The sequence below is a fragment of the Schistocerca nitens genome, chromosome 9 (assembly GCF_023898315.1).
Source record: "Schistocerca nitens isolate TAMUIC-IGC-003100 chromosome 9, iqSchNite1.1, whole genome shotgun sequence".
Taxonomy (NCBI): Eukaryota; Metazoa; Arthropoda; class Insecta; order Orthoptera; family Acrididae; genus Schistocerca; species Schistocerca nitens.
Window position 1 is genome coordinate 167,598,159 of NC_064622.1, and position 72,089 is coordinate 167,670,247.

Here is a 72,089-nt window from a genome sequence, read left to right on the forward strand (position 1 = left end):
GCGATGAGAGTCGCTTCTGCCTTGGTGCCAATGATGGTCGTATGCGTGTTTGGCGCCGTGCAGGTGAGCGCCACAATCAGGACTGCATACGACCGAGGCACACAGGGCCAACACCCGGCATCATGGTGTGGGGAGCGATCTCCTACACTGGCCGTACACCACTGGTGATCGTCGAGGGGACACTGAATAGTGCACGGTACATCCAAACCGTCATCGAACCCATCGTTCTACCATTCCTAGACCGGCAAGGGAACTTGCTGTTCCAACAGGACAATGCACGTCCGCATGTATCCCGTGCCACCCAACGTGCTCTAGAAGGTGTAAGTCAACTACCCTGGCCAGCAAGATCTCCGGATCTGTCCCCCATTGAGCATGTTTGGGACTGGATGAAGCGTCGTCTCACGCGGTCTGCACGTCCAGCACGAACGCTGGTCCAACTGAGGCGCCAGGTGGAAATGGCATGGCAAGCCGTTCCACAGGACTACATCCAGCATCTCTACGATCGCCTCCATGGGAGAATAGCAGCCTGCATTGCTGCGAAAGGTGGATATACACTGTACTAGTGCCGACATTGTGCATGCTCTGTTGCCTGTGTCTATGTGCCTGTGGTTCTGTCAGTGTGCTCATGTGATGTATCTGACCCCAGGAATGTGTCAATAAAGTTTCCCCTTCCTGGGACAATGAATTCACGGTGTTCTTATTTCAATTTCCAGGAGTGTATATTTCAGACGGAAGTATAGCAGTAGTTTAAAACATGTTACATGCTTATAAGATGCAAATGGACGAATAGTAACTCCTATGTACAATAAGAACTACTGACCCTCTGACTGACCCATAGACATTTGCAGCGGTTAAGTACAGATGCAGAATTTGGCAGAGTATCCCGCAGGAGAACAACTCTGTCAGTCAATGCCAAGCCGAGCTTCTGCTTGCATAAGGGCCAGAGGTGGACCAACACGTTATTGACTTTCTCAATTTGTGAAGTTCTTTCTCTTAAATAAATCATTCGGTTCTTCTAAAATTGAAATCTTTCGTTTTTCTGTGCATGTACATCAGATCTAACGATTTCTGATCCATTCAGATAGTTCCTTCGTGGAGCGTCGTTTTTCTTCTTCTCCTTCGTCTTCTTTCCGTTTCTCCTTTTTTTCTTCTTACAGCGTATCTGGAAAGAAATGTAAATTACGTATCTTGTGACATAGTTGTAGATGATCGGTATAAGATGAATCCTATGATCCAAACGAGAGTCCATTAATTGCACCTCGTGTTATACAGGCGCCAGAGTGTCTTAAATTGACTGTCTGCTCGAGCTTCCAACATGACCTTGCGTCTAACTTCTAGGGTGACACAAGACATACAAGTACAATGAAACTATGGCGGCGAAGGACGTAGTCAGTTTAGCGGAGTAATAATACCGAAATAGGCAGTTTCACAGACTATAAACGAGTCACACAGATATAAGCATTCAGCGTGCGTCCTGCCGAGCTGCAAGAAATACGAGGTATGCGAGAGGAACAGGAAAACTGTTTTGCTCTGAGGCGGTCTGCTCCAGTGCACCTGCCAGGACGTTCTTGTCCGTTCTAGAAAGGCCAGTGCGGGGAAACAGGTTCCGCGGGAGTTTTAGATCGCAAGAAGTCTGCGCTGAACCTGATCCCTATTTTTAGAAATTATGTCACACATACTACTCGGCGTAGCGATGTTATCGGTGACGTAAGATTCGGTTGAGAGACGAGTTTTCCCAAACGGAGCAAAGTGGCTCGTCTTATCTAGATAACCCGTTCACTCCCATTCTTTATCTGACGTCAGGTGACTTTGCAAGTGTTACTCGTGGACTCGCAAAGTTGTGTTTCCAGCCTCGAACTATGGTCACTCCACTAACTAAAACACTATCTCGGTTCATAGTTTATGGCGCACTATTCCAGTTGCGGGATGCCCGTCTGACTACTTCCAGGAGCAACAAAAATTTGATTATATTTTATGTAATTATTGACCAAATTTAAAATTTTAAATGCTGTCAGAATCTACTCATTAAGATGTGTAGTCTTGTGTTAAAGGTTTAACACAGTTAGCCAAGTATTATAATCAGAAACTGTGTGTACGGGGTGTGGCTATAAAATAACGTACTGATGCTTCCACAGAGTAAGTACGCATCCGCCAAAGCTGAACGACCAATAGCGGTGAAGCGTGAAGCCTTTACAGGCGATACGGCATCTCAGGTGTCTGCAGACAAATCATCGTGGCCATGGTCTTCGTTTGTGTAACACCTGTTATTTTGTTTTGACTGAAAAATTTAGGGAGAGAGCAACAAGAAAGTTGGAAAAAACTGCTTCGGAAACCTATCTTTTACTACAATAAGTATAGAGCGAAGACTGTTTACCGCGCACGCGAGTTTTTGAGTTGCTTAAACATTTCCAAGATGGGCGAGAAGTCGTTGAAGGTGACTCACATCTGGAACGCCCTACAACATCCAAAACATACGTAAATTTCGAAAAAGTAGATAATAATCAGAATCCATCTCACCGTTGTTTGAGTGTTACATCGACTGCTGAGACTGCACATATATATACAGCACATATATATACAGCAAATTTGTAAAGTAATGAAGAGAAGTTTGAAGCTGTTTTCTACATGGGACTTCAATTCATTAAAGAATCGTGCGTTTACTGTTTACTACCGAATTTACACTGAAGCGCCAAAGAAACTGGTATACGTGTGCGTATTCAGAAACAGAGATTTGTAAACAGGCAGAATACGGCGCTGTGCTAGGCAACGCCTATATAAGACAACAAGTGTCTGGCCCAGTTGTTAGATCGGTTATTGCTGCTACAATGGCACGTTATCCAGATTTACGTGAGTTTGAACATGGTGTTACAGTCGGCGGAAGAGCATTGGGACACAGCATCTCTGAGGTAGCAATGAAGCGAGGATTTTCCCGCACTACCATTTCACGAATGTACCTTGAACATCAGGAATCCTGTGAAACACCAGATCTCCGACATAGCTGCGGCAGGAAAAAGATCATGCAAGAACGGGACCAACGACGACTGAAGAGAATCGTTCGACGTGACAGAAGTGCAACCCTTCCGCAAGATTGCAGATTTCAGTGCTGGGCCATCAACGAAACATCATCGATATGGGCTTTCGGAGCCGGAGGCCCACTTGCGTATCCTTGGTGACTGCACTACACGAAACTATACGCCTCACCTGGGAAAATCAAAACCGACATTGGACCTTTGATGACTGGGAAAAGGTTGCCTGGTCAGACGAGTCTCGATCCAATTGGAACGAGCGAATGGACTTGTACTCGTATGGAGGCAACATCATCAATCCATGGACTCTGCATGTCAGCAGGAGAGCGTTCAAGCTGGTGGAGGCTCTATAATGGTGTGGGGCGTCTGAAGTTGGAGTGATACGTCTAGATATGACTGTGACAGACGAAACATTCGTATGCATCCTGTCTGATCACCTGCATCCATTCATGTGCATTGTGCATACTGACGGACTTGGGAAATTTCAGCAGGACAATGCGAACCCCCACCCCCTTATCCAGCATTGCTACAGGGTGGCCCCAGGAGCACTCTTCTGTGTTTAAACACTTCCGCTAGCCGCTAAACTCCCCAGACATGAACGTTATTGAGCATATTTGGGATGCCTCACAATGTGCTGGTCGGAAGAAATCCCCACCCCCCTCTCGCACTCTTACGGCTTTATAGACAGCCCTGCAGGATTCGTGATGTCAATTCAGCACTTCTTCAGACATTAGTCGAGTCCATGCTATGTCATGTTACGGCACTTCTGCATGCTTGGGGCCCCTAAACGATATTAAGCAAGTGTAACAGTTTCTTTGGCTCTCCAGTGTATACCGCCTACGCTCATAATGTCGGCCGTGCGTCTACCAGCTGTGACATTTACGTATTGCTTCAATAGCAGTTATTACCTGAAGTGCTAGTTCCTTTCTAAATAAATGTCAAAGACTCCACTCTTATTACACGTAGGGATTGTCTACATATGGTTGACACGAGGGCAATGTGCTCTTAAGAGGAACAATTCAATGTCGCACTTCGTAGTAAATTACCACATGAAAATACATGATAGGCAGAAATCGCGATCGTGATGAATAAAAACTCTTCATAATCGTCCAGAAGGAAAAGATTCTTCCTAAAATACTGCATGACTATGGACACAAGTAAACGGCTGTAATTATTCTGTTTCACAATGAATGGTACAGGCAAGATACATAAACTGAGGAAGTTATAGGCATATTCACCGTAATTCACTAGAGGTTCACCAAAATTATCACTAACCACATAAAAGATGAAAACAGACAAGTGCAAGTAGACTCGCAAGCTGAGGTTTCTGCACAAACATAATTATGTATTTAGATAGTTCATTTACAAAATGAGGTGACAGAAGTCCCGAAGTACCTCCTAATATCATGTCGGACATCTTTTGATAGATGTGGAGCAGCACCTCGACTTGATATGGACCCAAGAGCTATATGGAAGTCCTCTGCAGAAATACTGAGTCTTACTGCCTCCACACCCATTCATAATTGCGGAAGTGTTACTGGCGCAGGAACATGTGCACGAACTAACCTCATAATATGTCCCTTAAATGTTCGATGTGCATCACGTTGGGCGATCTGGATGCCCAAATCATTTGCTCGAACCATTCAGAATGTTCTTCTTTAAACCAGTCGCCAACAATCGTGGCCCATTGACATCACACAGTGTCATCCATAAAGTCAATGAATGGTTTCAAATGGCCTCCAAGTAGCCAAACATAACCATTTCCAGTCAATGATCGATTCAGTTGGACCAGAGAGCCCAGTCCATTCTATGTAAACACAGCCCACGCCATTATGTAGCCACCAACAGCTTGCACAGTGCCTTGTTGTCAACTTCAGTCCATGGTCTGCAGGACACTCGGATCATAGTGTCCGCACAGTGAAATATTTTCGTCCAAGGCGTTGGGCGTAGTCATTCGTTTGTTCGGTATGGGAGACCGGCATTGTAGACTCGCTATCGGCCGGTCGGCGGCACGGTGCATTGACAAAATCGAGGTGCATGCCATACAGCCTTTCTCGAACGATTTTATACGAAGTGTTCGGTAAAAAAATTCATTTTTGTGTTGCTTATGGCTTTATATGTCAGCTTCATGATGAGGTGGCAATCATTTCGTTAATGGTCACATAATAGTGATGTTGTTGTTGTGGTCTTCAGTCCTGAACTGGTTTGCTGCAGCTCTCCATGCTACTCTATCCTGTGCAAGCTTCTTCATCTCCCAGTACCAACAGCACCCTACATCCTACTGAATCTGCTTAGTGTATTCATCTATTGGTCTCCCTCTACAATTTTTACCCTCCACGCTGCCCTCCAATACTAAATTGGTGATCTCTTGATGCCTCAGAACATGTCCTACCAACCGACCCCTTCTTCTAGTCAAGTTGTGCCACAAACTTCTCCCCAATCCTATTCAATACCTCCTCATTAGTTACATGATCTACCCATCTAATCTTCAGCATTCTTCTGTAGCACCACATTTCGAAAGCTTCTATTCTCTTCTAGTCCAAACTATTAATCGTCCATGTTTCACTTCCATACATGGCTACACTCCATACAAATACTTTCAGAAACGACTTCCTGACACTTACATCTATACTCGATGTTAACAAATTTCTCTTCTTCAGAAACGCTTTCCGTCCCATTGCCAGTCGACATTTTATATCCTCTCTACTTCGACCATCATCAGTTATTTTGCTCCCCAAATAGCAAAACTCCTTTACTACTTTAAGTGTCTCATTTCCTAATCTAATTCCCTCAGCATCACCCGACTTAATTCGACTACATTCCATTATCCTCGTTTTGCTTTTGTTGATGTTCACCTTATATCCTCCTTTCAAGACACTATCCATTCCGTTCAACCGCTCTTCTAAGTCCTTTGCTGTCTCTGACAGAATTACAATGTCATCGGTGAACCTCAAAGTTTTTATTTCATCTCCATGGATTCTAATACCTACTCCGAATTTTTCTTTTGTTTCCTTCACTGCTTGCTCAATATACAGATTAAATAACATCGGGGAGAGACTACGACCCTGTCTCAATCCCTTCCCAACCACTGCTTCCCTTTCATGTCCCTCGACTCTTATAACTGCCATCTGGTTTCTGTACAAATTGTAAATAGCCTTTCGGTCCCTGTATTTTACCTCTGCCTCCTTCAGAATTTGAAAGAGAGTATTCCAGTCAACATTGTCAAAAGCTTTCTCTAAGTCTACAAATGCTAGAAACATAGGTTTGCCTTTCCTTAATCTATTTTCTAAGATAAGTCGTAGGGTCAGTGTTGCCTCACGTGTTCCAACATTTCTACGGAATCCAAACTGATCTTCCCCGAGGTCGGCTTCTACCAGTTTTTCCATTCGTCTGTAAAGAATTTGCTCTAGTATTTGCACTTAAGTAAGACAAAGTTTGCAATGAAAAATAGGGGTCGCTGCGATTTTGTGTTTGGAGCATATTACATAAGATGTTGCTGCATATAAAATTTGGCTAATGTATTGAATTTTTCTTGAGACCGCGTGGTGGTCTCTGTCTGTCACCAAACTCGAGAAAACTGGTGTGATGCAACACACTCAGTTGCCGTCGCGCGTACCAGCGATAAAGCCAGAATGAAATATGCACAAATGTCTGATAGTTCAAAAAAGGTTTGAGATGCGTGGTGTTCTCTGTCACTAAACTCGAGAAAACTGGTGTGATGTAACACACTCATCTGCCTTCGCGTGCACCAGCGATAAAGCCAGAATGAAATATCCACAAAAGTCTCATAGTTCAAAAAAGGTTTGAGATATTGAAATAAGATTTTGGCAAATTTTAGCATGCTATATGGTTATTATACAAAATGCCTATTGGCTTCTGTCTCGGGTTCTTCGGCCGACGTTCATCTAATGATTTTTCTGAAGTTTCGCCAGCACGAGTGGCTGGCATTGTCAAAGCTTCACCCTCCATTGCCGGTGGTGAACTGGAGGCGAGCTCGCGGCCGCAGACTATATGTACCTGGCGCGCCAACGTCCGAGGGCTTCTCCGCGGTCATTTCCGGTGCAGTTCTCCTCTTGCTACCTGCGACGGTCGTTCGCTGCAGTACGGGCAGCCAGGATCCGTTTACCTTAAGGCTTTCCTCTTTCTTGTTGAAACTGTTCGCGTGTTTTTGGATTTCTACAGCTTCTCTGAACAAGCGCGTGTGATAGTGCTTCTCTACAGCCAGAATTTCCGTGTCGGCGAATTTTATTACGTGGACGGTCTCATTCAGTGCGTGCTCTGCCACGGCCGATTTCTCCACCTGCCCCAACCTGCAATGTCGCTTATGCTCTTTGATCCTGGTGTTGATTGATCGTCCAGTTATTCCGACATAAACTTTTCCGCATGTGCATGGTATACGGTATATTCCCGACATTGCAAGTGGGTCTCTTTTCTCCTTCGCCGATCTAAGACACTCTTTGATCTTCCTTGTCGGTTTGAAAATCGTCTTTACGCCGTGTTTGCGCAATATGCGGCCGATTCTGTCCGTCACTCTGGGAATGTATGGCAGAAAGGCCGTACCCGACATTTCTTTTTCTGGTTCCTTACTTCGCCGAGTGTTTGGCTCTGTTACACTTCTAATGTAATTTGTGGAGTACCCATTGCTCCGCAGAACAGTTTCCAGGTGTTTCATTTCTCGTTTGAGGTGTTGAGGCTCACATATTCGTCGTCGCAGGTAGCAAGAGGAGAACCGCACCGGAAATGACCGCGGAGAAGCCCTCGGACGTTGGCGCGCCAGGTACATATAGTCTGCGGCCGCGAGCTCGCCTCCAGTTCACCACCGGCAATGGAGGGTGAAGCTTTGACAATGCCAGCCACTCGTGCTGGCGAAACGTCAGAAAAATCATTAGATGAACGTCGGCCGAAGAACCCGAGACAGAAGCCAATAGGCAGTTTGTCAACAAGTGGCCACGAAAGCCTTAACAATTTTGTATTATACAAAACTTCATTATCTAGTGTGTTATTCCACTAAGTACACATATAAGGTAGCAGATTGAATGAATGCCAATTTCGCACCTTGAAAGATTTTATAAGTCATAATAAGTAGATGAGTATGTCACCTGACATATTTTGGCGATAATGAGCAGATTTGCCTACTAAAATGTACAGTATTTAATGCAAATGGATGACACTCGATTCGACAGTATTAACACACTGAACCCAAATCCTGCATGTCAATGAGCAAAAAGTGAAAAAAGCTGCTGGAGGAAATGTTTTAGTTGGGGGGCAGATGCGAGTTGCGCCGTCATGACCTGAGTACAATGGAACGTTTTTAAAAAGGGGTTGGTGACCCGTGGTGAAAGGGACAGTGAACACGCCGGGGGATACATCGAGGAGAACAGGTAGCAAGCCAGCGCTGCTTGCTACAGAGAAATTCTTTAGAAAACTGCATTGGGGAATTTCCAGATGGATACAAACAGACCAGTGATGCAGTTGATCTCGTGAAATGCCCGTGGTGCGCTTGTGATGTATGCGTGTAACTTTGAGGCATCAGGAGCGGGCACAAAATGTCCGAGAGACTGTAATAAACTCGGAAGGAGTAGAAAGGGGCGAAATTTCGACACAGTTTGAAGGTAGGCCCTTTGCGATTGGCAGAGGTAGTTTCCACTAGATGAAAGGAACGCTCCCATTGGTCTGAAAAAAATCTTGAAACACGAAAGCACACAGGTGGTGGACAGTTTTCTACGAAAGACACAAGACGGAAAACTTTCGGGACTCTCCCCTGAACCAGCGTCAAGTGTAGAACAGGGTGCATCACGCTCAGTACTACGCCAAAAGAGGAATTTTTTGTGAACACTGCATTCACTTCGGCTGACCTTCAGCTAGAAATTAGTTGAAGAGTCGTTGTCGAGAAACGAAACAGCCACGTAGTTAATCGTGAAACGTCCCCTTAGACAAATTATACATGACTGTGCTTAAACTGACACACAATATTTTTTTAGCGCAACGCAATCTGACTTTCAGAAATCCCTACAAAAGAATGGCCCTGACTAACATTAACCTATACCTTTCACAAATCACTTGCCTCACAAAAATCTTCGTTACTCAAGCTACTGCAATACAGCGAGCGCCACTACTGCCAGCTAAATAAAAGATTCAAACTACTGAAGGCACTAACTACTGATAGGCATAGTTAGCAAATTAAAGATTTTAACAGAGAACAAACAATGTATTTACCTTAATAGTCATAATATATATAGCAGTTCATGACATCCAGTCTTACAAATTTCATAACTCCGCCATCTCTCTCCCCACATCCACCACTGCTGGCGGCTCACCTCCAACTGCGCAACGCTACGCGCTGTTCACATCCATCTGCCCAACACTACAATGGCCAACAACAATGCAAACCAGCCACAGACTGCACACAGCACAGCCAGTGATTTTCATACGGAGCGCTACGTGTCGGCGGCGTTACCAATATAAAAACCTAAACAGCCTACTTACAATCGTTCCTGCGAGAACTGAGAGGGCATTGTAGTATACATGCTGCTCCATCTGTGCATTTATATATCGCCATATTTCCAGACTAGGGATGACTATATGTTTTCTCGCCTAACGAGAAACATAGGACAGTTTTTGCTGATACAATCAGTAAAGATTTTGATTAGCTTTTTTATAGGATTTTCAGAGGGCGAGAGCAGCCCTGCAGCCGACAGTTCATCACAGCTAAAGTAAATGCCGCTAGCAGTGGTGTAAACTTGTTGGTTCACTAGCTTGCGTTCACTGTGAACTCGAGGAACCTTGAGTAATGTTTTGCTCATCTTGTCACAAAAACTAACCATCGTCCGTAGACTTGACTGTCATCCTAAATGTACCGAACTTAGAGCCGAAATCGAATGATTTGTCGTAATATTGACCAACTTCAATTTGTAGAAAACCTTCTATTTAAATTTGATTTTGTTGTGTTCAGTGTAATTTCGGCTAAACAGGAAGTAAGACGTTATCTTGACAACTGTCCTAAGATTGTCATGTCACAACCTATGTAAATTCGGGTACTTCTTTAACAATAATGCTGAAATCAAACAAATTGTGTACAGCTAAACACCAATGTGCTCTGTCCTAGAATAAGGATCCACTCCTAACCCCAGTCACTGATTCTAGAGATGCTAATGCACTCACAGGGTGTTTCTGCTGATGTCTGACAAACGTGAAAAGGAGTGGAGTGTCAGACATATTTTTTCGATGAAAGAATGTAATTTTTGAAGGTCATCGATAGTATACCGATCGAGAAATCCTGTGGGTTTTGTAACAACGTAAGTGAAGACATTACACGTTTACTTATGTAGCAAGCATGTACTTTTTCATAAGCTATTGACCTTACTTTTCCTCCGTTCCTCATTTAATAAAATTAATAAACCAGTGTTTCAGAACACTGTCACAACTGCATCTGTAAAGCAAGTCAGTGAGGTGACATTGTGTATACGCCACTGTGTTTCCACAAAAGAAGCAAATTTTAATATGGCAACTAGAGAAATGTACGATTTACTCACAATTCCGCCATTCATGAAGCTTCTCTGTAAGTCACAAGTAGTTAACAAGCGAGGTAAAACAAATAGCCGGGCGGGGTGGCCGAGCGGTTCTAGGCGCTACAGTCTGGAACCGCGCGACCGCTACGGTCGCAGGTTCGAATCCTGCCTCGGGCATGGATTTGTGTGATGTCCTTAGGTCAGTTAGGTTTAAGTAGTTCTAAGTTCTAGGGGACTGATGACCTCAGAAGTTAAGTCCCATAGTGCTCAGAGCCATTTTTTGAAAATAAATCGCTGATTTTGTTGCATTGTCAGCGGATTTCTTTTTAGATACCAAGCAGAGGTGACAGTAGATCTTTTTGAATGGTCATTGCCTGTTCACTTAGAGCATCATTTATCTCTATTTTATCATCCTTTTACGTGTTTCGAGTGTAAACAAAGCAGTTCGGAGAGGAGAAGGCTGGATCAAACAAAACGCGTCTATACGATTTTACAAAATCCACGTATAAATGCTCAACGTCGAAAGATTGATTTCTCCTCGTAAACGCCTGGCAAATTACTTACTCTCAAAAGCATCCTGTCTAGTGCCTCGGGTGTAGCATACGAAACAGATTTTCCTTTATGATGCCCAACTATGACAATATGTCTAAGAGCAACCTGCTGTACACTGGGATCCTCCAAACGACTTAACTGGACATTAATTCCTAAATTACTATACATTTGGTCTGTGTGCAATTGAAAATCATTTGTAGTAGGGCTTGAAACGCTAGAAATATTTTTTGTTTTTGACAGAAGGACCCATTTTCACTGCACTTCACTGTTTCGTGGTTCTCGTACACATCAGCACTATCATGGTCACCACACGGAAATAGGGGAGGCTCTGCAGATGATATCGCTACTTCAGATGCAGTGTCGATGTTATCATGGCCATCACCATCTTATCAGACCATTTGGCAGGAGTTCCATGTAGATGCGGCGTAGGTTTGGACTGACGATAAGTCGGAAAGCCTCCCTTTGCAGGCACTGCTGCAGCAGGAACATCTCTTCTGTCAGCAGCCTCCGCAGCTTGGGCTGATGCAGGTTTTCCCACAAGGTCTCTCTTTGAACAAAGTTAGCGGACTTCATCTGGTATTATTTCGCAAGTGATGAGAAAGTGACTTATTGTCTAGAGTACAGGTCATGAGTTATACTGTCTGTGTTAAAGCTCCCTGAATGTTCAGCTTCACTTGCACAAAATTTCTGTAGCTAAAGTTCATTTATCATGCAACACGACTTTGTCTGCGTTATGACCATCTAAGAGATTGTCTTCTAAGTTCTTTTGCAACTGCTGTCTCTAATTTCTTCTGCAGTATCGTGTGATCTACGAAATTCAGGAAGTCAAGACGCTGCTGCTTTTCGCTAAACTCTGCAGTAATTGGTGCTGTAATGTGGTCAAAATGTGACACTTCTCCCCTGGCAGTATAATCCCAATTTACTCAGGCCAGCCTGTGGCACGACGCCAATTCCTAGCTACTGTCGATAGCGACTCGTGCTTCTATTTCCTGTGCAAAATATCTTCTGTTTCTTGATTTACGTACATTTGATATGGAGTTTTCCGCTCTACGTTTGCCTGTATTTTAGGTGGATCCATATTGTTCTTGCTATTTCACGTTTTATAAGTACTGCATAGGTTGCTCAGTCTTTCCCACGTGAGTCACATTTTCTATTCCTGTTGCTACAAAAGATGCATAGTGGTCTCTAATTGATTTTTGAACACGCACTTTTCTGGTGGCCCTCTGCTCCACAGAGTGAGTACACTCATTTCTTACACTTACAGATCTCAGTGTGACCTAAGTCGCAGTATTTATAACATTTTGGTACGTCCACATAATTATTTATTCCTAAAGCACGGAAATCGACATGTACCTTTTCTTTTCGCGGCAGAAGCTTACGAACACGAGGAGTGACTTCCATTACGTAATCGACACAGGTTTTCTCTCTTGGTCCGGTTCGGAATCTCAGTCGTACCTGATTTCTTCTTTTGCATGTGCTCAGACACGTTAAGCTCATAAATATTGCATGGGGGCTTAATTATATAGATATGAAATGCAAATACTTTTAATTTTTAGTAGTTGTCTGTCCGATTACGAAGTCTCGTAAACGGTTGGCCCTGACTAGTTTTAGTACGCAATCTGACTGCATAGAATAACAACAAAGAATGAAGGAAAATTTCCGTTAACACAATTAATTAATTAAGTCCCCAGCAACTATAAAACCTACGAAACCAAAACACAAGTGTAATTGTTCTGTGTGTGGAAGTGTAATTCAACGTACACATCTGGCACGGTTCTTCTTCAATAAGACAAGAAATTTTAAATACCATTTATACTGAAGTAATTAAAAAAAATTGAAATACTATAATTGCGCAAGAAAACCAGAATTACACTCTAATACAAGAACACAAGCCAGATGCTTTGTTGACTGAACCTGTAATGACGCATTATTTAAGACAGTGAAATAATAAAAAGAAAAGGGAATTTTTTTTACCTTCATATATATTGACAAAAAGCACTCTGATCATTACAATATCTCCATTAGAACAACATCTGCTGTCTCTCCCATCAAACAACTGCATAAAACATGGAACAAGCACTCCCTACTACAACATCTCCACACCGACTCGCTACTACTACTTCTCAACAAGCACTCTCCACTACGACTTCTCGATAAGAACTGCCAGTGGAGGCACTTCTCGATAAGAACTGCCAGTGGAGGCGGCAGAACAATACTCTCTGGCGCGATCTCTGGCGCTGTGGCTCAGTGTAGCCACCTTTCATATGCCCCTCCTCCACAGGCTAGAATTTGATGGTATTTTTGCCAGCATTGGTGGTGAAAATACCACCAAATTCGTCAAAAAAAATACAGACAAAAATAAAAGGTAATATTAATAAGTAAATATCACGTAATTAGATAAATTTTGGCTTTGCACTGACCTTTCAATAACCTAATATATAAAATACAGTAAGGAATACAAATTCTTCCATACATGTGACTTTACATAATAGTTTAAACAAGTGTTATGTGGTTAAACAATTCAATCAATAGCGTCGGCAATGACGAATATGTGCAGGTAAGAGTCTCATAACATTTCACAAACAGTAACACACAAAAAATCAGTTTATACAAATATTCACATAAAGTCTTGTCAATATATCAATAAACAAGTAGTTGACAGTTCCAGCAGTAGCACCCAGCAATGGTCAACAGGTGCAAATAGCAGTCTCATAATATTTCATCAGCAGTAATTAAACAGCTCCAACAGTGTCACCCAGCAATGTTGAACAGGTGCAGACACCAACAAGTGACATCATTTCAATAGAAGCAGTTCCATCAGTGGCACCCAGTAATGTTGAACAGGTGCAGACAGCAACAAGTGACCTCATTTCAGTAGAAGCAGTTCCATCAGTGGCACCCAGTAATGTTGAACAGGTGCAGACACCAAAAAGTGACATCATTTCAGTAGAAGCAGTTCCATTAGTGGCACCCAGCAATGTTGAACAGGTGCAGACAGCAACAAGTGACATCATTCAGCAGAAGCAGTTCCATTAGTGGCACCCAGGAATGTTGAACTGGTGCAGACACCAACAAGTGACATTATCTCAGTAGAAGCAGTTCCATCAGTGGCACCCAGCAATGTTGAGCAGGTGCAGACACCAACAAGTGACATCATTTCAGCAGAAGCAGTCCATCAGTGGCACCCAGTAATGTTGAACAGGTGCAGACACCAACAAGTGACATCATTTCAATAGAAGCAGTTTCATCGGTGGCACCCAGTAATGTTAAGCAGGTGCAGACAGCAGTCCATAATATTCACTATCACTAATCACACCGTTCATCAGAGTTTATCAGCAGAAATTAAACATGTCCAAGTGGCACCAATCATGTAGAAAAAGTGCAAGTAACAGTCCATAATATTCACTATCACTAATCACACAGTTCATCAGCAGAAATTAAACATTTCTAAGTGTCACACATCAATGTTGAACAGGTGCAGGTATGAACAACAGTTTGAATACCCACACAATTGCTTTTACAAAATTATTCTCAATGCTCTTACACTAAACATACAAATTATAATAAACACACAAATGATATCAGATAATTGTCATATTAAATATTACAAATACACAAATATCAGTAAACCTATAATATTTATGGGTGTCAGTGCAAGCCACAACAAACAAGTAAAATAATATTTAGGAGATAGGTCGGTACCAATTATCTGGGATTAGGAAGGGAAAACACACAAAACACACTCACTCATCTTTCGTCCACATTAGTGCTACTGTGTAATTGAATAGTGTTAACTGTGTAAATGCAATTCTGTCAAAATTTGATGTTCATCATGTGTATCAAGTAGTAGTGGCAGCAATGTATAACAGTCAATAATAGTTAGTCAACGTCATAGTCATCATGTCAAGACCAATGTTTGCCAAGCCAGATCAAAATGTACGGTTGCTGAACAACTGTCAGTGTGCCAAGATATGCAATTACTTCCTCTCTCCAAAATAAAAGTATGTACTGCTTATTGATTTAACAAAGTGTGTGTAGACAATCTTTCTTCCACTTTAGTGTTCTAGTCTGCCATCTTCATCCTCCTTGTTCCATATAAACCAACAAAAAAAAATATGCTCCTCACTTACTTTGCCTCTTATCCATCAAAACTCCAATAATCATCACCATCACATAATCTTAATACTTCAATAATACCTCTTACGTCGATACATATAAACCTTATCATCAATATAATTTACCTTACCTCTTGTCCACCAAAACTCCAATAATCATCAACTTCACACAATCTCAATACCTCAATAATACCTCTTCAATACGTCGATACATATAAACCTTATTATCAATATCATTTCACTTCCATAACAACTCTTTCCTCTAGTCAGTCTCCTCGAACAAGTACAGATAAAATCCTAGTCCAAACTTCAATCCATCATCCCATGCAATCCGAAGACACAGTGTCCACACACAACCTCTGTGTAATCCATCTGACCCAAATCTTCTACTCATTATGAATTATAAGATACATTTTGGTTACCTTGTCCATCATTAAACAAAAGAAATGCATACATGACATCTAACAGCCTTTAGTTCGAATAACTCTCAGTAAGTAAGTACGAGTACGTAGTATGAAAGATCACATAAGACTTTGAGTGAATAAATCGTAATATTTCACAGTGTGTACACCACTTCAAGAATCATGGCAAAGCAGAAACATACATGTGGTGTATTTCTTGTGTCAAGTGTCACTTCCTATTTCAATTGCTCACGCAGAATGCAGTGTAATAACTGTCAATGGTCTAACCCTAGTGTTGGTATGTCATGTCGTTAGCTTCCTTCCTATTAGCATAAATTTATACAGCTTCCATAAAACCTCCAGCTGATGTGACTTCTATGAAGTTTCTTGTACTAATGTCGTTCGTCGAATTATAGCAGTTCATTTTCTTATCTTAAAAATATAAGGCACTGAGCGTAAGCAAAACATGCGATAGCGAATAAATATACCAGTGGAGAACAGAATGTCAACAAGTGGATGCAGCACAATCCCTACAACGAGGCTCTGCCAAGCAAACAATCTATAATTAATACCATAGTGTAACCTAAACTCTATGTTCGTACACCGCATATCAGCATTTATATATACCAAATTAAAGAGTAGTTATGACAACAAAACAGAAATCTGTAAATATGCAATCCATACGCAAAGCAGCAAATATGTTATCTTACATAATAAACAGGTCATTACCATCATATCAGCATAAGCAAATAAATGTTCATATGTAATCTTAATAAGTAAACATGAAGGCGCAAGCAGATAAATCACAAAGTATAACTTACATACATAACCACAGTCAGCACAATTAATCAGGTGACAATTATAATTTAAATAAACAAGCACAGCAGGCCCATAATAAAAAAATATGACATCAGTGAAAAAGCATAGCAGCCAAGGGATGCATAATATACATAAGTAACAACCCTGTTCATTAATCAATCATTGTCAAAATCAGTAAACACAAAGTATGAATCACGTAATCGCGAGCAGCAAATTACGTCTAAAGTACGTACCTAAGTGGAAATATGTTACCTGAAAAATAAACTCAATTAATAGTTACCCTTTTTAGTTTATTACTTTCTTCTTCGAAATTACATTCTTCCTGAAATTTTCTGGATATCAAGTCGTCTTAACATCGGTCACACGCAGAATTTACCTGAAGTTCTTAAATAGTTTATACAACCGTATCCTGAAAAATACTGATCGTTAATAACATAATTCATCAAGTCACTATAGCTTTATACTGAATTTAATCGGAGAAATTAGACTGTGTATTTGTTTACGGCTGTCAGTGCATTCGCACTGAGCGCTCGATCAGCTGTAGGCGCGTGACGTAGGAAGTAATTGTTTGCGGTCAACGACTGCCTTGTGCGGCGCGCAGACTTGACTGTTGCTTTGAGTATGTGCCGCCGCCGGAACACGGCGCGGTATCCTTGCATTCTCCGTGTGTTTACGTACAACTGTTAGTTTCTCAAAAGTATGTCATTCCACAAAAATTTTAACGTTAGATATATGATGTATTCCCTTAGAGCGTCGAGATTTAAGAGTTTCTACGTCGACAGTGTTATCATGAATAATTTTGCGGATCCTATATGGACCGTTATAAAGCAGAAAAAATTTGCGACACAAGCCTTTTCCTTTGTGAGACAAACGATGAGACTTAATTAACACCTTCTGACCAACTGAGAAAGTTTTTAAACGACCAGGACGCTTAGCTGATTTCTCTCTTCTAGCAGCCGCAGATGTAATATTTTGTAGAGCCAGGTTGACAACTTCAGAATGCCGCAGTTTCCATGAAGGCGGAAAAGGAACGATTTCAGAAATGCGATTTGTCGGTGCTTTATTTTTTAATATCAATATAAGCGGTAAAGAAGTTGAATCATTAGGGAGTTCATTCAGAATATTTTGAAAAATATGAAGATACTGATCCCAAGTTCTGTGATTCTGATGACAACAAAGTCGACACAATTTATTGATTTCTTTCATCCATCTCTCTGATGCGTTAGATTGAGGATGAAAAAGTGAAATGAAAATTGGTTTAATCTTACGACGCGGTAGAGTACGAAGCCAAATTTTAGAGCGAATCTGTGATCCATTATCTGATATAACCTTATCAACATGACCCACTTCTTTAAGAAAATGTTTGATGAAAGCGTTAGATACTGAACGAGCTGTTGCTTTGCGTAAAGGTGTAAAACACACATATTTTGATGTCAATTCCACTGCTACCAAAATGTACGCAAAACCATTAGTAGAACGAACCACTGGACCGAACAAATCGGCTGCAGCCATGTCCTTTAATTTCGCCGGAATGATAGGAAACAACGGTCCTCTGTGAGAAATAGTTGGCGGCTTAGCCTTTTGACATAATTTGCATTTGACAAGAACAGATCGAATACGTTTTTCCATATTACTGAAGTAGCAACTTTCTCGTAATTTATGAAAGCATTTTCTGGGATCAAAGTGTGCATAACTGAAATGTGTGTACCAAATCAGTTAATTGACCCACTCATCAGGAATACAAACTAACCAAACAGAGTTGACGACCGATTTTCGTTTAAAAAGAACTTTCCAGATAGATCGCAAAAACGAGGTGTGGCCAAATTGTCCAATCTAACAAAGCGTCTAAGAAAATTACAGACTCCAAGGAAACTACGAACATCACGTTTTGTGGTAGGAACAGAATAATTACGAATAGCGTCTAGCTTCTCTGGATCAGGGAGAATACCTTCTGTAGAAATAATATGACCAAGAAATTTCACCTGTGAACGACCAAATTCAGACTTTTCTAAGTTCACTGTAATGTCAACTCTTGCAAAAATACGTAATAATGAATCAAAAATTTTGTTATGCTCGCTCCAAGAATGTTTAGCAATAAGAATATCGTCAACATATGAAGTAATATTGTCACGAAGATAAACAGGTAAAATTTCGTTTAAACTACGAATCAATGCTGATGAAGATACAGTAAGTCCAAATGGTAATTTCCGAAATCACTTTTGGGTAAAATAGTCATATCCGGTTATTCTTTAACGACTCTATAGATAGATTGATAGTCGAAGAGTTGTTTTGACAGATGCAAAGAATAGTGAAAGAGTAGGCAGCGGTGCAGAAAACTAAAAGGGAAATAGCACCACTACAGCTCGGGGCCCTATGCACGCTACGGCACATATTCACTTAGTGTAGTGAATCCCCTGAGGACTTTAATAGCTGCACATACATTTCAGTTTGTGACTTAGTGGCAAATTTGGCGGAAGTGCGTACATAAATTGATCTAACCATGAACATGGATGTATGTCATTCTTAGAATTGCGAAAGATCTTAAATTTCAGAAAGTCAAAAAGTGTTTATAGTCAAAGTTTTCGCCTCGTGGCGACAAAGACCTACCGCGTCTGTCCCAGTCCCAATGTCGATTATTGTCAAGTTCGCGCGCCTGGCGCTCTCTTGTTGCATCCCGTAAATGAAACAAATTACTTTCTTCAAACCCCTCTGCTATCTGTGATTCTAAATTTCTTTTGCTGTCTTTTCCTACGATTTCGCCTTCAATTTGTTTGACTTGCTTTCGTAATGCCTCAACTTCCCTTTTAACGCGTTCATTAAATTTTCCCTGATTTTCAACATGTTTATTTATGTTCTGGTACTCTTCAGTTTCTGCAAAGGGTAATGGAGCTGTATCATCCGAATCTCTGTCCCCATTTAAGCTAAGACTTGTCAATTTATCTGAAATCTCCTCAACTCTTTCCGATAAGTCACCTATTTGTTCTTTCTGTTTATTTACGTCTTCCGCAAGTGTCGCGACTCCGGTTTCAGTATTGACACATTTAATAGTTAACTGTTCATATTGTTGTGTTAGATTATTTATTCTGTCATTTGGTACGGATTCCTCGATTCTCTCAAATATTTCCTCCTTATCGTGTGCACGTTGTAAATTTAACTCTGAAAATTTTTGTACTATCACGCGATCTCTTTCTTCCTGTTCTCTATCCTGTTCCCTTTGTCTAATCTCTACTGCAATTAATCTGTTATTGTGAGCATTCAAAATCGGTTGTACTTCTTCTCTGATTTCTTTCTTTAATTCATCTTTCATATTTTTGAAACATGTCCCTATTCGTGAATCTAACCGTGTTTCCATTGTTTCCATCTCTGTTTCAATTGTTCCTATTTGTGATCCTACTGTTTTTAATTCAGATCTTAACTGTGTTTCCATTGTTCCCATATCAATTTTTAATTCAGATCCCAAAGTTCCCATCTCGGTTTTAATTGTTCCTATCTCTATTTTAATTGTTCCTATTTGTGATCCCAGTGAGTCTAACCGTATTTCCATTGTTCCCATCTGTGTTTTTAATTCAGATCTAAACTGTGTTTCCATTCGTGCTCCCAAATTTGATATAGCACCCATCAACTGCTCCATATTAGCCGGTTCGAAATTCTTTTCGCCCCTAACATTTCCCGCAAAACTAACTTCCTTCTGCATAGCCATAAAGCTATCTGTGTTCGATACTATTTCAGAATCTTCTATCGTTAATCTCGTATTCTGTGAATTTTCTGATTGAGAAAAATTTTGAAATGGTTCCGGACTATTTTCCCGACTTATTAAATTGTTTTCCACTTCATTATTCATCATACTGTTCTCCTGTGTTGGCGAGTTCGCCATGTCAACAATTTCGTCATTCTGACTATCCATCATTTTTGCCTTTTTCATCGATCGCGTAATCATTTACAAAACATACAAAACTCGTCACTATATGAAAATTACACACAATGACACTTTATCATCAACAATATCATTCACACGAAACGCTTCCCTGAACCACGATTAACGAACAATTGAAATCTTCCTAACTGCACAAAATTGTCAAACCCGTATACAAGACAACAAAATTAAATTCTGCAAAAAATACCATTAGAAGAATGAAAATTACCAAATCTACACATGCAATATAGACTACAATTACTGAACTACAAATTACTACAACAATACTACTGTCTACTATTTTTACAATCAGAAGAATTCCAAGGGACGATCCGAAGCAGCGGTCGCCACGTGCATGGGGGCTTCATTATAAAAAAAATGCAAATAATTTTTAATTTTTAGTGGTTGTCTGTCCGATTACGAAGTCTCGTAAACGGTTGGCCCTGACTAGTTTTAGTACGCAATCTGACTGCATAGAATAACAACAAAGAATGAAGGAAAATTTCCGTTAACACAATTAATTAATTAAGTCCCCAGCAACTATAAAACCTACGAAACCAAAACACAAGTGTAATTGTTCTGTGTGTGGAAGTGTAATTCAACGTACACATCTGGCACGGTTCTTCTTCAATAAGACAAGAAATTTTAAATACCATTTATACTGAAGTAATTAAAAAAAAATTGAAATACTATAATTGCGCAAGAAAACCAGAATTACACTCTAATACAAGAACACAAGCCAGATGCTTTGTTGACCGAACCTGTAATGACGCATTATTTAAGACACTGAAATAATAAAAAGAAAAGGGAATTTTTTTTACCTTCATATATATTGACAAAAAGCACTCTGATCATTACAATATCTCCATTAGAACAACATCTGCTCTCTCTCCCATCAAACAACTGCATAAAACATGGAACAAGCACTCCCTACTACAACATCTCCACACCGACTCGCTACTACTACTTCTCAACAAGCACTCTCCACTACGACTTCTCGATAAGAACTGCCAGTGAAGGCGGCGGAACAATACTCTCTGGCGCGATCTCTGGCGCTGTGGCTCAGTGTAGCCACCTTTCAATATCTTCAGGAAGTTCGCCGTCGTCCACTTCTTCCGGCACATTGTACATAATTAGTAGAGCCCTCTTCTTTTCCGGTGGTCCACATTTAACGCTATCTATCTGATTTGCTTTACCTTGAAGCTTTTGGCAATCATCATTTTCTGTTTCCACAATGACAACGCTATTGGCTGCCTGAATCGATTTGATCCTAATATTGTCTACCCTCGGATTTATTGCACCAGTAAGTTTCTTCTTTACATCTTTGACTTCCTTGTTCTCGGTGGATCTAAGAAACAGTTTTTTTTTTTTTTTTTATCAAACAGAATAACCCCTCCAGAGTCCCAGAAGACCTTTGCCATGACTTTACAAGCTAAGGGTGCGGCTTTGCACATTTTCTTCGGAGAAGAAGTGGCGTGGAGCTACCCCAGGGATTGTCGTCTTATTTCCAGTTCGCAATGATGAACCAGTGTTTCATTGCCTGTGATGATGTTCGACAAAAGTTTTCACGATCAGCCTGGCAACGTGCAAGCAATTCCGTACAGATGGCCCTTCGTTGCTCGTTATGGTCTTCTGTCCGCAGGTCGTGGTCGTGCGGTAGCGTTCTCGCTTCCCAAGCCCGGGTTCCCGGGTTCGATTCCCGGCGGGGTCAGGGATTTTCTCTGCCTCGTGATGACTGGGTGTTGTGTGCTGTCCTTAGGTTAGCTAGGTTTAAGTAGTTCTAAGTTCTAAGGGATTGATGACCATAGATGTTAAGTCCCATAGTGCTCAGAGCCTTTATGGTCTTCTGTTAGGCGGCGAGGATCCTAGTGGGCACACACCTTTGAGCATCCCAACTGGTGGACGAGTGCATCAGCACCATCTACAGAGACGCCCAGTGAAGCAGCGAGGTGTTCGATTGTGACCCGTCCATCACCTCGAACGAGAGTGCCCCTACGTTCCAGCATAGCAGTAGCCACTGCTGTGTCCGGCCGGCTGGCTTGGGGGAGAGCGGACAGGTTAGCAGGATCTTGTTGCGATGACAGACGCCTCGCCCAGAGACTCACCGTGCTTTTGCTCACTGCCATATGTATGTAGATATTCTGCAAGCGCCTGTGCATATCTGCGATACTCTCGTTTTCCGCCAAAAGAACTCAGTGACAGCTCTCTGCTTAGAACGCACCTCCGTTTAAGGCCCCACTTTGAGGACTGTGTTTAGCGCCGCCACTTATCGGAGTGAGCCGTGCGTGGCTCGTGTTCCCACCAGCATCTACACTACTGGCTATTAAAACTGCTACACAACGAAGATGACGTGCTACAGACGCGAAATTTAACCGACAGGAAGAAGATGTTGTGATATGCAAATGATTAGCTTGTCAGAGCATTCACACAAGGTTGGCGCCGGTGGCGACACCTACAACGTGCTGACATGAGGAAAGTGTCCAACCGATTACTCATACACAAACAGCAGTTGACCGGCGTTGCCTGGTGAAACGTTGTTGTGATGCCTCGTGTAAGTAGGAGAAATGCGTACCATCACGTTTCCGAATTTGATAAAGGTCGGATTGTAGCCTGTCGCGATTGCGGTTTATCGTTGCTGCTTGCGTTGGTCGAGATCCAATGATTGTTAGCAGAATATGGAATCGTTGGGTTCAGGAGGGTAATACGGAACGCCGTGCTGGATACAACGGCCTCGTACCACTAGCAGTCGAGATGACAGGCATCTTATCCGCATGGCAGTAACGGATCGTGCAGCCACGTCTCGATCCCTGAGTCAACAGATGGTGATGTTTGAAAGACAACAACCATCTGCACGAACAGTTCGACGACGTTTGCAGCAGCATGGACTATCAGCTCGGAGACCGTGGCTGCGGTTACCCTTGACGCTGCATCACAGACAGGAGCGCCTGCGATGGTGTACTCAACGACGAACCTGGGTGCACGAATGGCAAAACGTCATTTTTTCGGATGAATCCAGGTTCTGTTTACAGTATCATGATGGTCGCATCCGTGTTTGGCGACATCGCGGTGACCGCACATTGGAAGCGTGTATTCGTCATCGCCATACTGGCGTATCACCCGGCGTGATGCTATGGGGTGCTATTGGTTACATGTCTCGGTCACCTCTTGTTCGCACTGACGGCACTTTGAACAGTGGACGTTACATTTGAGATGTGTTACGACCCGGCCGGCCGAAGTGGCCGTGCGGTTAAAGGCGCTGCAGTCTGGAACCGCAAGACCGCTACGGTCGCAGGTTCGAATCCTGCCCCGGCATGGATGTTTGTGATGTCCTTAGGTTTAACTAGTTCTAAGTTCTAGGGGACTAATGACCTCAGCAGTTGAGTCCTATAGTGCTCAGAGCCATTTGAACCATTTTTTTTTTTGTGTTACGACCCGAAGCTCTCCTCTTCATTCTATCCCTGCGAAACCCTACATTTCAGCAGGATAATGCACGACCACGTGTTTTAGGTCCTGTACGGGCCTTTCTGGATACAGAAAATATTCGACTGCTGACCTGGCCAGCACATTCTCCAGATCTCTCACCAATTGAAAACGTCTGGTCAATGGTAGCCGAGCAACTGGCTCGTCACCGAGCGAGGTGGCGCAGTGGTTAGCACACTGGACTCGCATTCGGGAGGACGACGGTTCAATCCCGTCTCCAGCCATCCTGATTTAGGTTTTCCGTGATTTCCCTAAATCGTTTCAGGCAAATGCCGGGATGGTTCCTTTGAAAGGGCACGGCCGATTTCCTTCCCCATTTTCCCTAACCCGAGCTTGCGCTCCGTCTCTAATGACCTCGTTGTCAGCGGGACGTTAAACAACACTAACCTAACCTAACTAGCTCGTCACAATACGGCAGTCATTACTCTTGATGAACTGTGGTATCGTGTTGAAGCTGCATGGGCAGCTGTACCAGTACACACCATCCAAGCTCTGTTTGACTCAATGCTCAGGCGTACCAAGGCCGTTATTACGGCCAGAGGTGGTTGTTCTGGGTACTGATTTCTCATGATCTATGCACCCAAATTGCTTGAAAATGTAATCACATGTCAGTTCTAGTATTATATTTTTGTCCACTGAATACCCGTTTATCATCTGCATTTCTTCATGGTGTACCAATTTTAATGGCCAGTACTGTATTTCACATCCTGGTTTTAACGTAATTCCGCCTCACTACGTTAATTTAAACTACCACTGTCACTGAGTTGCTGCTTTGCCTGACCGTGACCGGCGCTAGCAGCGCGTAATGATATATCCCCTCTCGTAATATCACTCGACTGCTATTACTTCCCGGTCGCTGTCTGTCGTAGGAGAGTTCGGCTCGCGAGTTCGGGTCTGCCAGTCGGTTGGAACGCATCTGGAGCGATCCCGACCTGCCAGTCGGGGAGTTACAATGCGGCACTAGTGCAATCGGGTTGGAGCAGCAGCGAGGTCTGCGTCGACATGGCTCGCCCGACCGCTGCCGCCACGCGTTACTTAAGCCGGGCCACGGTCTTGGTGGATCGTCGGTCGGTCGTCCAACCATACGACGCGTTTTGGCTCGCCGATCGTTCATGAGTCGGCTGTGAGTGTGTGTGCGTGTGTGTGTGTGTGTGTGTGTGTGTGCGCGCGCGCGCGCCCTTCGACTCCCGATTTGTCTTCATGTGTGCTTAGTTACTGTTGGGCATCGTTCAGGTCTTCGTGCAAGTATTTGTCAGGTTGTGTGTATAGTTGGCGTTATTTCCGCTGAAGACTATTTTAGATGTCGGAATTTCTCGGCAGTCGGTCGATTGCTGCGGACCAGGGAAGTTATCTCGGCGCGATGCAGTCGGATGGGTCCGCTGGCGATCCCTGCACAGTCTCGGAGCGTCGGTGGAGATGTCCGATCGCTACGAGCTTCTTGGTTCACCGACCCAGGACGTCAAAATTGAGTTGCGGTTTAAGTAGCCAAGCCATGTCCATTCATGTTGTGTGGATCATTTCGGTGGTTCGATGTTGGGGAGGTTTTAGTGTGCAACACCGAGTGCTTGTATTGCTGAAATTTAGCCGCCATGCACTGGAATTAACTATATTGGTTGACTACAATTCAAGTGCACCAGCGGAATTTTATGACTTCATCTACATCTACATGGATGTTCTGCAAATCACATTTAAGTACCTGGCAGAGGGTTCATCGAACGAACTTCACAATCTCTATTATTCCAATTTCATATAGCGCACGGAAAGAATGAACACCTATATCTTTCCATACGCGTTCTGATTTCCCTTATTTTATCTTGGTGATCGTTCCTCCCTATGTAGATCGGTGTCAACCAAATATTTTCGCTTTCGGAGGAGGAAGTTAGTGATTGGAATTTTGTGAGAAGATTCCATCGCAACGAAAAACGCCTTTCTTTTAATGATGTCTAGCCAAAATCCAGTATCATTTCTGTGACACTGTCTCCCATATTTCGCGATAAGACAAAACGTGCTGCCTTTCTTTGAACTTTTTCGATGTACTTCGTCAATCCTATCTGGTAAGGATCCCACACCGCCCAGCAGTATTCTAAAAGAGGACGGACAAGCGTAGTGTAGGCAGTCTTCTTAGTGTCCTGCCAATAAAACGAAGTCTTTGGTTAGCCTTCCCCACAACATTTTATGAGTGTTCCTTCCAATTTAAGTTGTTCGTAATTGTAATACCTAGGTATTTAGTTAAATTTACGGCTTTTGGATTAGACTTATTTATCCTGTAACCGAAGTTTGACGAGCTCCTTTTAGCACTCATGTGGATGACCTCACACTTAACGTTATTTAGGGTCAAATGTCACTTTTCGCACCATTCAGATATCTTTTCTAAATCGTTTTTCAGTTTGTTTTGATCTTCTGATGACTTTATTAGTCGATAAACGACAGCGTCATCTGCAAGCAACCGAAGACGGCTGCTCAGATTGTCTCCAGAATCGTTAATATAGATAAGGAACAGCAAAGGACCTATAACACTACCTTGGGGAACGCCGGAAATCACCTCTGTTTTACTCGATGACTTCCTGTCAATTACTACGAACTGTGACCTCTCTGACAGGATATCACAAATCCAGTCACATAACTGACACGATATTCCCTAAGCACGCAATTTCACTACGAGCCGCTTGTGTGGTACCGTGTCAAAAGCCTTCCGGAAATCCAGAAATACGGAGTCGATCTGAAATGCGTTGTCAATAGCACTCAACATTTCATGTGAATAAAGAGCCAGTTGTGTTTCACAGGAACGATGTTTTCTAAACCCGTGTTGACTGTGTGTCAATAGACCGTTTTCTTCGAGGTAATTCATAATGTTCGAACACAATATATTTTGCAAAATCCTGCTGCATATCAACGTTAACGATATGGGCCTGTTATTTAGTGGATTACTCCTACTACCTTTCTTGAATATTGGTGTGACCTGAGCAACTTTTCAGTCTTTTGGTTCGGATCTTTCGTCGAGCTAACGGTTGTATATGATTGTTAAGTATGGAGCTAATGCATCAGCATACTCCGAAAGGAACCTAATTGGTATACTGTCTGGACCAGAAGACTTACTTTTATTAAGGGATTTAACTTGCTCCACTACTCCGGGGATATTTACTTCTACGTTACTCATGTTGGCAGCTGTTCTCGATTCGAATTCTGGAATATTTACTACGTCTTCTTTTGTGAAGGCATTTCGGAAGGCTGTGTTTCGTAGCTCTGCTTTGGTAGCACTGTCTTCGATAGTATCTCCATTGCGATCGTGCAGAGAGGCATTGACTGTTTCTTGCAGCTAACATACTTCACATATGACCAGAATCTCTTTGGATTTTCTGCCAGGTTTCGAGACAAAGTTTAGATGTGGAAACTGTTATAGGCATCTCGCATTGAAGTTCGCGCTAAATTTCGAGCTTCGAGATCGCCAATCTTGGGGATTTTGCGTCTGTTTAAATTTGGCATGTTTGTTTCGTTGTTTCTACAACAGTGTTCTAATCCGTTTTGTGTACCAAGGAGGATCAGCTCCGTCGTTTGTTAATTTATTTGGTATAAATCTCTCAACTGCTGCCGATACTATTTCTTTGAATTTAAGCAACATCTGGTCTACACTTATATTATTAATTTGGATTGAGTGCAAATTGTCTCTCAGGAAGGCGTCAAGTGAATTTTTATCTGCTTTTTAGAATAGGTATATTTTTCGCTTATTTTTTGAGGATTTGGAGATTACAATATTCAATCTCGCTACGACAACCCTGTGTTCACTAATCCCTGAATCGGTTTTGATGTTATTAACTCAACATTATTTGTTGCTAAGAGGTCAAATGTGTTTTCACAACCGTTCACTATTCGCCTGGGCTCATGAACTGACTGCTCGAAATGATTTTCAAAGAATGCGATTAGCACAATTTCGGATGATACTGTATGCGTACCTCCGGAATTAAAAACGTATTTCCGCCAACATATGGAGGGTAAATTAAAGTCACCACCAACTATTATCGTATGAGTCGGGTACGTGTTTGAAATCAGACTCAAATTTTCTTTGAACCTTTCAGCAACTTTATCATCTGAATTGGGAGGTCGGTAAAAGGATCCAATTATTATTTTATTGCGGTTGCCGACAAAGACCTATGCCCGTACTAACTCACAGGAAGTATCTGCTTCAATTTCGCGACAAGTTAAACTACTTCTGATTGCGGCCGTTAGTGTTCTGGTTACCTGCCCTGGTCACTAACGTAATTTCAGGCAATGTCCTTTCCTCACCTGTTGTCGCTTTCCAACACGATGTTTTGACAGCTTAATACATATACATATTTGAATGTGGATAATCACGCGGTAAAATTTTGCGTTTAAATTCTTATGTACCGATTGGTGGCAAGCAAATCGTTTGTCGGTCGGCCCGTGGCTGTCCCCTGGTTGGATTCCGACGGATCAAGTGTAGTTGGGCTCACCATCTGTCTCACCTAAGTGAACGAGGGCAGACCGACCTGCCTGGAGGCTTCTGAGTGCCGTTTTCTTTATTGTCCTTCTCACCGGTGTTTAATTGTCTGTTTATAATCTACCACAGCCAATGATTTAAAAAATTCTTGCTTTTACTGGATTTTATGTATTTTTGAATTTTGGAAAAATCAGTTGTGGGCCTTCAACCACTTAAATCCTTATTCTAAAAAAAAAAAAAATGAAAAAAAAACATTGCGGCCTCCTGCCTTTGAAAGGTTATGGTAATTTACTTTAAAATCTTGAAAATTTTATTGTGTGCCTTCAGCCTTTTGTATTGCATCTTGTTTATGTTCAGGCAACGGCCTTGCCGCAGTGGTTACACCGGTTCCCGTGAGATCACCGAAGTTAAGCGCTGTCGGGCGTGGTCGGCACTTGGATGGATCACCATCCAAGCCGCCATGCGGTGTTGCCATTTTTCGGAGTGCACTCAGCCTCCTGGTGCCAATTAAGGAGCTACTCGACCGAATAGTAGCGGCTTCGGTCAAGAATACCATCATAACGACCAGGAGAGCGGTGTGCTGACCCAACGCCCCTCCTTTCAGCATCCTCCATGGAGGATGACACGGCGGTCGGATGGTCCCGGTTGGCCACTCGTGGCCTGAAGACTGAGTGCTTCTTTGTTTTTTGTTTGTCTTTTCATCCTTGAGGCCCTCAGCCTCATTGTGTATATGTATGTTAATTATTTTATTTGCAATTTTAACTGCATGTTTTTACCACTTGAGATTTATCTTGTAGCTTTAAGATTTCTTGTTTGGAGGGCTTCAGCCGTGAAATAATTGCCTTTTTTGAAACTCGTAGTTCTAAAGATTCGGCTATGTGCCGTTTTGGTTTAAAGGTGTTATTAAATTACAATAAATTATAATTTTGAGTGAACCTGACCGACACCTTATTTGGCCCCTTCCACTATCCTAATCATCTGTTCTGCCCAGCGGCTTTAGCGGGCGTCTCACGGAGCTTCATGAAACTATTGGCGATCAAGTGGGAATATTTCATGATGTCCCACAACAAATTTCGCACTTTTTCAACCGAAATTGGCCGAGAAAAAAAAGTTGTATTACTTATTTAACGCCCCACGTTCTTGGGTCAGCAATGCTAATCCAAAACACAAGCGACCAGCGCCCCATAAGAGTGTCGGCGCCGTCCCACCCGCGAGGTGGCTCAGGTCAAAATTGCCGCTGGCAGTCCGAACTGCAGACTCCCATTCTTGCTCATGCACATCCTGGGTGAGCCTCCTGATACATACAGCCTCAGCTATCGCGCCACAGCTTAGCCCCCAGAGACACGCTGCAGAACTGTCAGCTGGTTCCTCAGCGGTAACGGCGCTGGCCTCCAGGTGAAGCTGTCGGTTCGTCTCCGTAGCGCAAACTTTCTCCTGTGTCGCTCTGCGTCAAGAAAGCTCGGAACAGCGCTATTGTTGACCATACGCCACCAGACGCACCTTCTGCCTAAATCCCTGAGCGACATTTCGCCAGAATCCTCGTTTCATAGATAGTTGAGTATCTCGTGTCAGTCTGAGAACCTTGCCTGGTAAGATTGATAGACAAAATGTAGAAGATCAAACAAGAGCAGCACATTCCGTCTCGGGTTCGTTTAGCGAGAGCAAAAGCGTCAAGGAGTTGTTCAACCAAGTGTGCTGGCAAAAGCTACAACAAAGGCGTTGTACATCACGGCATGGTTTACTCTCAAACTTCCGACAGCCTAGATTCCAAAAAGAGTCATAAACATATTTATTTTTCACACATATCTCGCGAAAATATGAAGGTAAAATTGTAAATTTTCGAGTCCATAGGCTGGATCCATACGCTGTACCCGCGTACCATGTGCGGTTCGAACAGTACAGGCGGAAGCGATTTTGGTACACGAAGTATCTTTGATGTATTCATCAAGAAACCATCTAAGTATGAGTGTAACAGGGATATTCACAAACACAACACTAGTAAGTAAAATTAACTGCATTGCCCTCTGAAAAATAAAATGGCGAAATATGCATCTATAAAACTCTCACAGTCTGCCGATGGAAATAAAATATCTGACAGTTACCAGAGGTGTTTTAAAAATGTACATTAAAGAGGTTTCTCCTTAGTAATTCCTGTACCATTGAGAAATTCTTGAATGGAACAATAATTAGTCATTACAAAAAACTGTTAACGGCTAGTACGTCGCCACATAAATATTATTTTTTATTTTTATTTAGTTTTACATAAGTGTTCGATGTCGTATCATAATTTTTATCGTCTGTTTGATCTATGGAACAAGTAACTAACTAATTTCCGCCACACGCTGTAAGATGGTTTCCGGATTATACGAAGAGTAACCATTAAGCCTTAGTAAATGTAATTAATATTTTGTTTATTTGCAGTAGACATTGAAATCCTTTAGCAGTACTGCAGAATTCAGCTGGACGAATCAGAAACAAATGATGAAGTCCATTAAAAACGTGGAATAGAAAGGAAAAAGGTAAAGCTCTCATCAACCCGAAGGTGGTTTGAACAGACATGCTTCTATTCCAGGTGGTGTGTCTTTGCATGGCTTCGATCTTCGGACTGCCTTCTCAGCCAGTTATAGAGAGATCCATAACCACGTTGCAACTCGGCGGTTTTCATACACATAAAACATTGGCAGAAGTGAAATCAGCTGTAAATGAGAGGAAAAAAAATCCTTGAACGGACTGTGGACCGAAAACCAGACCATTGAATTTATAGTCTGGCACTTACTGTTCCGGTAATTCGTTTTCGGCTGCAGCGAAAATGTTGTACTGTCTTAGGCCACTCCAGGCAGCAAAAAAACGTCACCTGTACTGGCCCCACATAACTGTACCATTTTCGCTGCAGCCGAAAATGAATTACAGCGCTATACTCAACTTTAGAAGTGGGCTGTGGCATCATCTTTTGGCGACTCTAGCAGCTTGTTTCATGTATTGGGGGGTGGGGAATTCAGAATTCCCGCGTGAACCACGACTGCGGGTATGTACGTACGTGCAAGCAAAACATTCGAAAATACAGGGTATTTCGAAAAGAATGCACTGGTTTCAAAACTCCATGTTTATTAATACAAACATAGTACAAACATGTGATCAACTGCAAAATACTCACAAAATAGTAAAGATTTAAGCTCTGCTATTACTAAAGCTCTATTTGTCGACCAGAAGCTGCACAAACAACATCTAGACCGTAGATAAATACGTCATAAACTTTGCACAATGTATCTGCTTTTACAAAAGTTATGGCTGCTGTCATTCCGTTCTCCACTTGTTCTAAGTCACAAGTTAGAGGGAAGATGAACACATTTCCCATCACATATCCCCACAAGAAAAAATCACACCTTCAAATGCTGCAGAATTTGCTTTTTTCACAACTTAAGGAGGATTCCGATGACTTCATTTTAAAACAGGATGGAACTCCTCCACCACACTGGCACAAAAAAGCAAATCAGTTTCTCAATGACATTCTGCCTCAGCGATGGAAAGGGCGCACGGAACCCCGACACACTGTCCTGCTTTCTCGGCCTCCAAGATCGCCACACATGACCACATGTGATTTTTTTCTTGTAGGGATATGTGAAGGAAAATACGTTCATCTTCCCTCTAACTCGTCACATAGAAGAAGTGAAGGACAAAATAACACCCGCTTTAACTTCTGTAAAAACAGATACATTGTGTAAAGTTTATGACGAATTTAGCTAAGGTCTAGATGTTGTTCGTAACTGCTGCTGGTCGACAAACACAGTATTTGTAGTTGCATACCTAAAACATTATGATTTTGTGAGTATTTTGTAGTTCATTCGAAGCTCGTAGTATGTTTTTATCAATAAATATAGAACTTAGAAATCAGGTCATTCTTTTTGATAAAGACTGTAGTTTTTGTTGGTTGTGCTGTACAGCTTTGATAAATTGTAGAAATGACATATCGCAACACGTGAAGCTACTGAATCATTTATTTTTAACATTGTATGACTGGTTTCGGAAAGAAACCATTTTCCATGGCCTGTTGTTCACGTTATGGATACAGAAGAAGTTTCCTGAAAAAAGATATTTGAAAATCGTAGAAAGATATACACAATAGTTACAGTTTTTATTTGTAACAGCTGCAACAGGTAGAAAAGTACGTTGGCGATATACAGAACGTTGTAACATTGACCAAAGTAACCCATCGAAACTTGCTACGCATTTAAGGGACGAAAAGCATATCGTACATTGAAAACAGTGTTACTGTTCTACATTGTTGTTGTTGTGGTCTTCAGTCCAGAGACTGGTTTGATGCAGCTCTCCATGCTACTCTATCCTGTGTAAGCTTCTTCATCTCCCAGTACCTACTGCAACCTACATCCTTCTGAATCTGCTTAGTGTATTCATCTATTGGTCTCCCTCTACAATTTTTACCCTTCTCGCTGCCCTCCAATACTAAATTGGTGATCCCTTGATGCCTCAGAACTTGTCCTACCAACCGATCCCTTCTTCTGGTCAAGTTGTGCCACAAATTTCCCTTCTCCCCAATTCTGTTCAATACCTCCTCATTAGTTATATGATCTAACCATCTAATCTTCTGCATTCTTCTGTAGCACCACATTTCGAAAGTTTCTATTCTCTTCTTGTCCAATCTATTTATCGTCCATGTTTCACTTCCATACATGGCTACACTCCATACAAATACTTTCAGAAACGACTTCCTGACACTTAAATCTATACTCGATCTTAACAAATTTCACTTCTTCAGAAACGCTTCCCTTGCCATTGCCAGTCTAACTGTTCTACATAAAACAGAGAATGGTGGCTACATGAATCTCATGGAAGAAACTGAAATTTTTTTTTCACATTAATCCGAAGATCCAAATTTCATTTTCAAAGAACAACTTGAACTGAAAAACAGAACAGTATACTGAAAATATTCGTGATATTGTATTACAAAGATAGTACTGGTCATAATAGCAATTCTTTGCTGTTCCATTTTGTATATTCTTTGGACAGTTGTGTAACGATAGTTTCATGCATTTATTTTTGCACAACGGAATGTCGTTTACAAAAAATGTTATACTTTCAGAACTGTTTAATGAGATATAATAGCTACCTGTTATTAGCAAAAATTTAAGTATTGTGTATATCTTACAATTTTCAAATAACCTTTCTGAGTGGCAGTTCTCCTGTATCCATAACATTGTACAGCAGGTACTGGAAATGGTCTCTGACAGAAATCGGTCGTACAAATAAAAATAAATTATTCACCGACTTCCCGAGTTATAATATATTTAAACTTTCTTTTTACAGCTGGCCGCGGTGGTCTAGCGGTTCTAGGCGCTCAGTCCGGAGCCGCGCGACTGCTACGGTCGCAGGTTCGAGTCCTGCCTCGGGCATGGATGTGCGTGGTGTCCTTAGGTTAGTTAGGTTTAAGTAGTTCTAAGTTCTAGGGGACTGATGGCCATAGATGTTAAGTCCCATAGTGCTCAGAGCCATTTTTTTTCTTTTTACACTTTTCAGCACACTGGCCCAAAAAGGTACAAAGCATAGGTAACACACCAAGCGCAAATGAATACACTACTCTCTTTAGATTGTTCAAAATATGAAATTAATACACTTTAAATTTTGCCTATTTAAAAAAATCGGAAACAATTGTTTTTCTTTCTTTCTAACAGTAATTAGCTCTACTCTTCAGTGAAACCACAATATACATATATTCGTGTTATAATGTGAGATTTATTGCTGATAATCATTATAAAATAACAGTAAATAAAAATTGTACGACAATATTGGTTTAAACATTAAAGTTGGCAGCTTTCGTAAACAGAGAACAATAGGCACGAAATCTAGAATTTGTTGACAATAGCATCATTCGGTTCAGGAACGTTCTGGATGAGAAAGAGAGCGTAAATAGTCATGTTACGGAGCATCTTGAGGAGGAATGTTTACGTCTCACAGCAGGTCGTACTAACCTAAGACTGCGCGCCTTGTGCGGATTACCGGATTTCAAGCGGAAGTAACAATTCGTGAAAGTCCATTATACAGACGGCCGTCTTCAAAAGCGGTATTTATTTGAATAAATGACTGTGAAATTAAAAGAAAGCTATTAAAATACAGCAAAAAAATGGTTCAAGTGGCTCCAAGCTCTATGGGACTTAACATCTGAGTCATCAGTCCCCTAGAACTTAGAACTACTTAAACCTAACTAACCTAAGGACATCATACACATCCATGCCCGAGGCAGGATTCGAATCTGCTACCGTAGCAGCAGCGCGGTTCCGGACTGAAGCGCCTAGAACCGCTCGGCCACAGCGGTCGGCCATAATACAGCACAGTGAGCAGAAGGAAGGTTGACAAACTGCCTGTTGGCTTCTGCCTCGGGTTCTTCGGCCGACGTTCATCTAATGATTGCCGGCAATGGAGGGTGAAGCTTTGAAAATGCCAGCCACTCGTGCTGGCTAAACGTCAGTAAAATCATTAGATGAACGTCGGCCGAAGAACCCGAGACAGAAGCCAATAGGCAGTTTGTCAACAAGTGGCCACGAAAGCAATTTTGTAGAAGGAAGGTTGCTACTAGAGTGATTATCATCAGATCGTGATCATCATCATTAAGACAGTGATTCGGCTTTCTTTCGCACACTTCCAAACACTGCGAACATGTAATGCAGGCGGGGACATCGTCCAGCATGCCGACAATGAACATCTTGCTTACCGCGCATCGTTAAATGATCAATAACTTTCCGTATTTTGTGCTTTGTCCAAGGCAGACTTTGAGCAGTTATATGATCAACTTTTAGCAGAAATCTGTATGAAAATCTGTCAAAGAAAACTTAAAATGAGGGAAATGTTGTAACATGGAGTCGTTAATGACAGAAAAGGATCGTACTGAGAGAATACGACTTCTGATGGTACCGACCAAAATGAACCTAAAGAACGGGAAAATGTAAAAACGGGGTTTTACTGTATATCATTTCTACGATAACACAAAAAATTAATGAAGCGACTTCATTTTTTCGAAGTGATAGCTAAAACTTCATGGCAACCGCTCGTACATCAGACGTAAGAACTAAAGAAAGAAATCGTATGTGGCAGAATTTGAGACGGTCGACGTCTGGACGTGTGTGCTCGTAAATAGGCTGTTTGGTCAGGAAAAGAAGGGCGAGTTTTTCGCGGAGCAGGCAGAGCTGCGGCGACGGCTATTAACAGCAGGCAGCGAGAGCCGGCCGAGCGCCTTCTTTTTCGCAGCAGCGGCAGGCCTCGCTTGGCCTTGGAGCTCCCGGGCGCTGCGCGGCCGCAAGCGGCGATGACGACAGCGGCGGCCGCTGCAGTCTGCAGCTGCGCTCTTTCGCCTCTGCTTCTACGCCACACCTGCTGCGATGACTCCCTACCACACTTACATAAATCAAGCGATTTCACAAAAGACTAGCACGACAACAGCAAAGCAGTGTATGCCTCTAAGTAGAATCCCCCCACGTTGGTGGGCTGCTCTGTAAACTTTCAGGTAGAGTTACTGAGGTATCCCTATACTTGCAGTTCATTTGATATGTATTAGTACTAGCCCCTACTAACAACGCATCAACAACCAAAATCCACAACTCATGTGAGTAGCCGCGCGGGATTAGCTGAGCGGTCTCAGGCGCTGCAGTCATGGACTGTGCGGCTGGTCCCGGTGGAGGTTCGAGTCCTCCCTCGAGCATGGGTGTGTGTGTTTGTCCTTAGGATAATTTAGATTACGTAGTGTGTAAGCTTAGGGACTGATGACCTTAGCAGTTAAGTCCCATAAGATTTCACACACATTTGAACTTTTTTTTTTCATGAGAGTGCTCACTGCTTTTCAAAAAAAGTGAAGTGCCCAGAAGACATGGTCAGATGTCGATGTAACATCGCACAGGTACACACTATGGAAGATATGTAAATAATTGCCGGCCGCGGTGGTCTAGCGGTTCTAGGCGCGCAGTCCGGAACCGCGCGACTGCTACGGTCGCAGGTTCGAATCCTGCCTCGGGCATGGATGTGTGTGATGTCCTTAGGTTAGTTAGGTTTAGGTAGTTCTAAGTTCTAGGGGACTGATGACCACAGATGTTAAGTCCCATAGTGCTCAGAACCGTTTTTTGATGTAAATAATTGGAGGCGCAATTCTCTGTGACAGATGGAACGCCCACCAGAGGCCATTAGTGTTATTCGTGTTTACTGTTATCAGGCGTCGTAGGGTATACAAGCGGCTGGAACAATGTCTATGTTGAGTGGTCAAGGAGATGCCCTATACTCCTGTGAGACAAGGTTATCGGATCCTGACTGAGAGTGAAAGGGGCTTCATTTGTGGGTCACCATTAGGCCAGCAGGTCGAATCGCCCAAAATCCAGATTTGCAGGACATGTGACAGTGGTCTGATGTTGGAGTGTATGGAAACATGTGGGCAGGCATACACGTAGTCAAGGTGCGGGTCGACCAGGTCACACCAGCACAAGAGAGAGGAGATGTATTGTGCACCGAGCACATCGTAAAACCTTCACATCTGCAACTGCCAACCCAAAACAAGTAATGAAGTCTCTACAACATTGTGTGTCATCTCGCCCCAACTGTCGGAGAAGAGCTAGCAGCCCAGACAGGGAATTACTGTCTCAAGGGTAGGCTGCTGTTAACACCACAACCAAATCTGCGCAGTCCCGAATGACCTCCGTCGACAACTATGGCGTCAACCTGGGGAGGCGCTCCACCCTTCCAATGTTTTAGAGCACTTCTGGTGCCACGGTGTGGCGGCCTATCGCATGTGACTTCAGGTCGCAGTTGACAGTGACTGATGGATCCTGTTGGCTCAATGGTAGGACGCGGACGCCCTGTAGCCTGACAGTATCGTCGTGCCATTTTCAACAGGGCAGCGCTCGTCTACATGTGGCTCATGCCTCTACAAACTGCCTGCGTGATGTGAGGAACTTTCGTGGCCAGCAAGATCCCCAGATTTCTTCCCATGTGAGGAACCATTTTGGACATCAGATCCGTCACTATCGGTATGCAAGATATCAGGCACCAGTCACAAACGTTGTGGTGCTGCTCACCTCAGGAGAGGCACCCCTCCCAAACGTATCATCATGCATCCAGGCAACTGGAGGTGCAATGTCACACTGACAGGTGGGCTCATACTGCGAAGTTCTTTGTCAATTAGACTCTCCACGCCAATATCATCGCACACTGTCCCAACCTGTGTAGTTTCATTTCGTTCCCACCACCCATTCTGCATGCTTCACTTTTTTTTGTCAGTCAGTGTATTGATCTTCTGGTCGTTGGTTGCTCAGCTTCGCAGGTCGAATGTTTCATTATGTATTTTACGTGATATAAACTTCGTAAACGACAAACAAAGACTCTGAGTGATGTTTGTTTATTATTGTTCAGTACTAAAACAATAGCACCAGTGCGATACAGTGGAATATTTCCCTGAAGCGGTGTTGTCACCTTCACACCAGGCAAAACAGTACAGCACCAGCTTCAAAAATGCACACACCTGTTGAAACGTCCCCTTAGAAAAAATTATGAATGACTGTGCTGATAAAGCTCTTACATTATTTGCTTTTCAAACAGCTGAGAAAAACTGAACGTACTCAGACATTACTCTCTTTCCAGAATGAGATTTTCACTCTGCAGCGGAGTGTGTGCTGATATGAAACTTCCTGGCAGATTAAAACTGTGTGCGCCGACCGAGACTCGAACTCGGGACCTTTGCCTTTCGCGGGCAAGTGCTCTACCAACTGAGCTACCGAAGCACGACTAACGCCCGCCTCTCACAGCTTTACCTCTGCCAGTATCTCGTCTCCTACCTTCCAAACTTTACAGAAGCTCTCCTGCGAAACATGCAGAACTAGCACTCCTGAAAGAAAGGATATTGCGGAGACATGGCTTAGCCACAGCCTGGGGGATGTTTCCAGAATGAGATTTTCACTCTGCAGCGGAGTGTGCACTGATATGAAACTTCCTGGCAGATTAAAACTGTGTGCGCCGAACGAGACTCGAACTCGGGACCTTTGCCTTTCGCGGGCAAGTGCTCTACCAACTGAGCTACCGAAGCGCGACGAAGGTAGGAGACGAGATACTGGCAGAGGTAAAGCTGTGAGGGCCGGCCGTGAGTCGTGCTTCGGTAGCTCAGTTGGTAGAACACTTGCCCGCGAAAGGCAAAGGTCCCGAGTTCGAGTCTCGGTCGGCGCACACAGTTTTAATCTGCCAGGAAGTTTCATTACTCTCTTTGCTTATTCTGATCAACACTACACTGACACAGAATATTTTTGGCGCAGCTTTTAATAATCCCTACAAAAGAATGGCCCTGACTAACAACAACCTATACCTTTCATGAATCACTTACCTCACAAAAATCTTCGTTACTCAAACTACTGCAATACAGCGAGCGCCAATACTGCCAGCTAAATAAAAGATTCTAACTACTGAAGGCACTAACTACTGATAGGTATACTTAGCAAATGAAAGATTTTGATAGGGAACAAACAATGTATTTACCTTAATAGTATATATATATCAGTTCATGACATCCAGTTTTACAAATTTACTGCCTCTGATGGACACACGTCCAGATCATCCGCTCTCAAAACTCCGCCATCTCTCTCCCCACATCCACCACTGCTGGCGGCTCACCTCCAACTGCGCAACGCTACGCGCTGTTCAGATCCAACTGCCCAAACAGCCTACTTACACTGTAGCTGTCAAAGCGTCTGCTTGCTACACCCATCGACATCGTTTCAAGACCGTCACCACAGCTGCCGCCATCGCCCAAGTGGTCCTACTTCCCAGCTTCAGTTGAGGCCTCCATTTTTTTTCTAGTGGTTTGTGACGTCATTCCCATGGCGCCAAACGAACCATGCATCAGAGTTACGACATGACTTGTGAATCAAATTAAGTTTCATGTACTATTAAGCTATGTTGAAGACTAATTATACATATATGTAATTCAGTACGTCCCAGTGCCATTGGGTGTCCCTCATAAATTGTCGGTTTTCTCACATGCAGATCGTCTTTGCAGCCGGCCGCGGTGGTCTAGCGGTTCTAGGCGCTCAGTCCGGAACCGCGCGACTGCTACGGTCGCAGGTTCGAATCCTGCCTCGGGCATGGATGTGTATGATGTCCTTAGGTTAGTTAGGTTTAAGTAGTTCTAAGTTCTAGGGGACTGATGACCTCAGATGTTAAGTCCCATAGTGCTCAGAGCCATTTGAACCATTTCGTCTTTGCAATGTGTTGATCGAACCTGGCTGAAACGGTTTAGTAGGGCTAAGAACAAAATAACAAAAGTCACTAGGAAAACGCCAAAATAAAAATGGAACATAATGTTGTATATCAAAGGATTCTGCTTGATTACATGTTACGAAACTGAAATTGGATTTCGTCTAGGCAGTCTATCTCCAGGCCCGCAGTCCTTAACTTTTTTTTTCTTTCGGGTGCGTCAAAAATACATTTCAAACTTTCGCGATGCCCCTACATGTGATGTTTTCCTAGATGAAAAAAACCAAACATACAATATATCTTTTTATTGTTACGCATATAATCGTGTATACTGATGGGCGATTTCTTGCAAAAGCGGCTACTCCAAGAAACGATTTGGTGGTAGGCTTTTTATCTTCTGCATATTTTATCTGTGGAAGCTTAGAAGACATTACAAATCTCTCGACACGCCAGGCATTTATTCGCAACACACCAATGTGTGTCGACAGGGTGGTTGAGAAACGCCGCTCTAGGATATCGACGTAATTTTATTGAAGTTTTAATTAACTAATAGCAATTAAAAGTCATCCTTAAAGTATCAGAATCTAGATATATTGAGTTCTTGCTTAGATTGAAGTACCTTATCTGCTTCAAAACTCCTTTCTAAAAAAAAATGCCCGAATTAATGTGAGCAGTGTTCCCAAATCAAGCAATTCAAATTGCGTTCTGTGTAGTCAAAGGTTAGCATACGTGTAGAAGTTGGATAACAGTTTGTGGGTACACACATTTGGTAATACGTAGATTTTTGTAGAGTGGGAGGTAAATTTGGGCTAAATTTCACACAGGAACTTATAGTGGAGAATTTAGAACTTATCAGTATGACGTTGGATTCTCTCTGGCATGAATGCATGCCCTAATTTGGTTTGGAAGGGTGTCATAACAACACCGTATCCTCTCCTTAGGGAAGCTGGCACGCAACTGTTGTAACTCGCCTTTGGTATGTCATATAGTGACGCAGGGACAGAACTGGCGTCAGAACATGGAAGTACTTAATATCATAAACTTATGTGCCACGTGCGAAGACGCATTGTTATGTACAAAAATGATACCACGATACCGTTGCGTGAGAGGTAACACACGAGGACAAGGGTGTCCGTGACTTACCGTTCTGCTGGTAAAGTTCCCTCTGTCACTACCGACCATAACGTGAAGTTATACCAGATGGCTACCCACACCATGACGCCATGTTGTTCCTCTCCAAAACATTGGAAGAACTGGACCTCTCCCCAGGTCACAGACATACAGGCCAACGATGACCATCCAAGGTAGTGTAGAACGGCGATTCATCGGCGAACACAATGCGACGCCACCCATCAGCAGTTCATGCTTCCCAATCACAGCACCACTCCTAACGCAGCCGCTTGGGTTATGGTATCGACAGCAGCCTACACGTAGGTCTAATTCACTAGGCAGACTGCTGCTTATGGCACAGAATGTTCCAGGGATTCATTACTTTTTCTCGGAGGGCAGGCGCAGAGGTGGAGGGGTTACGATGTGTTTGGTGCAGAATACAGCGAACCTCCCATGTGGAGCTCTCACGACAAGTATGCCTCCCCTCCCGTTGGCATGCTGTCCAACAACAGGCCACTGTCACACACCGGAATACCCCAAAAATCTGGATATAGCACAATTTCACCAGCCATCAAAATGGAGACCCACAATGAGGCCACTTTCAAACTCTGTTAGGTGCTGATAATGCTGTCTCACACGAATGCCGCATCTTCGTGTCCTGTAACATCTGACACTGTGTACTCGCCTTTGTACCCTACCGGGCCTGGCAACAACACTAAACACGAATGACACTGATGTACTCTGGTCGCAGAGAACTGTAGCTCCTAATTATTTACATACTCGCCCAGGCTGTGTGCTTACACGAAGCTACGTTGACACCCGACGATATCTTCCGGGTGCTTCACTTTTTCCTCCGGTGACATATTCAGGGTGAACCAGAACTCCACCGACGAATTTTCATACGTTATTCAGGGGTACCTTCTGAATATTTTGGTATAATGGACCCACAGTCGCCGGTGGCTGGTCACAAAGTGATAATGAAATTATGATTTACTCGGTTTGACACCGTAGTCACATTTGTTTCTACAAAGATACCTTCACAGCAGTGAAGAATTCTGTAATATGTCAATCACCAAAACATATAACACAAAGCATAGAGTAACGCAACAATCCTCAGAAAAAACAAACCGTCGACGGAACCGAGAGGTATAGCCTGCAAGCTTGAAGGCTAAGATTAAAGTGGGCATCACTGTTGTCAACAGCAATTACCGCGAGTTCATGGAACAAGACATGTGCACTGTAGTGCACTATTTTCAGTGCAGTACAGATACAAAGCTAACCTGGGGCAAGAAACCAAATGAAAAGCAATAACTCTGTAATGAGCTGCCGGAGTCAATGGATCCCTTATACCAAAATACCAGATGGTATTCCTGAACAAGCTCTGAAAGTTTGTCGATGGAGTTCTGGTTCACCCCGTATATTAAAATACAGGATGTCAGCTCCATCATTTTAGATAACTTTGGCATAGCTTTCATGGCATACTTTTAAAAGAATTCAAGTTGGGGAAAAAGAGAAAATAACTGACACAAGCTCTGTAATCACTGTTTTCTCTGGATAATTAGTGATTTTTCGGTTATTCTGCAGTCCTTTATTTCTGCAATTGTTTTAAGCGGGATTTTAAAAAAATGTGAATTGATATATGACTCGAAGATGTAATCTAAAAAAATCTAAGGATAAATATTATACAATGAGTCATAAACGCAAACAATTTTCAATGAAAGGCTAGAAAACTTTTATCTTAAAAATCGTTTCAGTTTTCACTCACTTATGTCTGTTGTCATCTCACAAAGCATTTTACAACAAAATTACGTATTAGTAAATAAAGAGCGCAACTGAGAATAACGCTGTTGTGTTGAAACAAATTCAAAGAATAAAAGTCAAAGCAGAAATACGTGTGTTTTGCAAATATGTGGTTAGAGAGAGAGGGGATGTTCAGACTTTTCGTGTCAGATAATAAGACAGACGGTGCTCGTCTTCTGACACTCTGTGAAGAACCAGAGATGATAGATCTGGCCAGCGACAATATAGATTTTGTTATCTTGTTGTAGACGCACAATATGTTTTCTAAGAATGGCTATTTCACCTCCTACTTATTTTTGTAAAAAGATATTGATATCGTAACATATTTCAGCCTCATCAAACACTACACCGTCTCTAGTTTGCTCTGGCCTCTAAAAGTTTTGATCTTTTCCACGACCGAACCACCTTCGTTTTGGCTAGTTGTTCAACAACGTTTTCGGTATAGTCTCCAACCATACTTGTCGTTTCTTTACTTCCACTGGCTGTTATGTTTTCTTGCTTTCGTATTCAGATTAAACATATTTAGTTCATGTCTTATATATCAGCTTTTGTCATCATATAGTAATTAATATTTTAGCACTGTTTTGTAGAATCTTGTATTTGCACTTCCTACGTTGCTTGGTTAATGACAAATGACAGGGCCGGCCGCGCTGGTCTAGCGGTTCTAGGCGCGCAGTCCGGAACCGCGCGACTGCTACGGTCGCAGGTTCGAATCCTGCCTCGGGCATGGATGTGTGTGATGTCCTTAGGTTAGTTAGGTTTAAGTAGTTCTAAGTTCTAGGGGACTGATGACCACAGATGTTAAGTCCCATAGTGCTCAGAGCCATTTGAACCATTAGAACCAATGACTGGACGAAAACATTAGTCTCTGTCTGCTACTTCCAATTTTGTTACGGTTTCTGCTTATGTCCCAAATAGCTGTTTCAATGATATCGCGACATGGATTAACGATTTTTTTTTACCTTTTCTGTTGTTAATATTTACATAATGTTAATAATGTTGTTAATAATTACATAAGCCCAAGTTGGCTCATTTTTTTAATCATAATTTTAGTCTTCGTTGCAGAGTTATTTTATATTTCCTACAAGCTACATTCACAAAAATGTACAGTACCATTGAAAATCTTTCTCTGATTGAGTTAAAATAACTACTGTACGTAAGTACGAAGCTTTATTTACGGTTACCATCAAATTAACTATGAGCCTTACAACAACGTATATATCGTGAGTCGCTACCAAAAATCGTCTGGCGCATTTTCTCTTAAATTTTGTTAGGTATTTGTAATTTCGTTTTAACAATTTGGGAAGGCTCTATTGAACTGGCATTCAAAATTTCATTTTAAAACAGGTATTGTCTGTGGCGAGAAACAAACCAACATTTCACGTTGACCGTGGACGTCGGAAGGCAAGAAGCTGTCCTCATCCGCTTCCCATTCGCGATTGCGCTTGGCAATAATGTTCGAAATATTCCGTATTGACTCTACTTTCTCCGATTTCCTCATTCTGGTCTATTCGCGAGACATATATGGGAGAAAGTAATATGTTGCCCGTCTCTTCCCGGAACGTACTCCCTCGGGATTTCAGTACTAAACATTTCCGTGATGCACAACGTCTCTTTGTAGCGTCTAGAAATAGAGATTGCTCAACATCTCCATAACGCTCTCGTGTCGAGGAAACGTTGTCATATCATGGGAAACGCGCTGCACTTCGTTAAATCTTCTCTATCTCTTTTATTAATCCAATTTGATAAGGGTGTCAGACTGACAAGCAGTACTCAAGAATCGGTCGAACAGTGTCTTGAAAGCTATTTCTTCTGTGAATGTATTACACTTCCTTAAGATTGCTTCAGTGGACCTCAGCTTGGAATACGTTTTACCTACAATTTCTTTATGTGGTCATCCCACTTAAGGTCGCTCCACATGGTTACGCGTACGCATTTTACAGCAGTTGCTGGTTCAAGTGATTTGTCGCCAATAGTGCGCCCGCAAAGTACTGGATTTCTTCGTCTATTTATGCACATTGCGTTGCATTTATTTACGTTTAGAATCAGTTACCAATCTCTGCACAAATCATCGATCCTCTGCGTGTTAATCTACTATTCGATACAGTCTTCTCGCGTTGCCGCCTTTTTATAGACAGCCGCATCATCTGCGAACAGCTGTATGGAGCTTCCGACGTTTTCCGTTAGATAACGGAAAAAAATGCAACACCCTCTCAAGGGTAAGGTCATTTTGTTGACAAGTGATGTGACAGGTAGTTCATCATTATGGGAATATACACTGGAGAGCCAAAGAAAGTGGCACACCTGCCTAATACCGTGTAGGGCACCCGCGAGCAAGCACAAGTGCCGCAACACGACGTGACATGGACGCGACTAATGTCTGAAGAAGTGCTGGAGGGAATCGACACCATGAACCCTGCAGGACTGTCCTTAATTTCGTAAGAGCACTAGGGGGTGGAGATCTCTTCTGAACAGAACACCGCAAGGCATCTCAGATATGCTCAATAATGTTCATGTCTGGGGAGTTTGTTGGCCATCGGAAGTGCTTAAACACAGAATAGTGTTCCAAGAGACACTCTGCAGCATTTCTAGACGTTTGACGTGTCGCATTGTCCTGCTGGAATTGCCCAAGTCCGTCGGAATGCACAAAGGACATGAATGGATGAAAGTGATCAGACAGGATGCTTACGTAAGTTTCACCTGTCTGAGACATATCTAGATTATCAGGGTTTCCATATCACTCAAACTCCACACGCCCCACACCATTACAGAGCCTCCACCAACCTGAACAGTCCTAGGATTCCTGAGGTTGTTTCCATACGCGTACACGTCCAACCGCTCTATATAATTTGAAACGAGACTCGTCCTACCGGGCAACGTGTTTCCAGTCATCAACAGTCCAACACCGGTGTTGAGGGGTCCAGGCGAGGCGTAAAGCTTTGTGTCGCGCAGTCGTCAAGGGTACACGGGTGGGCCTTCGGTTCCGGAAACCCGTTTCGATGATGTTTCGTTGAATGGTCCGCACGCTGACACTTGTTGATGGCCCAGCATTCAAATCTGCAGCAATTCGCGAAAGGGTTGAACCTCTGTCACGTTGAACTATTCTCTTAAGTTATCATTGGCTTCGTTCTTGCCGGACCCTTTTCCAGTCACAGCGATGGCGGAGATTCGATGTTTTGCCGATTCCTGATATTCACGGCACACTCGTGAAATGGTCGTACGGGAAATCCTCCACTTCATCGTTAGCTCGAAGATGCTGTGACCCACTGTTCTTGCGCCGACTGTAACACCACGTTCAAACACGTAAATCTTGATAACCTGCCATTGTAGCTGCAGAAACCGGTCTAACAACTGCACGAGGCGTTGACGACCGCAGCGCCGTATTCTGGCTGTTTACAAATCCCTGCATTTAAAAACGCAAGTGTATACCAGTTTCTTTGTCGCTTCAGTGTATGACGACCATTCAGACCAAATGAAATATATGGTGCCGAAACAGTAGCTTTAAAACACCAACACACAATGAACCACCCTCCTCATCTCACCACCCGTCTGACAGCAACGCAGTCGTGTATTCTCGCGTGCAAACGATTATAAAGATGTCAAAAGGCGTCCTGAGATGGGTGTCCCAAGCATCTCGCACGTTTTGTTGCAATTCAGCAGTGGGTCTTGCAAGCTCTGAAGAACGAGTAACCTCCTGCTTCATCGTGTACCACATCTGTTCAGTTGCTGAGAGATCTTATGATCTTGCTGGTCAGGGCATTTGTTGGACATCAGGAAGAGCACATTGCTTCACAGCAGCCATCTATGGACGTGCATTGTTCGCTGAATTTGCACACCGTCTTTCAGTCGGCTAAGTACACTACTGGCAATTAAAATTGCTACACCAAGAAGAAATGCAGATGATAAACGGATATTCATTGCACAAATATATTATACTAGAACTGACATGTGATTACCTTTTCACGCAATTTGGGTGCATAGATCCTGGAACAACCACCTCTGGCCGTAATAACGGCTTTGATACGCCTGGGCATTCAGTCAAACAGAGCTAGCCGGCCGCGGTGGTCTCGCGGTTCTAGGCGCGCAGTCCGGACCCGTGCGACTGCTACGGTCGCAGGTTCGAATCCTGCCTCGGGCATGGATGTGTGTGATGTCCTTAGGTTAGTTAGGTTTAAGTAGTTCTAAGTTCTAGGGGACTGACGACCACAGCAGTTGAGTCCCATAGTGCTCAGAGCCATTTGAACCATTTTTTTCAAACAGAGCTTGGATGGCACGTACAGGTACAGCTGCCCATGCAGCTTCAACACGATACCACAGTTCATCAAGAGTAATGACTGGCGTATTGTGACGAGCCAGTTGCTCGGCCACCATTGACCAGACATTTTCAATTGGTGAGAGACCTGGAGAGTGTGCTGGCCGGGGCAGCAGTCGAACATTTTCTGTATGCAGAAAGGCCCGTACAGGACTTGCAACATGCGGTCCTGCATTATCCTGCTGAAATGTACGGTTTCGCAGGGACCGAATGAAGGGTAGAGCCACGGGTCGTAACACATCTGAAATGTAACGTCCACTGTTCAAAGTGCCGTTATTGCGAACAAGAGGTGACCGAGACGTGGCACCCCATACCATCACGCCGGGTGATACGCCAGTATGGCAATGACGAATACACGCTTCCAATGTGCGTTCACCGCGATGTCGCCAAGCACGTATGCGACCGTCATGATGCTGTAAATAGAACCTGGATTAATCCGAAAAAATGACGTTTTGCCATTCGTGCACCCAGGTTCGTCGTTGAATACACCTTCGCAGGCGCTCCTGTCTGTGATGCAGCGTCAAGGGTAACCGCAGCCATGGTCTCCGAACTGATAGTCCATGCTGCTGCAAACGTCGTCGAACAGTTCGTGCAGATGGTTGTTGTCTTGCAAACGTCCTCATCTGTTGACTCAGGGATCGAGACGTGGCTGCACGATCCGTTACAGCCATGCGGATAAAATGCCTGTCATCTCGACTGTTAGTGATACGAGGCCGTTGGAATCCAGCACGGAGTTCCGTATTACCCTCCTGAACCCACCGATTCCATATTCTGCTAACAGTCATTGGATCCCGACCAACGGGAGCAGCAATGTCGCGATACGATAAACCGCAATCTCAATAGGCTAAAATCCGACCTTTATCAGAGTCTTAAACGTGATGGTACGCATTTCTCCTCCTTACACGAGGCATCACAACAACGTTTCACCAGGCAACGCCGGTCAACTGCTGTTTGTGTATGAGAAATCGGTTGGAAACTTTCATCATGTCAGCACGTTGTAGGCACCTACCTTGTGTGAATGCTCTGAAAAGTTAATCATTTGCATATCACAGCATCTTCTTCCTGTCGGTTAAATTTCGCGTCTGTAGCACGTTATCTTCGTGGTGTAGTAATTTTAATGGCCAGTAGTATATGTGGACAAGAACCTGGTGTACGGGTGTCATAATGTTTCACAGACCACTGCTGAAAGCAGTGACACCATCAATTCACTGTGCCCAACATGTGCTGCAATTCGCAGATACGTCCATCCAGGTTCCTGCAGGCCCACAATGGCTTCAATTGTTCAGCAGGCGTACGGACTCGTTGACGGGGCGTGCTTGTACCACAGAATTAATGTTGTTAAAGAGTGTTCATCTTTACACTCAGCACAGTTACTGCCTGCAAATTCAAAACAGGGGGTGCACATGCAGGTATCCTCAGGACCATCTGATTGCCGATGAGCCTGATAAATGTGTAAGGTGGCTGTAATTTCGCTCCTTACAATGACTATTATACATACTTTGCCGTGTTTTACAATTGGAATTAAGTATCATTTGACAGGTCGTACATAGTATATACGAATATTTAAAGAACGCTGACATTGTCACGCACACCTTGTAAATGTTTGCTAACGCTTATTGCATGAAAGGTGATGGATTGTTTTATTATGAAAACGGTGTAATGAATGATTGCTTACACTAGCAGAACTTGGAACGCCAGTAGACACGAAGCGGTAGGCGTAACTCAGGCCGTGGTTGGAAAAGCCCTGTAGGGCACCTGAGCGCTGAAGCACAATACAGCAGCGGCCGGCCGGTTGTGTAGCGAGGCATGAATGATAACCGGATAATACTTCGGAAACTCTGAACATCTTAGACGACACAGAGAGGAAAGAGGAAGCGTTACCTCGAAAGTCAACGAGGCTGGGTTATTTGCGACGATTTTTACTATTAGAAGCGTACCGTTGTATGAATTCCTAATTAACAGGAATAGGTATTTCCTTGCAAACTTTCCGTGCTGGATGACAAAAGACTAAAATATGGCTGGTCGGAGTTCGGAAGAATCTGTAGAGAGGGAGAATATTCCATGGTTTTGAGAATATTATTCGCCCTCTGTAATTACGATGGAGTGGAGCAGAGCTCTGCTGGAAAGCCAGCAATGGAGAGAAAGACGTCTTCCGTTTTGAGGGCCCGTGTTTGACGGTCGCTCAGTATCACCTTTATTGGTATAGACGGACTTGCTGTCTTTGCTCTCAGGAGATTTTAGAGTTAGTGGGCTGTTTCGAACTTATACGATTCTGGATTTTGCCTCCGGGTAGGGAGTCTTTGTTAAGTACGCAGCGTTCAGTGATGCCGGCATGGTAGCTCAGTATGTTCGGTCAGAGGGCTCGCTGCCCTCTGTAATAAAAATGAACTTGAACAAGCGTCATGGTACATCCACCCCAAACAAATAGAAGAAACGATAACGAACAAAATGAGATCACAAAAAGAAAAAGTGATTGAGAGCACTTCTTCTGTCTCTACTCACGCTGAGACGTTATCTGAATTCCGTCCTTGTCGCTGGGAGTTCGCGTTTCTCGTCTGTAGAACATAGAGAGGAGAAGACAGTATTAGATTATACTAGTCAGAGGACCGCATTCTGTCGTTCTGGAGTTCTTCCGTCGTCGCAGACGACGAGAACCATCACTCCGACGCACCGGATGCAGTACGTATGCTGATATCGCTAATCGCTTCAGCTTATTAGTGCTGTAAAGCTAAATAGCTGTGAACTTGATTTCCAATGAGGTTGTACAGCACTGTAGATCATCTTATGAGTAGCGTCTTCTATATTTGGTACCTAGATGATGTCAGTTATCTCGCGTTATTTATATTTGCTCGCATAGCAAAAAAAGGGCTGATTTGGGCAGTTGATCTGTAATATTAGTTAGGAAAATCATTTGTATCTCTTTATCTCCATTTAATATTGATATATAAACATTTGTGATTTACAAACGGGCTTTAAATGTGAATCTTCTTGGCAGATTAAAACTGTGTGCCGGACCGAGACTCGAACTCGGGACCTTTGCCTTTCGCGGGCAAGTGCTCTACCAGCTGAGCTACCCAAGCACGACTCACGACCCGTCATCGCAGCTTTAATTCCGCCAGTACCTCGTCTCCTATCTTCCAAACTGGCGGAATTAAAGCTGTGAGGAGAGATCGTTAGTCGTGCTTAGGTACACTCCTGGAAATTGAAATAAGAACACCGTGAATTCATTGTCCCAGGAAGGGGAAACTTTATTGACACATTCCTGGGGTCAGATACATCACATGAGCACACTGACAGAACCACAGGCACATAGACACAGGCAACAGAGCATGCACAATGTCGGCACTAGTACAGTGTATATCCACCTTTCGCAGCAATGCAGGCTGCTATTCTCCCATGGAGACGATCGTAGAGATGCTGGATGTAGTCCTGTGGAACGGCTTGCCATGCCATTTCCACCTGGCGCCTCAGTTGGACCAGCGTTCGTGCTGGACGTGCAGACCGCGTGAGACGACGCTTCATCCAGTCCCAAACATGCTCAATGGGGGACAGATCCGGAGATCTTGCTGGCCAGGGTAGTTGACTTACACCTTCTAGAGCACGTTGGGTGGCACGGGATACATGCGGACGTGCATTGTCCTGTTGGAACAGCAAGTTCCCTTGCCGGTCTAGGAATGGTAGAACGATGGGTTCGATGACGGTTTGGATGTACCGTGCACTATTCAGTGTCCCCTCGACGATCACCAGTGGTGTACGGCCAGTGTAGGAGATCGCTCCCCACAACATGACGCCGGGTGTTGGCCCTGTGTGCCTCGGTCGTATGCAGTCCTGATTGTGGCGCTCACCTGCACGGCGCCAAACACGCATACGACCATCATTGGCACCAAGGCAGAAGCGACTCTCATCGCTGAAGACGACACGTCTCCATTCGTCCCTCCATTCACGCCTGTCGCGACACCACTGGAGGCGGGCTGCACGATGTTGGGGCGTGAGCGGAAGACGGCCTAACGGTGTGCGGGACCGTAGCCCAGCTTCATGGAGACGGTTGCGAATGGTCCTCGCCGATACCCCAGGAGCAACAGTGTCCCTAATTTGCTGGGAAGTGGCGGTGCGGTCCCCTGCGGCACTGCGTAGGATCCTACGGCTTGGCGTGCATCCGTGCGTCGCTGCGGTCCGGTCCCAGGTCGACGGGCACGTGCACCTTCCGCCGACCACTGGCGACAACATCGATGTACTGTGGAGACCTCACGCCCCACGTGTTGAGCAATTCGGCGGTACGTCCACCCGGCCTCCCGCATGCCCACTATACGCCCTCGCTCAAAGTCCGTCAACTGCACATACGGTTCACGTCCACGCTGTCGCGGCATGCTACCAGTGTTAAAGACTGCGATGGAGCTCCGTATGCCACGGCAAACTGGCTGACACTGACGGCGGCGGTGCACAAATGCTGCGCAGCTAGCGCCATTCGACGGCCAACACCGCGGTTCCTGGTGTGTCCGCTGTGCCGTGCGTGTGATCATTGCTTGTACAGCCCTCTCGCAGTGTCTGGAGCAAGTATGGTGGGTCTGACACACCGGTGTCAATGTGTTCTTTTTTTCCATTTCCAGGAGTGTAGTTCAGTTGGCAAGTCCGCCTTTGGCCGCGGAGCAACTCTGACTTGTTTACGTCCCGGCTGCGAACGTTCGCGGAAGAAGCGGTGTTTACACCATCGTCACTCGAGTGTGTTACTGTTTGAATTGAACGCAATGGCACACAATTTCCGAAAAACCACGATACATTTCACGTTCTGTAACGAGTATGCAAGACCGAAGGCTTTCGAAATCGAACATTTCTTGAGGGACGAAGTGCATCTTAATTACACTGAGATTATTGGAAATTTATCAGTTGTGAGCAGCACTCTTTACGTAAAGATGATTGATGACGCAGCATGCGATAGAATCACTGAAGCCGCCAAACCAGGATACCAATTCCGACACTCCGATGGTCATATTGGCGAAGTTTTAGTAGCTCATTCGGGCCTGGGCGTGCGTACGATTCGAGTCTTCGAGCTGCAGCCGGCCGGGGTGGCCGAGCGGTTAAAGGCGCTACAGTCTGGAACCGCACGACCGCTACGGTCGCAGGTTCGAATCCTGCCTCGGGCATGGATGTGTGTGATGTCCTTAGGTTAGTTAGGTTTAAGTAGTTCTAAGTTCTAGGGGACTTATGACCACAGCAGTTGAGTCCCATAGTGCTCAGAGCCATTTGAACCATTTTTTTTTCTTCGAGCTGCCTTTCGAGGTACCCGAATCATTGGTCACTGAATCACTCCTGCCATATGGAAGAGTTATTAGTCATACGGCCGAACGTTGGGCAAGTTTTAGCACGTATCCAGTGCTCAATGGTGTCCGACAGGTACGAATTGCCGTTACGAAACATGTGCCATCGTACATAAGCATCGGCGGCTGTGGAGCTATTGTCATCTATGATGGACAGCCCCGGACATGCTCCGGGTGTGGTGATGAAGTATATCTTCGATCTGCGCGTATGCAGAGGAGACTCGTGCAACTCCCCAGCGGAGACTTCCAGAATCCGACAACACCAACGTCACTGCCGATGACTTAAGTGACGGCGCTTCGCGGGGAGGTGACGCCGAGGTCGGAGCGCACTATCGAACCAACGCCACAGTTGATTGAGGCGCCTTCGGGCCCCACTGAAGAAGGAATGGCTCCGACCAACCTCCAATCCCAGACACTACAGGTGGTGCAGAAAGAGGATAGCATCACTCCCCAGGGCGTTGTGGCGGCGGCGAGAAAGCAAGAGATACAAGATTCGCCAACACCAGAGGCCGAGGTTAGGGTCCGCAAACAACGCTCGTCAAAGCGCCGCAAGAAGCGCCGACTATGCGAAGACGCTCCCTTCTCTTCTTGGGAGCTCAGATGAGTCTAACACTATGAACCTGTCTGACTTGGAACCACAAGCGTCGAACAGTGAAAAGATGTCATGTCGTTCAGACGACGCATCCGCTCAGGGGCCTGCTACCCCTTCTGCGGCGGAGTCTAAAGCTGCGAAAGAACCACAGATGCCACACATCAGTGTCGCACAGGGCAATTTGGAGCACCCCAATAATATCAGCTGGGACGAGCAGGACGACGAAATCACCGATGCGGACCATTCTATTGGTGGGGACTTGCATCCGTTCGCATCTCAAGAAACCTAATGCCGCAGGGACACGTCCGTCGGGCGACCCTCTGCGGATGTGCAAAGGGACTATCGATAAGGTGAAATTTCGTCATTTTAACGTCATGTGAAGATGACAGCTACTCGAACCCAGGCATACAGAATAGGGATAGTGAACGTAAATACCATTAGATCGCCAGTGAAACAGCAGTTGTTTAGGGTCATGATATACGTGTCAGATGTGGATATACTGATGGTGCAGGAAATTTACACTCCTGAGTTCCAGGAAGTGCATGGATACATCTCCTACACCTCGCCTCACTCGAACAACGACAGTGGAACGACGATATTGGTCCGGGACGGTATTCCGGTTCGCGACCTGGCTTACCTGCCTTCGGCACGAGGACTGGCGATCTGTTCATGGAATTCGTATTCTCAATGTTAATGCCCCTTCCAGCACAGACAACCGAAGGGCGCGTGCCAGATATTATTTGGAAGACATTGTGCCCTTATTTACCGGCAGATTCGATCATTTCATTATATGTGGTGACTTCAATTGCGTTTTAGCCCAAAAAAGACCAGACTCCACATTACAATACCTGTCGTGAATTGCATGTACTATGCTGGAACCTGGAGTTAAGCGACACCTGGGACAGGATTCATAGGAACCGTGAGGGATATACTTTTTTTACCAGTCACTTGATCGAATATATGTTTCGGTTGTCCTACAGGTTGAGATGGTCGACGCGGAACGATGGCCTGCGGCATTTACTGATCATCTGGCTTACATTTGTACCATATCACTCCCTAGGCAAAGTGAAGCCGCGGGACATGGAAGCTCAATTCGTCACTTTTGGCAGACCCCGAATGTCGCCTGAGAGTCGAGGAGGTATCGGCCGCCGACCGGGTTGGCCGAGCGGTTCTAGGCACTACAGTCTGGAACCGCGCGACCGCTACGGTCGCAGCTTCGAATCGTGCCTTGGGCATGGGTATGTGTGATGTCCTTTTTTGAACCATTTGAACCCTAATTATATAATAAAGTGACGTCAGCAATATCGGCCTGTAGGTATGTCATCTGTCCTACGACTCTTCTAGAAAATGGGTATGGCCTGCTCTTTTTTCCAGTGACTATGTACACTTCGTGGCTCCGGCGACAAACTACCCCTAGAAGGGGGGCAAGTTGCTTCACACGATCATTGGAGACTATCACAGGTATCTCATCTGGTCCAGATGCCTTTCCACTATTAAGCGATAGTAGTTGCATCTTCTATTCGACGATCATGTATCTCCCACGTCGTAGTTCGTGCGATGACAGGCTGAATCACATTATGATCTTCCGTGGTGGAACAACTTGAGAATACCGAATTCAGTATTTCGGCCTCTCTGTTGAGGCAGACATCGAAAAGATCGCACTTCAGTCTCATTCAGTTTCTTAAATCGCGGAGCCACTCAGCTTCAGAAGTCCAGCTGGAAAAGAAAACTCTGATCCAACAAGTAGAGCTGTACGGTTGGGAAACTTGGAGTGCTCATAAAAAAGATTTACTTACATTGCTGGCCATTAAAACTGCTACACCACGAATATGACGTGCTACAGACGCGATATTTAACCGACTGGAAGCAGATTCAGTGATATGCAAATGATTAGCTTTTCAGAGCATTCACACAAGGTTGGCGCCGGTGGCGACACCTGCAAAGTGCTGACATGAGGAAAGTTTCCAACCGATTTCTCATACACAAACAGCAGTTGACCGGCGTTGCCTGGTGAAACGTTGTTGCGACGCCTCGTGTAAGGAGGATAAATGCGTACCATCACGTTTTCGACTTTGATAAAGGTCGGATTGTAGCCTATCGCGATTGCGGTTTATCGCATCGCGACATTGCTGCTCGCGTTGGTCGAGATCCAGTGACTGTTAGCAGGATATGGAATCGGTGGGTTCAGGAAGGTAATACGGAACGCCGTGCTGGATCCCAACGGCCTCGTATCACTAGCAGTCGAGATGACAGGCATCTTATCCGCATGGCTGTAACGGATCGTGCAGCCACGTCTCGATCCCTGAGTCAACAGATGGTGATGTTTGAAAGACAACAACCATCTGCACGAACAGTTCGACGACGTTTGCAGCAGCATGGACTATCAGCTCGGAGACCATGGTTGCGGTTACCCTTGACGCTGCATCACAGACAGGAGCGACTGCGATGGTGCACTCAAGGACGAACATGGGTGCACGAATGGCAAAACGTCATTTTTTTCGGCTGAATCCAGGTTCTGTTTACAGCATCATGATGGTCGCATCCGTGTTTGGCGACATCGCGGTGAACGCACGTTGAAAGCGTGTATTCGTCATCGCTATACTGGCGCATCACCCGGCGTGATGGTATGGGGTGCCACTGGTTACACGTCTCGGTCACCTCTTGTTCGCATTGACGGCGCTTTGAACAGTGGACGTTACGTTTGAGATGTGTTACGACCCGTGGCTCTACCCTTCATTCGATCCCTGTGAAACCCTACATTTCAGGAGGGTAATGCAGGACCGCATGTTGCAGGTCCTGTACGGGCATTTCTGGATACAGAAAATGTTCGACTGCTGCCCTGGCGAGCACATTCTCCAAATCTCTCACCAATTGAAAACGTGTTGTCAATATTGGCCGAGCAACTGGCTCGTTACAATACGCCAGTCAGTACTCTTGATGAACTGTGGTATCGTGTTGAAGCTGCATGGGCAGCTGTACCTGTACACGCCATCCAAGCTCTGTTTGACTCAATGCCCAGGCGTATCAAGGCCGTTATTACGGCCAGAAATAGTTGTTCTGGGTACTGATTCCTCATGATCTATGTACGCAAATTGCGTGAAAATGTAATCACATGTCAGTTCTAGTGTAACATATTTGTCCAATGAATACCCGTTTATCATCTGCATTTCTTCTTGGTGTAGCAATTTTAATGGCCAGTAGTGTAACATTCTCGTCTTCGGGAGGAAGTTGTTAAGAAAGATCTACGATCCGGTACGAGATGATTCCAGTGGGAAGAACAGCATCCGGCATACTTGTGAGCTGGATGAGATTTGCAAAAGAGCAGATGTTGTAGGCGTGATGAGGAGCAAGTGCCTTGTATGTGCAGGTCATGTCTTTCTGACGGGTAAACATCGGTGTCCTTGTGAGTGCATTTTATTCCGCGCTGCAGAAGGCCACTAGGTAAACCAAAGAAAAGGGAGAGAAGTGGAATCCGCGAAGAGATCGGCATAGAGGAAAACTGGAGGCAGGAAGCAGGAAACAGAATCTAGTGCAGAAGGAGCCTTGAAACTGCGCAAGGCGAAGCGAGGCCTGACCAAGTAAGGTAGAGCAAGGAAGGCCTTCCCTCTGCAATTTTCCGTTTAGTTACTAGGATATTCTGGGGTACAGCAGACAGTATGACCCTGAACTTCATAACGTTAAGTCAGAGATTAATTACTGAAGTTCAAAGTACTTTGTGAGTTCTCTCTGAAGCATTTACAGGACACAGCTGATGAAATTTGCATACAGTTTATGTTGTGGATCACATTCTGATGTATATGTAAGGGACATACAGTAGCGGCACACTCAAGCCTCACAGGCCTTTCCGAGGTAGGAGTGGAAGGCGCGACCTGAGCCTGCCTTACGAGGCGGTGACGCTACCCCCAGCCCTCGGTTGCCACGTTCTGTAGCTGATTCGTCCTGACGGCAGCGGGGAACAATGTGCAGCAGCCGCAGGTGTCCCGTGCCCTTGAGAACCGTTGCGCGCCCGCGGCCCCTGTGGGTGGTCAGCGCGGACACGACGTGCCTGGAGTGGCTGCGTCATGTTCTTGCACCTGCGGCTGTTTTAAGGCGCTACGGTCTAGTTTAAATGAGTTGGCGTCTGATGCTTCAGGTACAAGGCTGCGACGTTGTCGTGCAAGCAGCCACCACGGCTCCCTGCTAGAAAATCGCTTTAAAGTCTGTCTCCTATAGAAACTACGTACGGTAAAGGTCTCTCTTTTCTCTCTAAACATGTCAATAATCTTAGCTGTATTTGGGACCAGATGACATTTTCAGTTGTAATGAGTCAAAAAATGTCAGTTTGCGTCCATTACCTGAAAAGTTTCCGAACATACATTACTGGCCATTACAATTGCTACATCAAGAAGAAATGCAGATGATAAACGGGTATTCATTGGACAAATGTATTATACATATTATACTAGAACTGACATGTGATTACATTTTCACGCAATTTGGGTGCATAGATCCTGAGAAATCAGTACCCACAACAACCACCTCTGGCCGTAATAACGGCATTGATACGCCTGGGTATTGAGTCAAACAGAGTTTGGATGGCGTATGCAGGTACAGCTACATATGCAGCTTCAACACGATACCACAGGTCATCAAGAGTAGTGACTGGCGTATTGTGACCAGGCAGTTGCTCGGCCACCATTTACCACACGTTTTCACTTGGTGAGAGATCTGGGGAATGTGCTCGCTAGGGCAGCAGTCGAACATTTTCTGTATCCAGAAAGGCCCGTACAGGATCTGCAACATGCGGTCCTGCATTATCTTGCTGAAATGTAGGGTTTCACAAGGATCTAATGAAGGGTAGAGCCACGGGTCGTAACACATCTGAAATGTAACGTCCACTTTACAATGTGCCGTCAGTGCGAACAAGAGGTGACCGAGACGTGTAACCAATGGCACCCCATACCATCACGTCGGGTGATACGCCAGTATGGCGATGGCGAATACACGCTTCCAATGTGCATTCACTGCGATGTCGCCAAACACGGGTGCGACCATCATGATGCTGTAAACAGAACCTGGATTCATCCGAAAAAAATGACGTTTTGCCATTCGTGCACCCAGGTTCGTTGTTGAGTCACCATCGCAGGCGCTCCTGTCTGTGATGCAGCGTCAAGGGTAACCGCAGCCACGGTCTCCGAGCTGATAGTCCATGCTGCTGCAAACGTCGTCGAACTGTTCGTGTAATTAGTTGTTGTCTTGCAAACGTCCCCATCTGTTGACCCAGTGTTCGAGACGTGGCTGCACGATCCGTTACAGCCATGCAGATAAGATGCCTGTCATGTCGACTGCTAGTGATACGAGGCCATTGGGATCCAGCACGGCAATCCGTATTACCCTCCTGAACCCACCGATTCCATATTCTGCTAACAGTCATTGGATATCGACCAACGCGAGCAGCATTGTCGCGATACGATAAACCGCAATCACGATAGGCTACAATCCGACCTTTATCAAAGTCGGAAACGTGATGGTACGCATTTCTCCTCCTTACACGAGGCATCACAACAACGTTTCACCAGGCAACGCCGGTCAACTGCTGTTTGTGTATGAGAAATCGGTTGGCAACTTTCCTCATGTCAGCACCTTGTATGTGTCGCCACCGCCGCCAACCTTGTGTGAACGCTCTAAAAAGCTAATCATTTGCATATCACAGCATCTACTTCCTGACGGTTAAATATCGCGTCTGTAGCACGTCATCTTCGTGGTGTAGCAATTTTAATGGCCAGTAGTGTATTTCCACAAGATGTAAAACGTAAGCCAACGGCCTTGTCGTAGCGGTAACACCTGTTCCCGTCTGACCACCGAGGTTAAGCGCTGTCGGGCCGGGCTAGCATTTGGGTGGGTGACCATCCGGTCCGCCGAGCGCTATTGGCAAGCAGGGTGCACTCAGCCCTTGTGAGACGAAGTGAGGAGCTACTTGACTGAGAAGTAGGAGCGCCGTGTGCTGACCACACGCTCCTCTACATCCGCATCAAATGACGGCTGTAGATGACACTGCGGCCTCCATGGCTTGTTCGGGCAGAGTTTAGTTTTACGTGAAACGTATACATGTGCAAGCACTCGTTCTACCCAACCTCCACTGTTGTGAGGTATTTCAACACGGCGCGAGTCATGAAAATACAAAACTGTTAGGACTAACCACGAATGCTTTTGTGCGTTACATTTGCAACATCTGTCGGTAATACCGTAGGTATACATGCGACAGCAGGCGTACCTAGTATGCTCGAAAACGCCGCGCATAAAAACTAGATTTTCCGGTGCTCATGCCTCGGGTTCTGTGACTGATAAAAATGATGGGGTCAGGTGTTTTGGAAAGCCCTTTGGCTAGGGACTATTTGTACACCCAACAGAGAGATCGTCCTTGTGTCTCTGTCCGACAGTACAGCGTGAAAGTATGAACATTTCCTCTTGGTCAGACAATTGGGGCAAGTCGAATGATTCTTTTTGCATTTGATATGGTCTGCATTGGGCGTGCTGGGACTTTTAGAGGCACCATTAGCTCATGGTCCGTTTCCTGTAAAATCCTACAAAGCTTTTTTCACTATATTTTCGCCTCACCATTGGACCAAAACCCAGCCGAGGAGTCCAAGACTGCTGTGCATATCAAATGGCTGAAACTTTTGCGTTATGTTCCTAAGATCCAGATCTCGAATTTCCTTGATACGTTTATCCGTTTCCAAGATACAGAGGTTGAAAGTCACCCTGCTTCTGCACGTAAATTCTGGAATGGGGCGAAATCTACATTATAAATAACCTCGGCAAATTGCTCGAATTTTAACAATATATTCTGTTCAAATTTCTCCAGAAGCACACCAAAACTTGTTTTCTGGGTACCAAAGGCCACGGATGCCGAGACGGTTGTGCATAGGGAATGGGCGTAGTTTTTACGATGTATTCCTAAGATTCCGATCTCGTAAAACCCTGAAAATTGACTTCGTGTCTTTAACCGTTTCCGAGATACAGATGTTCAAAGTTACCCTTCTTGTTTATAAAATGATGCATCACAAGAAAATATGGTGTAAAATGGCTCCGTTATCATCTGGGAGCCCCATGCTGTGTAGTACTCAAGCAAATGCAAAAGTTTTTTTGCACATAAAATCCGGTATGAGTTGTAAAATTAGATTTGCGGAGTTTCTGTTTCGCGTAAGTAAACTAGATTTTAATGACCAATACATTTCGTTTCATATGAGTTACATGCTCTGTTGCAGCAGGGAAAAGAAGGGAAGCAGTGAAAAAATGTACCTATCAGAGCAAAAAAAAAAAAAAGCAATATGTTACTGTTTACTTATGTTTATTTAAAACCGTGTGAATGAAAAGTGGGCTACAAGCTGCCTCATTCTGCCTTTCTCAGTACCTTTAAAAGTATCCCAAAAATTATGACATCTACATTCATACTCTGCAAGCCACCTGGCGGTGTGTGGCGGACATTTTCGCGCTCTTTTATTCTGAGAGAGAAGAAGACAATGACAGTGGGACAGACATGAAAAAGTAACAAGTACTGGAAGATAATAAACAGTCGTTGCGTTACAGAAAGGGCGAAGGAGACAGTGGCAATGTGACTAAGAGTGGAAGAGACAGTGACAGAGGGGAGAATTAAAGAAAGAGAGAAAGTGAAAGTGGGTGAGATCCAGTGATAATGAGAGACAGAGTGTATGAGAATGACAATGAGGAAGAGAGAGAGAGTGACAGTGAGAAGAGACAGTAGCAGTGAGAAGGAAGGAACGAGATATAAGCAGTAAGAGAGAGCAAGAGGTAGACAGTGGCATTGAGAGGAGACTGAAGAAGAAGGATAGAAGGAAGGGGTTGTGGCTGTGAGACAGAAGACTGAGACACAAAGTGATGACAATGGGTTGGGGTGAACGAATGAGTGACGAAGTGCAACTGGGAGTGGACGGGTATGAGCGACTTACCAGCGATGGACTACTGTGTGTGAGTGAGTTAGGCGAACTGGTGAGAGTCTGATTTGAGTTGCATGTTAAAAAAGAGAGAGTATATGTCCGCATGCCAACATTTTTAGGAAAAATTTTAAAGGCGCTAAGGGAGGAAGAATGTTGTAGCTGGTCCCTCACTTTTCAGTCAGATCTTTTAGATAAACAGGAACATATTCGCATTTTTTGTTCTCCGATAGTAGCATTTTTCCGCTGGTGCTATAATGCTTCATACGCGTAGTTAGGATAACGCGTCCCGACAAATTACATGTCTACCACAAGCAGTCTTCTTCGCCGGCGCCTGAGTGTGCCAACACATCAGTACATCGGATCGTTTCATGTCATTATAAACACCTTTGCTGCCTCTGCTCTCCGTCTCTGGAATAAGCTGTCTTGCAATGTGCGCTCACTTCAACGCCCTCCTTCTCCTCTTAGACATGGTCCTTCTTCTTTTCCTTTCTCTTCCCTTACATTCATTAGCTGTGTGTTGTCTCATTCATCTTTCCCTCCCTCCTCCATCCTCTTCTCTCATTCCCATTGCTGCTAGCACTCATAAATAAAAACCCACATTACCGTAATTTCTAACTATTGCTGTACTTATCATATAGCTACGAACATAAACTGAGTCCGGATTTTTTTTAATCTGTACTATTGCAATTTTTAATTTCTAAATGTAGCAAAACATGCTTATTGAAATACATGTCATGTAAAATATGTAGAATGCCTGGTCAGACGTAAGGAGGGCTTGATGGCCCTAATGTTACCAGGTTAAATAAAAAAATGAATTATATCTCCCGGAAAAGAGTTTAAACTCGGCCACCCAAGTAAACTTCTTAGTTTTAAACTTGAATGGTGATTATTGTTGACTGGTCATTAGGCCACTGACTGAGGTATGTTGCCGTGCGTAACGTTTCTGCTTCTAGTGCTGGAGACATCTTCAGGGACTGTAAATACTCAGTATTTTCGAACTTCAACAAACTCAGCAAGCCGAAATGTTTATATGTTCCAAATTTATCAGATGATATCTCGAAAATTGTTGAACTCAGTTAAAGTGCGTTTCTCGTTCGTTGATTGCTAAAACACCTCATTGGGTAATGAATCTCTCCAAAGTTTCGTACTGCAATTCGTATACCATGTGTAAGCTCCGGAAAACGTAATTTTGTCATTAGTTAAGCTTTTGTAAATATCTGATCCCTCGGCCACAAATTTATTAACATGTAGTTTCGTTTTCCATCTTGGCTGTATTATGATCACTATTATTTATTCCACACGAACCGCTGATCTCGGCGGTGTGCTGTTTTCAAGTGCTTACTCATAGCCTTGTAATATTATAACAGCTACCCCGTGTGGGCCTATATGACCCACGTCTGTCATTTACCGATATAAAATCAAATCACCCCGTGGAGAGCAATGCTCTGTGCGAGATGTCACGAGTTTTTATGTTCATGCACGAGTACCACAATAGCAGTAGAGTTGTTTCAATCCTTGAGAAACGTTGCTGTCTTTCTCTACTATACCAGCAGTGACACATCGAAATGAGAGAAGTTTACTGTATACACTCTCACAGGATGACAATGTAAAATTACGGGCCTATGGGTAAACACTTTAGAAGGGAACATCGCCGACTGTGTGAAATTAATGATTGTGATTGTACTACAACTTTGTGTAGAAGTGAAGGACATAAGTAACTTTCGTATCTACATCTGAATCTACGTGGATACTCTGCACATCACATTTAAGTGCCTGGCAGAGGGTTCATAGAACCAACTTTACAATTCTCTATTATTTCAATCTAGTATAGCGCGCGAAAAGAATGAACACCTATATTTAAATATCTTCAACATTTCGCGGCCCTGTCAGCAACTGTATAAATATTAATTTAAATTTTAATAATGAACAGCCTCAGTTGCACTGTTTACCTAGAATTTATCTAGGTTTCAGTCGGGATAACCCAACCTTCTTCAGAATAACAGTATCTATCGTTTGTCCACGATAGATACTGTTATTCTGAAGAAGGTTGGGTTATCCCGACTCATACCTAGGTAAATTTCTAGTCAACCGGTGCAACTGAGGCTGTTCATTATTAAACACCTATATCTTTCCGTACGAGCTCTGATTTCCCTTATTTTTTCGTGGTGATCGTCCCTCCCTATGTAGGTCGGTATCAACAAAATATTTTCGAATTGGGAGGAGAAAGTTGGTGATTGGAATTTCGTGAGAAGATTCCGTCGCAGCGAAAAACGCCTTTCTTTTAATGATGTTCAGCCCAAATCCTGTATCATTTGTGTGACACTCTCTCCCATATAATGCAAAACGTGCTGCCTTTCTTTGAAGTTTTTCGATGTTCTCCGTCAGTCCTATCTGGTAAGTATCCCACACCGCGCAACAGTATTCTGAAAGATGACGGATAAGTGTAGTGTAGGCAGTCTCTTTAGTAGGTCTGTTACATTTTCTAAATGTCCTGCCATTGAAATGCAGTCTTTGCTTAGCCTTCCCCACAACATTTTGTATGTGTTCCTTCCAATTTAAATTGTTCATAATTGTAATACCTAGATATTTAGTTGAATTTACGGCTTTTAGATTAGACTAATTAATCGTGTAACCGAAGTTTAACGAGTTCATTTTAGCACTCATGTGGATGACCTCACACTTTTCGTTATTTAGGGTCAACTGCCACTTTTAGCACCATTCAGATATCTTTTCTAAATCGTTTTGCAATTTGTTTTGATCTTCTGATGTCTTTATTAGTCGATAAACGACAGCGTCATCTGCAGACAACGTAAGACAGCTGCTCAGATTGTCTCCCAAATCGTTTATATAGATAAGGAACAGCAAAGGGCCTATAAAATTGAGGAACGCCAGAAATCACTTCTATTTTACTCGATGACTTCCCGTCAGTTACTACGAACTGTGGCCTCTCTGACAGGAAATCACAAATCCAGTCACATAACTGACACGATATTCCCTAAGCACGCAATTTCACTACGAGCCGCTTGTGTGGTACCGTGTCAAAAGCCTTCCGGAAATCCAGAAATACGGAGTCGATCTGAAATGCGTTGTCAATGGCACTCAAGATTTCATGTGAATAAAGAGCCAGTTGTGTTTCACAGGAACGATGTTTTCTAAACCCATGTTGACTGTGTGTCAATAGACTGTTTTCTTCGAGGTAATTCATAATGTACGAACCCAATATATGTTCCAAAATCTTGCTGCATATCGACGTTAACGATATGGGCCTGTAATTTAGTGGATTACTCCTACTACCTTTCTTGAATATTGGTGTGACCTGTGCAACTTTCCAGTCTTTAGGTTCGGATCATTCGTCGAGCGAACGGTTTTATATGATTGTTAAGTATGGAGCTAATGCATCAGCATACACCGAAAGGAACCTAATTGGTATACAGTGTGGACCAGAAGATTTGCTTTTATTAAGTGATCTAACAAGGGAACCTCCCCATCGCACCCCCCTCAGATTTAGTTATAAGTTGGCACAGTGGATAGGCCTTGAAAAACTGAATATAGATCAACCGAGAAAACAGGAAGAAGTTGTGTGGAACTATGAAAAAATAAGCAAAATATACAAACTAAATAGCCCATGGGCAAGATAGGCAATATCAAGGAGAATGTGAGCTGAGGAGCGCCGTGGTCCCGTGGTTAGCGTGAGCAGCTCCGGAACGAGAGGTCCTTGGTTCAAGCCTTCACTCGAGTAAAAATTTTAATTTTTTATTTTCGGTTTAAATGACAAACTCTTACGTTTTCATCACTTTTTTGGGAGTGATTATCACATCCACACGAAAACCTAAATGGGGCAAGGTACAAGAATCTTTTTACCCATTCGCCAAATGTACAAATTAGGTGGGTCGACAACATATTCCTGTCATGTGACGCACATGCCGTCACCAGTGTCGTATAGAATATATCAGACGTGTTTTCCTGTCGAGGAATCGGTTGACCTATGACCTTGCGATCAAATGTTTTCGGTTCTCATTGGAGAGGCACGTCCTTTCGTCTACTAATCGCACGGTTTTGCGGTGCGGTCGCAAAACACGGACACTAAACTTATTACAGTGAACAGAGACGTCAATGAACGAACGGACAGATCATAACTTCGCGAAAATAAAGAATGTAAACTTTTTACTCTTCAAGGACCTCTCGTTCCGCAGCTGCTCACTCTAACCACGGGACCACGGCGCTCCTGAGCTCACACTATCCTTGATGTTGCCTATCTTGCGCATGGACTACTCAGTTTGTATATTTTGATTATTTTTTTCATAGTTCCACACAACTTCTTCCTGTTTTCTCGATTGATCTGTGTTCAGTTTTTAAAGGCCTATCCACTGTGCCAACTTATAACTAAATCTGAGGGGGGTGCGATGGGGAGGTTCCCTTGTAAGTTGCATGATGTGTCACTGACAAGTAACAGCTCATGAAACTTGGACCATACATAGAAAGAACTGTTGTAGTGTAGTGCAGAAGGTATCTGAAACAGATAGGACATGAGACAAACAGATATGACACATGTATTCTAATACAATAAAAGCACTGAAGTCACCACCACTGATGATGGTTCCCTGGACTTGCAAAACGCAAGGCACGTTCTTAACAGGGTGCGTCATCAACACGGGCGGCAATTCATGCTCTGCAACGTGCCCCCACGGTGGCCGCTATGTTGGACGCTTCATTCCTGTACCGGCACGTGGTCAGACTGAGGTGAAACCGGGTCCAGACGTCTTGGGGTTGGGTGGCCGCCCCTCACGGCAGATGTCGCACGTCGAAGGCTGGGCGGACTGGTAAAACAAGACGAGCGGCGGACTGTGGCGGAACTAACATCAGACTTTAATACTGGCCAGAGTAAAAGTGTGTGAGCACACAGTGCACCGAATACTCATTTCGATCGGTCTCCCATACATATGCCAATGTTAACACCACGACATCGGCAACTACCACTCAAATGGGCACGTGACCATCGGCACTGGACGTTGGCGCGGTGGCAGAGCGTTGAAAGGTCCGATGAAACCCGAAACCTTCTTCATCATGCCGGTGGCAGGGCGCGAATCCGTCGTCTTCCAGCGGAACAGCTCCTTGGCTCCTGTACTGCGGGACGGAGGCGACCTGGCGGCGGCTCCGTTGTACTGTGGCGAACATTCACGTGGGCGTCCACGGGTCCAGTGGAGCTCGTGCAAGGCACCCCGACGGCCAAGGAGTATCGTACACTGGTTGCAGACCACGTACAGCCTTTCATGATGATCATGTTTGCAGACGACAGCGACATTTTTTAACAAGATAATGCGCCACGTCACAAAACCAGGAGTGCGATGGAGTGGTTCGAAGTACACAGTGGTGACTTCCAGTCGTTATGCTGGCCCCCCAACTAGCCAGATCTGAACCCGACTGAACACATCAAGGATGTGATTGAATGTGGCGTCAGGGCTCATTGCATCTCTCCCAGGAATTTACGGGAAATAAGTGACTTGTGTGTCCAGATGTACCAGTGAGTTACCAAGGCCTCTATTACTTGCATACCACGATGCGTCGCCGCTGTTGTCCTTGCCAGAGCTGGACATACCTGCTATTAGGTAGGTGATCATAATGTTCTGACTATCTACGAGGCGTGTCTTTTAAGTAAGAACTGTTCTGAAATTAAAAAAATACGTGCTATCTCAATAATTTTATTTTTACATGAATCTACTCACTGACGCCATTTTAGTCTGATCCTTCCTTGTTTACGTTGTGTACTGAGTGTTTAAGATGCCTTCGATAATCGTGAGTCCCGCCGACTGTGAAGTACGGGCTGTTATAAGATTTCTTAGTGCTAAAGGCCTAAAAGCGGTCGATATTCATCGTGAGATCTGTGCAGTTTACGGAGAAAACATTATGAGTGATGGAATGGTAAGAAAGTGGGTGAGAGCATTTAAAGATGGCCGCACAAATGTGCGTGATGAACAACGGAGTGGGCGTCCTTCGGTCGTTAATGAAAGTTTGGTGCAGGAAGTGGACAATAAGGTGAGAGAAACCAGACGCTTTACGATTTCCTCCTTGCGGGATGACTTTCCTAATGTTTGTCGTAGTGTTTTGTATGGCACTGTGACCGAGCACTTGAGTTACCGAAAATTGTGCGCACTTTGGGTACCGAAAATGTTGACGGATGTGCACAAAACCAAACGTTTAGACAGTGCATTGACTTTCCTTGAGCGGTACCACAACGACGGTGAAGATTTCTTAAGCCAAATTGTTACAGGAGATGAAACATGGGTGGCCTACGTCACACCAGAATCAAAGCAACAGTCCATGGAAGTCGAGCAAGGGCATCGTTTTGCTGCAAGACAATGCCCGTCCGCATCACATCTTTTCGATAGGAAACTCTAGATCATCCTCCGTACAGCCCCGATCTTGCGCCCAGTGACTACCATCTGTTCCTGCACTTGAAGAAACACCTGGGCAGTCAGCGTCTTCAAGACGATGACGAAGTCAAAACAATGGTGATGCAGTGGTTAACAAGTCAGGCGGCAGACTTCTATGAGGAGGGTATTCAAAAACTGGTACAACGTTATGACAAGTGCCTCAATATTGACGGAATTTATGTAGAAAAGTAGATTAAGGTGCAAGCTTTCATGTAAAAATAAAATTATTGAGATATTTTAGCACGTCTTTTTTTAATTTCAAAACGGGACTTACTTAAAAAACACGCCTCGTATAGCCTATGTCCGTCCGAATGTTTATTACTGTATCGTGTAAAAATTTGAAGCAAATCGGTCAAGCACTTTTCGAGATTTTTGGTAACAGCGTTAAGCAATGACTTGTCTTTTTATGGTTGAATCGATTTCATTTGCCAAAAACCTTGTTTAAAAATCCTGAACCGTTCAGGAAATAAAATTTGTGTTACGACCCACTCGGCACACTCCAGAAACCTCTGTCCAGTGTATGGCGGAATGTTCCTCGTACCAGTACTACCGATTTTCTGTCATATCCCGTTCCAAACGGCTTTCTATTTTCTCGATCTTGTTCTCATGTGAAACATAGTGAGAGGCAGCGGAACTGTCACATTATCTTTCTGTAATACCGCTTCTGTAATTTATACAATAGGGTTTCGCGAAAAGATCGTCGCCTTTTTTTACCTGAGCATGTGTCAGTAGTATTACCGACGAACGCAAGTAGTGAAGTGAGAAAGAGAGAGAAAAAAAGTCTCCGGAATGTATTGCCTTTACAATCGTTCTCTGACCAGCAGAGTTCAGTTATAATTCGCTCGATTTCCTGAATCTCATCCCGCATGTATCCTCGAAAGCAGAGACAGTTTACTACCAAGGGAAATCAGATACAACGGACTGCGCAGGAAGTCGGCAACAACGAGATGGCGGTGTGGAAACGATGGAATGAACAGTTGAGTGGTTCGGCGTGCTAGTTGCGGAGGTGTCTGCGGCCGCAGGGCGTCCGGAGTGGCCACGGAGTCGCGATCGGCACAACTTGCACCGGAAGTGCCCTCCATTAACCGGCGGTCTGTACCAGCCGCTTCCGCGAACTACAGGCAGGTGCTCCCACGCAGCTCCCGGACTTTGCAGCAGCGCAGGAAATTCTCTTCACAGGAGGACCTCACTGCAGGTTTCAGTAAGACGTACAACAGAATCTCACATTACAAGTACAAATTAAAGTGCCGAGGAGAAATTTAAAAAGGAAATTAAAGTCCATGGAGAAAAAGTAAAAACTTCGAAGTTTCCTGATGACATTCTAATTTTGTCGGAGACGCTAGAATATTTGGTTGAGCGTTTGAACAGAATGGATTGTATCTTGAAAAGATGCAACGAAAGTGAAACGGGGGTAATGGAATGTAGTCGAATTAAATCAAACTATGCTGACGCAATTAGCCGACGTAAATTTAAACGAAGCCTTTATCTAAAGATAGCACGCACCTCGTGGTCTTGCAGTAGCGTTCTCGCTTCCCGCGCACATGGTCCAGGGTTCGATTCCCGGCTGGGTCAGGGATTTTTCCTGCTTCGAGATGACTGGCTATTGTTATGTCGTCTTCATCGTCACCATTCATCCCCATTACGGTCGGAGGAAGGCAATGCCAAACCACCTCCACTAGGACCTTGCCTAGTACAGCGGTGCGGGTCTCCCGCACCGTCCCCTTTGCTCCTCGGTGTATGGGGCCTCATTATCATCATTTCTAAAGATATTTGACTGAACTGTAAGCCTGTCCATCAAAGTTTTTGTTTATGTATACTAAAATCAGAGCAACAAGGCTAGAATGTGGACAAGGAAGAATGTTATAATGTAGAAATTTTACGCTCGTCCTTTTTCGTAAATTACCCTTTTGGTTTGTGCGGCAAACATTGCCGACAACCGCCGTCGGAGAGCGGTGCAGATGCAAATTACGATGAGGAGCACGTTCTGTGTTTTCAGCGTGCACCAACCACGATGAAAACCACGTTTGGTGCGCTTCGCAGAGAGAAACATATCCCGTGCGCCGACGACTTCATCCCTTCTACCACCGTTTCAACGGTATACTTCGTGACGGTCTGACGGTCTGCCTATCGGGAGGTCAATATTAAACTATCTTACACTGTGTGTCTACTTTCACACACTCGATCCTAGATGCTTAAAGAATATTTCTCGGCCCATTTTGGCTGAAAAAATGAGGAATTTACTGTGGTACTTCGTGAAATATTCCGGCTTCGGCTCCTATAGCCTCATGAAGTTCCCATAGATGGCGGCGCTATACGTAGCCTTCAAAATGTCATCTGTAACGGAGTTGCGTTACAAGCAGAGAGACGTCACTGAGTTTCTGTAGCGGAAAAACCAGATGATCGCAGAGATTCATACAGTAGGCGCTTGCAGAATGTCTACGGAGACCCGTCAGTGAACAAAGGCACGGTGAATTGTTGGGCGAGGCGTCTGCCATCGTCGCAGCGTGGTCCCGCAATCCTGTCCTATCTCCTGTGTGCCGGTCGCACGCAGCTGTCTCACCTGCATTGTTGGAACGTGCGGACACTCTCCATCAACTGTACGTCTCCATTGATAGTGCTGACACACTCGTCCACCAGTTGGGGATAGGCAGGATCTTTCACCCTCCGACTTCCATCTGTTTGGCCCAATGGAGGATGCACTACGCGGGAAGCAGTATGTGGATAACTGGGAGGTTATTGATGCAGCCGGACATTGGCTCCGACATAAACTGGTAAAGTGTTGCCATGCGAGCATAAAAATGGTTCAAATGGCTCTGAGCACTATGGGACTCAACTGTTGTGGTCATAAGTCCCCTAGAACTTAGAACTACTTAAACCTAACTAACCTAAGGACAGCACACAACACCCAGCCATCACGAGGCAGAGAAAATCCCTGACCCCGCCGGGAATCGAACCCGGGAACCCGGGCGTGGGAAGCGAGAACGCTACGGCACGACCACGAGATGCGGGCATGCGAGCATACAGGCCCTCCCAGTAAGATGACGTAAGTCCGTCGCATTGAATGGAGGTTATGTTGAGAAATACGGTTTTGTAGCCAAAAGGGTGGGCAATAATATGCTCTTCTGGAATTCTGGATAAAAGCAACTTGATTTCAGAAAAAAATGTGTTGCGTTAGTTACTGAACGCCCCTCTTAATTCCGGCTTATGTGAGATCACCCGCAGTAGAGGACTAATATAAATCTCCAGTGAACGTGTAGTGGGTAGTTAACATGACGCTCCTGACTAATAATCCGTATCTGACTTAGTTAAACTAAAGTTCGTTCCTGATCACGACCTGTAAAAGATTGCAATTCTCTAAGAGTGTTAATGAGTTCGTAATGTTTATGAGTTCGTTCAAAAATGGTTCAAATGGCTCTGAGCACTATGGGACTCAACCGCCGAGGTCATTAGTCCCCTAGAACTTAGAACTAGTTAAACCTAACTAACCTAAGGACATCACAAACATCCATGCCCGAGGCGGGATTCGAACCTGCGACCGTAGCGGTTTTGCGGTTCCAGACTGCAGCGCCTTTAACCGCACGGCCACTTCGGCCGGCTTATGAGTTCGTAATCATTTTCAAATAACTACTAGCATTACTTCCAACAAGTGTCTTAGCGAAGGTGCACATACTTAAATAGAAGTTCAAATAAAACAATTTATCTGTGCCAGCCACTTTTATTGCCTCCCACGACGCGTTTCGAGAGTTTATGCTCTCGTCTTCTGGTGGAAAACAGCGATATCTTGCTACATGTGTACCAGCTGGATGCAGCTAGCTGTTTGTTTTCGTTTCATTTTGCTAAACAGTAACAGTTTCCTCAAAAAAGAGTCTAACACGGACGACATAAGGTTGCACATATTTAGGCCTGTCATGACGTCAATCTGTTGTAGAATTACGGTACATGTTTTTTGCTCAGGTTTTATGGCGTTTTTGGAGAATGAAAATCTCTTCCATAAAAGTCAACATGGATTCCGCAAACAGAGATCTTGCGAAACACAGCGCGCTCTGTTCTTCCATGAGATGCACATCAGCGCTCCGGAGCTGCCCCGTTTCTGTGCTTCAGGAGGGTTTTGACACCGTCCCGCACTGCGGTTTAGTGAAAAAATACCGAGTATCATACCGGATTTGCGACTGGATTCAAGACTTTCTTGCAGATAGAACTCAACATGGCTCTCTTATCGGAAGAAAATTCGCAGCTGTAAAAATAATTCCCGAGTATCCAAGGAAATGCAGTAGGACCACTACTGCTTACAGTGTATATAAATGATCTAGTAGAAAGCTTCGGAAGCTATTTGAGACTTTTTTCAGATGATGCGGTTGTCTATAAGAAAGTAGCAACTCCAGAAGGTAGTATCAACTTGCAGGGTGGCCTTCGGAGGACCGATAAACGGCGTTGGGATTGGCAGCTGACACTGCAGTAAGTAAATGTAACATATTGCGCATCCATAAGAGAAAATATGCACTACTGTACAAATACATCTTTGATGAGAAATTGCTGGAAACAGTATACACAGTAAAATATATAAGAGCAATCATCCGGAGCGACCTTAAGTGGAATGACCACATAAAACAAACTGAAAGAATTACAGATACTACACAGAGATTCATAGGAAGAATCATAAGGGGATATGTAACTTATTCACGAAAGAAGGGGCTTCGACTGATTCTTGAGTATTACTTATCACTCTTGGACCTTCACCAGTAGGACTAATAGAAGAGATGGAGAAGATTGAACGAAGAACAGTAGGTTTCGTCACAGCTTCGTTTAGTCGGCGCGAGAGCGTTACAGAGATGGTCAACAAACTGCAGTGGCAGACTTTACAAGAGAGGCGTTGTGCAAAAAAATGGTTCAAATGGCTCTGAGCACTATGGGACTCAACATCTTAGGTCATAAGTCCCCTAGAACTTAGAACTACTTAAACCTAACTAACCTAAGGACATCACACACACCCATGCCCGAGGCAGGATTCGAACCTGCGACCGTAGCAGTCCCGCGGTTCCGGACTGCAGCGCCAGAACCGCTAGACCACCGCGGCCGGCGGCGTTGTGCAT

At 44.1% G+C, this 72,089-nt stretch overlaps 1 non-coding gene across 1 annotated transcript; it reads right to left on the reverse strand.

Moving 5' to 3' along the window:
• Positions 1-37,966: 37,966 nt before the first annotated feature.
• Positions 37,967-38,040, reverse strand: Trnas-cga (transfer RNA serine (anticodon CGA)). Its single transcript has one exon. It is a non-coding gene; the product is annotated as a tRNA-Ser (tRNA).
• Between the last annotated feature and the right edge of the window lie 34,049 nt (positions 38,041-72,089).